This window comes from Haliotis rubra, unplaced genomic scaffold, assembly GCF_003918875.1.
Source record: "Haliotis rubra isolate DU_JTF1 unplaced genomic scaffold, ASM391887v1 Scf746, whole genome shotgun sequence".
Lineage (NCBI taxonomy): Eukaryota > Metazoa > Mollusca > Gastropoda > Lepetellida > Haliotidae > Haliotis > Haliotis rubra.
In genome coordinates, this window is record NW_025767464.1 from 210,826 (window position 1) to 282,914 (window position 72,089).

The window sequence follows — 72,089 nt, forward strand, 5'->3', positions numbered from 1 at the left end:
TACAGAGTATCTACGGTCTATCTAGCAAGTATCTACGGAGTATCTACGGTCTATCTAGCAAGTATCTACGGAGTATCTACGGTCTATCTAGCAAGTATCTACGGTGTATCTACGGAGTATCTACGGTCTATCTAGCAAGTATCTATGGAGTATCTACGGTCTATCTAGCAAGTATCTACGGAGTATCTACGGTCTATCTAGCAAGTATCTATGGAGTATCTACGGTCTATCTAGCAAGTATCTACGGTGTATCTACGGAGTATCTACGGTCTATCTAGCAAGTATCTATGAAGTATCTACGGTCTATCTAGCAAGTATCTACGGTGTATCTACGGTCTATCTAGCAAGTATCTATGGAGTATCTACGGTCTATCTAGCAAGTATCTATGGAGTATCTACGGTCTATCTAGCAAGTATCTACGGAGTATCTACGGTCTATCTAGCAAGTATCTATGGAGTATCTACGGTCTATCTAGCAAGTATCTACGGTGTATCTACGGAGTATCTACGGTCTATCTAGCAAGTATCTATGGAGTATCTACGGTCTATCTAGCAAGTATCTACGGAGTATCTACGGTCTATCTAGCAAGTATCTACGGTGTTTCTACAGAGTATCTACGGTCTATCTAGCAAGTATCTATGGAGTATCTACGGTCTATCTAGCAAGTATCTACGGTGTATCTACGGTCTATCTAGCAAGTATCTATGGAGTATCTACGGTCTATCTAGCAAGTATCTACGGTGTTTCTACGGAGTATCTACGGTCTATCTAGCAAGTATCTACGGAGTATCTACGGTCTATCTAGCAAGTATCTACGGAGTATCTACGGTCTATCTAGCAAGTATCTACGGAGTATCTACGGTCTATCTACGGAGTATCTACGGTCTATCTAGAAAGTATCTACGGTGTATCTACGGAGTATCTACGGTCTATCTAGCAAGTATCTACGGTGGAGTATCTACGGTCTATCTAGCAAGTATCTACGGAGTATCTACGGTCTATCTAGCCAAGTATCTACGGTGTATCTACGGTCTATCTAGCAAGTATCTATGGAGTATCTACGGTCTATCTAGTAAGTATCTACGGTCTATCTAGCAAGTATCTACGGTCTATCTAGCAAGTATCTATGGAGTATCTACGGTCTATCTAGCAAGTATCTACGGTGTTTCTACAGAGTATCTACGGTCTATCTAGCAAGTATCTATGGAGTATCTACGGTCTATCTAGTAAGTATCTACGGTGTATCTACGGTCTATCTAGCAAGTATCTATGGAGTATCTACGGTCTATCTAGCAAGTATCTATGGAGTATCTACGGTCTATCTAGCAAGTATCTATGGAGTATCTACGGTCTATCTAGCAAGTATCTATGGAGTATCTACGGTCTATCTAGCAAGTATCTATGGAGTATCTACGGTCTATCTAGCAAGTATCTACGGTGTTTCTACAGAGTATCTACGGTCTATCTAGCAAGTATCTATGGAGTATCTACGGTCTATCTAGCAAGTGTCTATTGAGTATCTAAGGAGAATATGACCAGTCTGCTGCCTTGTCCATGAACCCCGTACTTTCCTTCCACTTAACCGTTTCTGCGAACAAAATCCCAAAATAAGGCCCCAAAGTCTACATTTCTTCACGTTCAGAATCTTCAAGCTGGGACTCCATCCAATTTAAATGAAATCGTTTGCTTCTTTCAAATGATCTATACTGAGAGACCACGCGTCTGCATGCACAGAGACCGGTAATTAATGCTGACCTTCAATCTTCACCGTCGGGGTTCTGTGGCAAGTAAATCAACTAGACACGATGTCGTCTGTAGTTCCCGTCTCCAGGCCGTTCATGGCGATGTGGGAACAATATACGCTAACTGAAAGTATGGTTTACCATGAATCACTCGTTAGCGTGCCATGTTCATCTTATAAAGTTAATTTCCCCAAATACAGACTACAGAATTTGTGATGTTCATCCTTCGTCGTGTTACCGCTGAAAAATGTCCCAGTAGTTGTTGTTTTACGCCGTACCCCAGCTATATGGCACAGACCCTCGTGTCTTTGCGAGGATTAAAGATATAAAAATGTTTTGAGATGACCCCCGACTCGTTATGCATCAGATACATCATGATGTAATGTACTGTGAAGCATTTCGAGTCGGGGGTCATCTCAAAACATTTTTTAAATCTTTAATCCTCGCAAAGAAACGAGGGCGGCGGTCTGTAAATAATCGAGTCTGGACCAGACAATCCAGTTATCAGCAGCATGAGCATCGATCTACACAATTGGGATACGATGACATGTGTCAACCAAGTCAGCGAGCCTGACCACCCGATCCTCTTACGACAAGTATTGGTTACTGAAGACAAATTCTAACCCGGATCTTCACGGGTGTCGCAGTAGTTGAAACAGAGCGATACAGCAGGGGCAGTGGAACACAATAAACCCTGTTCTACGGTGTTGTATCACGCGGCAGTCGAACACAATAAACCCTGTTCTACGGTGTTGTATCACGCGGCAGTCGAACACAATAAACCCTGTTCTACGGTGTTGTATCACGCGGCAGTGGAACACAATAAACCCTGTTCTACGGTGTTGTATCACGCGGCAGTCGGCAACACCCAAGCTGTCATGGTGAACTGTAAATACAAACACCGTTGAGTCGAAGATAAAGTGCCCTACGTAAACACTTCGAGTTATCCGAAGTTCGACACAACCGCAAAATTGTAACGAAAGAATAACTTCGAGACAAATGTACGTTCGACGTGTCAAATGAGACACAACGGCACTCGACTGTAATTGAGGCTGGACCAGACAACCAGGAATAACCGTGTAGTGGTATCAACAGAAACGTTTTACGCGAATAGTGTGAGTGGTGGGTGCAACTGGAACAAGACTTCCTGTTAATCCTTATCGTGAACACCCGGTGTCCTCGCTGATTTTCAGCTAAACATTCATATAATTTGCCTGTTTATTTTGCTGAATACAAGTTATTGACAACCTAGAACGTTCAGTCAGGGTGCTATGATTGCCATGTGGACAATTCGACCCGATGTCTGTGAACCAGTTTACGAGATGCCCGAACCTGGATCCTTCTTGCGGAGTTTCAGCTTTTTAGACCTTGTGGTATCAGAGGATATCTCAAACTTGCAAACATACTAGAAAATATGGTTTGAAAGTCAAGGAACGTAGCAGGATCAAAATAAGTCAAAAGGTGTCAAATTTCATAAAGATGCCTCTCCTACGCCGTTATTGGCTTAGTTACGGCCCAATATGACATTTTCAACAAATGAAAACTGTTTTCATCGGAATTCTACCAGCATTGTCTTCATAATACTGAATAGAATTATCCAAACAGCGCTTCAGCTCCGTAAATCTCGTAGTTACTTCAGAAATGTGACGAGGCGCCAAGTGAAGTGAAGTGAATTTGGGTTTAACGTCGTGCTTGAGAATATTTCGCTCATATGACGACGTGCATGCGTGTGTATATGTATGTGCGGCTGCTTGTACTAGCCCAGACTTAAGCTGGTTTTATAGTGCTAGCCCACTGAGATACCATGCCGCAGTGAAGCATGAATACCACTCAGACACATTATACTGACTCCGAGCCGACCAGTCTTTGTTGTACCCATAAATGCAGAGCGCCTGGCAGGGACCAATAAGTACCATATTTCAACGTCTTTTGGTATGACGCGGTCGGGGATCGAACCCGCGACCTTCCGCTCTCCGGGCGGACGCTCTAACCACTACACCACGGAGCGAGGCGCCAAGAGATTAGATGAATGTGCTGTGTCTGGTGAGCTTATAATGGAGAACTATGAACTTACACCCCAACTCCTATATTGCATTATGAGACTTTCAACGAATTTTATTTTATATTTGATTTTAAAAAGGACTCTACAACTCACACGATCATATGAACTGTTAATCACGTGGTATACGTGATTCACAAAAGCATGTCTGTTTGCAACTGTACCCGTGAAGGTCCGGGTTAGAATATTGATCTTCAGTAACCCATGCTTGTCGTAAGAGGAAACTAACGGGATCGGATGGTCTGGCTCGCTGACTTGGTTGACACGTCATCGTACCCAATTGCGTAGATCAATGCTCATGCTGTTGATCGCTGGATTGTCTGATCCAAATTATTATTAACAGGCCGCCACCATATAGCTGGAATATTGCTGAGTGCGGCGTAAAAACTAATCTCACTGTTTACTGCTTTAAAGATCACTGTATAGCGACCTTCAATCGTCGTGCGTGCGTGCGTGCGAGCGAGAGCGAGAGAGAGAGAGAGAGAGAGAGAGAGAGAGAGAGAGAGAGAGAGAGAGAGAGAGAGAGAGAGAGAGAGAGATCATAGTTCTAGTCCAGGCCGCAGTTTAACGAGGAATCCCATTCCGACGGGTTACTTCAAGCCTTAATCCAGAACATCAAATGCCATCTTTTAACGTTGACAGGGAAATCTCCGGGCCGACGCTGTATCCAGTAAACCACAGATGCGGTATTCTGCTGTTTGAAGGACGGGTACAGTGAGCAGGTACGACTAACATAAGTGAAGAGGGCTGATTTGTCCATCTTCAAAAGGTTCTGAGGAGGTCTTGGTGTTGAGCTAATTAAAATCGGATCATAGTTCTCCCTACAGGTCAGGTTTATCCTCAGATCTCTATTTAGGAACCGATGTTAATGAAATTCGGTAAATGGTGATATCAGGAATACAACCGGTCAAAGAACACAGCCTTCCTTAATCCTTCACTTCAAGACTTGGTTCGATTGTTGAAGGGAGGTAACTCTAATAGACATCGGAGTATAACTGTTTAGTTACGTATGTGACTGATCATGTCATGATACAATGAAGCCATAAATCGTTTGCATATACCGGAAGATGCGCACATAAAATATCTTACATTATTTAATGAGTTTAATATTCGATGGCTCTCCTGTGTCGACACAATGGTGTTAAGAATTACTTCCCCTTGATGACGTGGCGCGACTTCACAGTAAGTATGAAGCTATACGACTTGACCGAGTCACTGAGCGATCGTGGATGTACCTTGTGATCCACATAACCTTCAATGTAATTGTAGTGCTACGACTGGCGTTAGTCCGTGTCAAGTCAAAATCAAACTTGTGAGGATCCGCGGTTGAATTCTTTCTTAGTTATATCCTAAAATCTGACACCCGTGAAGAATTCGTCTTCAGCAACCCATGCTTATCGCAAGAGGTTGACACGCCATCGTATCCCAATTGCGTAGGTCGATGCTCATGATGTTGATCACTGGATTGTCTGGTTGGTTTGTTGTTTAACGCCGCACTCAGCAATATTCCAGCTATATGGCAGCGGTCTGTAAATAACAGAGTATGGACCAGACAATCCAGTGATCAACAGCATGAGCATCGATCTACGCAATTGGGATACGAGTGCATGTGTCTATCGCAGAACACCGTCGTGGCACAATGAAACTAGACAGACCACCCAACCACTTGGTTCCACCTGCCGGCCAGTGCCTACATGGCATCAGATCTGTCCTGTAAACTACCCGCCTACACACCATCGACACCCGGGAAACAACTAGATATATACATGATTACACAATGCCATTTAGCAAGTGTTTTTTTTCCTAATGGCATTGTGTAATCATAGCTTTCGGCCGTGGGAGCCGTGCCAATTAACACTTATCAGAGGGGTACACAAACCCGCAGTCTAGACTTCCAGTTGTCCGACTTCCATTTTGTGGAAGTCGCGGTGGCTGAGCGGGTTAGTGGGCTGACTTTGTGTGCTGGCGATTAGGTGCCTGACTCTGAGCATGTGAGTTCGAATCCCGGATGGGGCTCAACTCAATAACTACTAGAATTTGTACTTTACTAAGAAAGTGTAATCCCAAATATAACATATGTTAGATATATACAGTTGAGCACATTTTTATTATTTTATGTGACAGTGCAAATACTTTACATGATAGTTATCCCATTGTGAGACAGATGAAACAAGCATCTTGTGTACATTGAGCAAGTTGGGTCATGGTTTAAAATGCCCCTTTGAGTGAATGAGTTTAGTTTTACGCCGCTTTTAGCAATATTCCAGCAATATCACGGCGGGAAATGGGCTTCACACATTGTGCCCATGTGGCGAATCGAACCCGGGTCATCGGCGTGACGGGCGAACGCTTTAACCCCTAGGCTACCCCACCGCCCCTATAAACAGCATCCCAGTCATAGCACTGTGTGTCCGCTTATGTAGGGGGATATCCTGAACAAATGCAGATCTTAGTTATCACCACTTTGATGAAATCCAAGTCACGAGTCTGTTGCTGACAGACCAAGAAACATAATCTGAGCGAAGCGGGATTCGAACCCACGAGCATATGATTCTGACACGCCGAAGGGACATAACTCTTGTTTAAGAGTGCTGGGCCATCGAATCCCCAAGTTGTTCAGAAGCACCAGGGTTGATAAGGAACATCGTCACTACACAAACACTGCATCAAGTAATATGTGACAGTGGATCAGTCTCTAACAGCTCACCATCTTGATTATACTCTAACACAGTTGTCAGAACTATTTTCTTTTCATTTTTCGTTGAATATGCAGCATATCCCCTCGTCCGCTGTTTTAACAACCGATGTTTCGGTTTCCCGGGGCTCGAAGGAGCAAAGTCTAATTTTGTCGAGGTCTCCATTAAGGGAGAATCTGGGGAGACAATCAGGTCAGTCGCTGCCATCGTCTCTCGTGGCCGTTTCTTTCTACAGCATGCACATCGACACAATCCACACAAATTGTCGACTAACAAAAAATGTCTTCTTCTCAAAATGATTGCAGCGAAAAGTATTGCTAGTACGACAACGACGATGAGAATACTGGCAGCAATGGCGGCTGCATTGTTGGAATGTGAATGACTAGGAATTTCCCCCGTCGTAACAACCAGACAGTTTGTGGATAAAGTCGTGTCGTTGTGGTACGTCAAGAAACACGTTTCCACTATCCCACTTTCAACACATATAGTATAATCTGTGCTTGGTTCCAAACCGACGACGTGATGGGACTGTGACGTCAGTTCCTGTAGCAATGCGCATGCGTGATCTGTGCTGTTGTTCCAATACATGAGTGTGTAAGAGAAGCTATTTTCATTGGGATGGACAGTGTTTGTGTGAGGACTTTTGAAGCTGATGACGACCTCGGCACTGGAGGACGTGACGACGCCAGGAGTCACGTGGATCTGTGACTCGCATAGTGTCCCCGCCCACTTTCCGTGACACACACATTCGGCAGACACGTGGCTGTCGCCCTTGCCGTTGGAGAAGATGGTTCTGCAAGGGTTGTTGTTCTCACAGCGCACGTGTTCGCAGAATGTGCTTCCATTGGCTGGAAACAAAGAAAAGCACCAACATGAGTGAGTGAGTTTAGTTTTGACGGCATCACTGTTGTTCAGAAACCCTCATGGAATACAAGAATGTTTAACACATTTCAAAACCATTCCTTGATTTGTGATAATTCTGCGACGACATCTGGTCTTTCGTTACGAACAGTCTCTACCAGCACGTATTCTGATACGTAAGATGTTTCTATATGATTTTAAAGGAATTAAAGTATTTATTAGTTTCGAACTTTGTGAGATAGAGCTGCCTCAAGAGCAATGTTTCAGTCTGTGTCAACCCCAGATGTGTCGAATACCCCGGAACCGGCAAGTGTCATTCTACGTATGCCCTCCAATTCAGTTCTATTCATCAGTGAAATAGAGTAAGTTTAGTTTTGCGCCACTTTTTAGCAGTATTCCAGCAATGGCGGAGGGACACGCGGAACATCAATGATGTGATATGATGAGATTCAAAAGAATCGACCCAAATGAACGACGTTGAATTTGAATAAGGATGTGTACCGGATAACTACATTTACAAACATATACACGTCGCGCTGTAGGGAGTCTGTTTTAAATCGTGAAGGACTCATAAGTGAGTGAGTCTACTTTTACGCCGCTTTTAGCAATATTCCAGCAATATCACGCGGGGGACACCAGAATGGGCTTCACACATTGTACCCATGTGGGGAATCGGACCCGGGTCTTTGGCGTGACGAGCGAACGCTTTAACCACTTTGCTACCCCATCGCCCCGAAGGGCTCCCGAATACAATATAGGCTCATTTCGTCAATCTGAGATTTATCGTGACCTTCTATAGAGATATCCCCCAATGTTATAGCAGAAGCATCGTCTGGGAGTAAACGATCAATACTCCCTTGTATACTTACTCGCTAGTCCAATGAGGATGATGTTGAAGGTAGAGAGCACATGGAGATACACGGAATGGCGCATGGTTGCCATGGTGATGTGACGCCTCTACATGGTGATGCGGAGTCTGGAAAAGAAGAACCCGTGATGAACATGGAAATATCGCCATTAAATGTACATAAGAGCAGATAAGTAGCTTTTGTTGTTAGGCTGGTTAACGTGAGTGAGTTTAGTTTTACGCCGCACTCAGCAATATTCCACCTATATGGCGGCGGTCTGTAAATAATCCAATCTGGACCAGACAATCCAGTGATTGACGTCATGAGCATCGACTGTCGCAGTTGGGACACGATGATATGAGCCAACCAAGTCAGCGAGCCTGACCACCCGATCGCCAATAAGTCGCCTCTTGTCACCACAAGCATGGGTTGCTGAAGACCAATTCTAACCCGGATTTTCAAATGAATATGGGCTTGAGGATGTTTAGGACATGGGCAAGAGGGGTGTGGGGGAGGGTGACTCGAAACGCATAAACATGTAAACACCTCGCACTGCTACGCCATGGGATATATACACATAAATACGCTTAAGAACATCCATTGTTTACTCGATAATAGTGTGGACATTTGTAAACAAGTCTCCCGCCGAGATGTTGCTGGAATATTTGCTAAAAGCGGCGTAAAACCAAACTCACTTACTAACAATCGCAGGGACGCGAAACACGCCTTGGACGGCTGGGCCACCCACGGCCCCTGAATTATTCAGAAGCAAACATACCCAAATCATCGCCAAGATAGGAGGCTTTTATGGGCAGATTACACTACAGCTAAACCCATTACTGCGTGACACAGAATCCAGAACATTGACCTCCAGGTTCAGCGTATTAGCATACGGCTAAACTCTACTTCTTGCCAGACATATATTGTACACACATACATATACTGTATACACAATTATAGCACTTAACGCACGTCTACAGGCCACCTGGGGCACAATGGGGTATTGTTCGATGTATAGACCTCTAATACACAGGTAGGTATCGTAAATTATCCCGGCACAATAACATGAACAAAGACAGGTAAATCGTAGTGGCTGGTTTATCGGGTTAGGCCAAAAAATGTATTTGTTTCCTATCATTGCCCGGGCTCTTAGAATTTCCCAATATTTTACTATTTCTTTATTTTTGGCCAAAATTTACATTTGATTACATGCTGTGTAGAATGCATACAGCATATTTATAAACTTGAGTCCTTGATAATACGGAGGACTTGACAATACGGAGCCTTGAAAATACGGAGTCCTTGACAATACGGGGCCTTGACAATACGGAGGACTTGACAATACGGAGTCCTTGACAATACGGAGGACTTGACAATACGGAGTCCTTGACAATACGGAGTCCTTGACAATACGGAGGACTTACGACGTAATTTCCTTAGGACTGTTTTACTTTTGAGCAGAGATGGATTTTGCATTCACATTCCGTTTTTGTGACCATTTAAATGAGTGAGTGAGTGAGTATGATTTTTCACATACTGTACCCATGTGGGGGGTCTTCGGCGTGAAGAGACAACGCAATACCCACTAGGTTACCCCACCGCCCCCAATTAAAACATAAGATCACTTTTATTAGGATAATAGATATAGGTATCGAGCATTTGCTTGTACGTAACTGTTCGTACGCTGGGGAATATGGTGAAAGTTATATCCATCCTAAATATACATAATCGACCTCTTTGCGATAATCCGGGGTTTCCGCACTGCAAAGGTTCCACTATATAGAGTAAACTGCTGTGTAACAGTGATTCTTCAATCCGGACACTGCCCTGTAAAAATACTTCGTTAATTCGGGCGACTGCGTTGGTACTGTCCGGATTAACGGGATTCACAGAGAAGATTAATCAGACCGTCAGCTCAAATTACAACGAGGACAGTTTAATCTCCCACGGATCAGATGATGCAATCAAACCATTAAAACATGCGTTGGCATTAATCTAGAACGAACGAGGCGAGGGAGTTGGGGAGGGGGTTAAAAATATCCTATTAGCTTCCGACAGCTCTAAGCCAACATTCGTCTACAGGGGTAAATATAAACGGCAGAGCATGTTCTCCGATCACGCAACCTCCTGGCTTGTAATGTGATGACGTGTTGACAGGCGACACTGTCATGCATTGTCAACTCTGAAAGCGTGGACCGACACTGCCCTAGGCAGTATCTTAGAGATCTTCCCGATAACATACGTGACCTTATTACTGAAAAGTCAATCATCTACGACACTGAACAAAAATACACACGTTGCTGTTGGGCGTTGTCCTTGTTTTATTATTAATGGAGTTTTGCACGGCACGCCGTCATCATCAATAATACAAAATTATACATAATGATTCAATATAATGTATACATCGACCTCGTTAATTCGGACATAATGAGACACCGTCCGCAGTGCCTAGTTTCCGGATAATCATGTTATACGCTTATTATTGCACGACAGGCTGTCATCATCAATAATACAAAATTATACATAATGATTCAATATAATGTATACATCGACCTCGTTAATTCGGACATAATGAGACACCGTCCGCAATGCCTAGTTTCCGGATAATCATGTTATACGTTTATTATTGCACGGCACGCTGCCATCATCAATATTACAAAATTATACATAATGATTCAATGTGATGTATACATCGACCTTGTTAATCCGAACATAATGAGACATCGCCCGTATTGACAAGTTTCCGGTTAATTATGTTGTACGTTTATTATAAACAAGAGCGTTATGACTGCGGTTTCTGACCAAGATGGTCCGGGCAGACGAAGTTTCACTATAAAAATGTAGCCTTTCTCAAACTAGCGGACAGATCTGCTGGGAATCTGTGAACTGCAAACATCCATTCCCTTAGGGTGCCATCACGATCACATGTTCACACTGTCAGAGTCAAGTCTCTCTTGACACGTGACTTACATCGGTCACATACAGCAGGGTAGCTGAGAATTTCAAGGTACCGTTATACAACAACCGAAAATATGCTCGCATAAGCTGCGCAGGTTCTGACGTGTGAATGTCATTTTAGACTGCACATCACAACACATAATCAACAGCGAACGATACTTTAAATGTGTGGGGTTTTCCTATTCCATATTCCATCCAAATCACAAGGGACACCCCGAGCGTGATTCACACACTGCACCATATCAGGATTCAAACCGAGGAAGAATATAGATTAATAATGACGAGCATCAAATAATAAGCATCATTTGCTTGATAACGGTGTTAGGATCTTTACACGTCGCATCTATCGCAATGAAAGAAGTTCTCTACACATAAAAAGTGTTCCTCGTCATTATACCAGAATCTAAATGCCACTTAAAGACATCAAATAATAACTTTAGAGAAACAGAAATCCAGAATAACAAACCAGGGGCGGAAATAACTTTAAAATTGCTAGTGTACACCGGTACAGTGGCACATGTAAATTCAATTGCCCTGATAATTTTTCCACTATACTGGCCGTTTTCTTGTTGATTTTTTAAATAAACAATATAATAAACATTGGAAAGTCAACTGGACACCGGTACAGTGTGATATACAAATTTGCTTGCCCGACAGAAAAAAACACTGGACTCGGACGACGGGCAATGGGTTATTTCCACCCCTGCAAACGCATGCATCTAAGCCTTCAGTGTCCCCAGACTCACCTGCTACAGAGTATCCCAAGATAACACATCACTCCCTTTACGTTCCATGAAGATAGAAGTACTTATCTTGTAACAGTGTGCACCTCAAAGACCCTGCTAATTACCGCCAGTCAATAAATCTACCTCGTAACGTCCCTACATAATGCCACCATTTCCTTCCATTTACAGCCTATCATGCCCGCCTCCTTCGCCCGTCAATAGAAGTTCAGCTGACATAGATGTTGGTAGACAATACCGAACATATTTTCCCACGGTGCGTCGTGCCGGTCCACTGCCTATTCAACCGAATCGATAATGTAAACATCATCAAATATTCATCCGACGGCGAGGTGGCTGCGTCCTGATTAACGGGTGTCCGTTGTGAGAGACTATTGTTTATGTATCTAAGGCAGCGGTGTCGTGCTGTGCTGGTGTTTGGACTCATGTTACCAAGACTCCATTGTCTCACAGTAACAAAGAGAGACTATAGTTGGCACTATTAATAGCTGAAGAACTTTGTACGGATATGACGTAAACAAAACTACGCTTGGAAAACTGCTTATTAATTCATTTGAACACTTGTGTATTAACTTCAACACTTTATTTACTTTGAATACTTCATTTATTTATTCATTTATTTATTTATTCGAATACTTTATTCTTTCAAATACTTTATTCATTCATTTATTCGAAGAATTTATTTATTTATTTATTTATTCAAACACTTTATTCATCCATCCATCCATTCTTTCTTCTTTCTCTTTCTTTCTCATTTCATTTCTTTTATGTATCCCAAATTTGGCATCGTAGGTCTTTATCATCTCTCAAATTTTGGCCGGATGGATATATTTTTAACCGCATATTGTCGTTCTGTATTCAAGGGTTTCACACGCAAATAAACATATGACTACAACTACAAGCGTTTAAAGTTTTGGTTCCATTTTCACTAATCAACCATGGTAAATAAATGAAACAAGCACATATGAGCAATTAAACATGGATCCAAGCAGGGGCGGTGGGGTAGCCTAGTGGTTAAAGCGTTCGCTCGTCACGCCGTAAACCCGGGTTCGATTCCTCACATGGGTACAATGTGTGAAGCCCATTTCTGGTGACCCCGCTGTGATATTGCTGGAATATTGCTACAAGCGGCGTAAAACTAAACTCACTCGCTCACTTGTGACGAGCGGAACGTTAACTCACCGTTTGGCCCATGGCCATCTACCAGCCCTCACATTACATGTGGACAAAACAATAAGTGAGTCGGGGTTAAAGCTAGTCCAGGATTCGAACCGGCTACCATAAAGGACTCAACTCAAAATTACCAAAGTGTTCAAGTGATCATAGTACTAATGCAATAAGTGAATGAGTGAGCTTATTAATTCTACGTTTAGTAAACTTCCAGCCATATCACGGCGGGAGGCACAAGATAATAATGTGTAGGATTAATCAGGTTTTACCACCTGTGATGTCGCAACGAGATAAGCGAGACTTCATCGCATTCCCTGGTACAGTATTCTGCCTCTTCGTTATCAGTATAACACATGCTCCTTTATAAAAACAATCACACAAAAGCACTAAACGTTAAGCGATTTCCCGGCATGGAATTAAACATTTACAAAGTGACTGTTAGAATATCACACCTGAGCGCGGATCATTAAAGACAACTTTAATGTGTTTTATTCACTATCCTGATTGCTGAATCAATCATTAATCAGGTGTGCATTCTACAAAACGTCATCACCATGGAAACAAAAATAATCATCCAAGGCTTCAGTCGATTGTTTCAATCTCCACTGTCCCACGTGAAGCTATCGTTTGATCTCATCCCCTTTACTATGGGAAATATTTGTTCGCTCGTCGGGAAAAACAATATGGGTGAGAAGTTGCAAAATTCAGCAGCATTTGTAACGAGATAAAATAGGACAGCAAGCGTAGACTGCAGGCAGCATTCTGATGGGTGATTGAGTCTAGTTCTACGCCGCTTTTAGCAATATTCCAGCAACATCACGGCGGGGACACCAGAAATGGGCTTCACACATTGTACCCATGTGGGGAATCGAACCCGGTCTTCGGCGTGACGAGCGAACGCTTAAACCACTAGACTACCTCACCGCCCCTCATCCTGATGATAACATGCCGTAATACGTGACGGTAGCAGGAAGCGCCGCTTGTCTTCCGTGAACGGATAGTAAAACCACCTTTATCCCGACCTCGTTAGTTGGAAACCCGGTTTATCCGGATAATCTACGTGAGGATTAACGGGACCCCAATACCGAGGATCCTTGTATCCGCATCCCGTTGCTGTACCGAGCGACAAAATAGTGGACGAATGAATTGTTACGCCGTCATTAGCAACATTTAGGTAAAATAACGACCGTGGGTTCATGAGACAGACTTAAGACAGACTATACTCACTTATAGAGTCGAACCCGGACCTACACCGTAAAGAGCAAATCCTTAAAACAACCACGTTCCCCCAACGCTACGGAACAATATAAATTGAAGGGGTATTTCTACGTACCAGAGATCGTTAAATCCGTGCGATTAGACATGGAATGGTTCAGTTCGGATTAATGAGTTTTCGCTGTACGTGAACTCCGAGTCTACCTAAGGGAAGCAACTCCCTTCCTGCTGAGTTAAATACAGAAGACCTCTTTCAATAAGAGATTGCCACGCCTTCTTGAGTCATAAACGCCGTGTCTTTGTTTAATTCTTATTCCCACATGTGTCACGAACGTTACCAAGTTATTAAAACATATGATTAATATTGACACATGAATACCTTAAGATCTCAATACCACATGGTCTTCTTCACAAGAGCAAGAAACCGTAACGTTTGATACAAGGGCTGTTACATTTAGTCAAATAGACGCCATGACGAACCGACTTTACATTGTAATGTTGCTCGAAGTGGTATAATTGTACCCATGTGGGGAATCGAACCCGGGCCTTCGGCGTGACAAGCGAACGCTTTCACCACTAGGCTACCCCACCGCCCCGGTATAGTTACTAAGTATGTCGAGGTATAATAATAAATTAAATACTATGTCTTGAAAATACTCAATGCGTAAATAACATCCGATATTACGTAGGTAATTCAAGGCAAGGTATACCTCTCAAAATAAATAGGTTGTAAGGTATTTCTATTTTTTTAACAAAAGTTATAGATTACAGAAGATTATCGTGGTTCATGTTTATATTTGGATTAATAATAGTTACATATTGTATTATATGGTATACAGGTATGTGACCTTGAAGATGGTAAGGGTTTGTACGGACAACATTCAACACCATTAGGACGTTACACATACTGCCATACGTTCCGGGGTCATACACAAACTAGTGTTGTTTTATCCTCCTGAAACCAAAGAACCATGCATTGTCCTTGCCTATTTCAAGCTCAATTGTTGTTCCTGAATCGTGAAATACACTTCTTGGTAGACTGATATCCTGTTTCCTTATCAAACTGTGTAGCCCCATACTAACTTGTGAAGTGACCCAACACCGCATTTTGTAACCTTTAGCAGTGTGTGTGTACAGACATAAATATTGTTTGTAAAATATCAGCTTCAGGTTGTAACCCTACGGTTAAAGCGTTTGAGCGTCACGCCGAAACACGTGTTCGATTCCTCACGTGGGCACAGCGTACGAAGCCCGTTTCTGATTTCCATAGCCATGATTCTGCTGGAATATTGCTAAGTCTGGAGTAAAACCATTTTCACTCACTCCTTCGCTTCAAAGCACAAGAACAATCAATTATATTGTTAGGTCAATTTTTAAACACTGTTTCTGCCTTCAAACAACACCTTGAATGCATACCCGACCCATCACTTGACATTCATTGGGTGGCAGAGACGTTTCTTAATTATTTTTTTCTGTTTTCCAATCTTGTTACCTCGAAACAGTTAACACGAGACATTCCGAACGACAGGTACAGGCTGTACAATCCATTCCGTGAAATTCATCGTTCGTCTCTCGCTTCGATGGAATATATATTTTTTAACTTTCCACTTTCCACAGCCCGTAGCGATACAATCTCGGGAATCTATCAGACATTCCAGAATTTTCTTTAGTTCGGTTTTCAAATTCTGAATAGAGAACTTTGTGAAAATAGTTTTTCAAACCGTAACCTTGAGTTCAAGTCGCCAGTTAGAATCTAGTGTCTAAGGCTGGAGAAAGCTGCTGTCTGATTGGTGAATGTCCACTTCCGGCGAGTCACACACTTCGAGATGCCCTAAACAGTTTTCTGTAACGTTGCGAGCACAATGAGTTGGTAGCATTGCTGGACGTGCGATAGCAGATTAAAAAACTTGTGGAAAGCTAGACCTAATTCAGTTTGCCTTGTTAGTTACTGAGAGGGCTAGGAGGGAGGTTGGCGAACTGTGAGACAGACCCAGTGCATCTAATGACCACACGCCCTGGGCCATGGCACTGCAATAATGATGCTTGTTGTCAATATTGATTCTCCGGCTATCGGTCAAGCACTGCCTGACGCTTGTATTAATAATGCCTGAGGTTACGAGTTGTGCCATCAATCGAGGTCAGCCGAGGTCAATGTAAGTCATTATGAAGGACGTTGTTCCTTGTCGGCGATGGCGAGATTGTTCAGATTTTTGGTCTGTTTTATTAACATCTGCAATGGTACACTTAAAAAATAAGTTTTCTTGAGAGTTTTAATGTTTCACTTAAAGAGAGAGTCAGAAACTGATTTTACGCGACTGGCAGCAAAATATGTTTGGTTTGGTTTGAGACCAGGACCATATCAACAAAGCGTTCGCATAAGCTATTGTAACTATATAGACACTTAGCATTACGAATATTGTAGCGCTACGAACGTTTTGGGGACAGTGCGTCTGAATTCGATTTTGAATGTGTAGAATTTTTACCACCATTAAACGTGCTCAATACCTCTTCTCTTCAACAAATAATATTGAAAAACTACTTCTATTCCGTGATTCCTTTCACACATTAATTTACAAGGAAATGTCACAATAGTTCGTCTTGTATAATACGTGCACACGTTATTATTTTTCAATACAACGGATGTTTGATCAGTATGATAAAAGACCCCGATCTACCCCCTCTGGCAATCTTGCTAAGAAACCAAATATCACTCTGTTACATCGCTCCTGAATATAGTAAACAAGCCAAAGATCTGGCTGTTTCATCGTTCGCTGATTATTGCTGTGCAAACAACAAACAAACCAATAATCACAATAGGACAATAACTTGAAAAAAGCATTGTAAGAGATATTCTAGACGTAGCTATAACAAATACATTAATGTCAACACATGTTTACTTCGCCACTTGAAAGCCATTAAGAAGCAGGAGCTCTCTGGCCCATGCTGTCGCTGTCAGGTTTACAGTATGGCCTTCGCCCTACATGAAAGGCCGGGAAAAGCCTACAAATGCATTGAAATGCAACGTCACATGTCTGTCAATATGTTTGATACGCAATATGATGCACAGGTGGCGCGTGAAATGCATGATTGATGAGAGCCGCGCCCTGCGGCAGCTGGTGTGAAACGCATGACGTCAATAAGTGCAATTTTGAAATAAACTGAGGATTGGGAATAAACATTACATTTAGTGTAATAAAATCCAGGCCAATGTTTGCCTGCAACATTAACTGTACTATTCATTCTGCAGCTGAGGACCCAGGCGTGAGATAAATTTCAGAGATGTTGTACCTTAAATAGGCAGCGATTTGAGTCTATAAAAAAAAAATAATAACTCTTCTTAAATTTCGTTTCAAGCAATAAATAAATAACAATGTTTACATACGTTGGTGTATCGCGACCTTTGTAAGAGCGTGAGACATGGCCATGTTTACCTAGCTGGAATTAGTAGTATTTTTCAGCATTTGATTTAACTCGTTTAACTCTCCACCAGAGTACGTACGTGCGCACACACGCACGCACCGATTAATATAACTATTGTGATATTGTGAACGTCTTCGAAAACGCACTCACAAACGCACACAAGTAAGGACGTAGCCACGCACGCCTGCTCCGCGGTTACTTTCGTTTATTGTTGCCTTAAATATATTTGAACATGCGCCCGGGCCGGGCCTTAATCATATCCTTTTCGCACGTCAACATTTTCAAATATCCAGACAGATCTATCCCCCATTTCGACATTTAGATTACACCTATCATATGTTTAGTGGCTTAAGAGTATGTTACATCTAAACAACGTACTGGTCAAGGTATACGAGTTGGTAAGTCCACCGTCATTACATCACGGGTCTGTTATCACCACATCTCCCCATTACGACCATGGCGTATTGACTCTAGGACATGTTTACCCATTAGAAGACAAAAATAACGCAATATCAAGGCGGGAGACACCAGAAAGGGGCTTCCCACGTTGTATACATGTGGGGAATAGAACCTGGGCCTTCGGCGTGACGAGCGAACGTTTTAGCCACTAGGCTACCCCACTGAGTGAGTGAGTGAGTGAGTATGGTTTTACGCCGTTTTTAGCAATATTCCAGCAATATCGCGGCGGGGGACACCAGAAATGGGCTTCACACATTGTACCCGTGTGGGGAATCGAACCCGGGTCTTCGGCATGACGAGCGAACGCTTTAACCACTGGGCTAAACACACACACACACACACACACACACACACAGAGAGAATTTAACTGACGTGACATAGTTGACAGTGTGTTTATGTTTCAGAGCACTGCCTACTTCCTACTATCTCTGCCATGCACACTGAACAAAGCCTCGACAATAATATAAAGGTTATTGTGGTGCGTGTATCGCTCAGTCATGCGTGTCTGCGATATCTGGTGCAGTTGACTGTAGTACTTGTTGCTATTATTATAAAATCGTTAATGGGATGAATTAGAAGCCACTCGGTACAATATTCCAGTTATATCACAGCTTGTGGGCGTCACGTGGGAGGCAAGCCTGATATGATGGAGTCTCACACGTTTACCACTTTGGTGGAACCCAGCCTAACCCCAAAGCTGCACTGAATGCTAAGCCCATGGATGTAATTGTATAGATATTGTTTGGTGCTGACAGACCAAGAAACGATTCAGGACGAATGTGGGATTCAAACTCACAACAAGAAGATCACTGAACGCCAAGGGACGCAACTCTGCTCAACGAACCGCATCGGCTTCTACAGCCTGGACGCTCGTTCCCACCACAAAAACATGAACGTCATCATCGAATTACCACTCATATATATGTTTTTATCACGATTTTGCCTTTTAGATCCAGATGGTATCAGTTGCGGTAGACAATCGAGACTAATTAGTCACAGGTTTTGTGTTTATTAACAGAGACAGCAGACACACATCTCTGTATGCTTCCGGGTGGCCCAGTTTAGTACCCCCAGTTTCAAGTTTAAAATCATGAGAGGCACTTGGTTCACGTGATTGCGGTCTGATCATGACCTTAATCTAGCTTTAACTTGATGTTTTAGTTCATTCCGCTTACAAAGTCTGCAGTAAGCATTAAAACACATTGAGGACCTAAAACATTATCGTAGATTTAAGTCTGTAAAGAGGCACAGAGCTCCGTATATAACAGGTGCCTTTATTCCGTTACAGCGGTAAAGACGGGTAAACAAGTTTAATCTGGGAGTTGAAATACACGCTGTAAGCCCTCATTCACAACAGCTGATAACACACACATAGCCGAGTAACCAGTTATTTTTCGACTGAAGGAACCCATTGCACGGTGCTCCTACTACCGACAGTGACAGATATATTTTACGTCAATTATTGATTGGAAATCTGCTTGTGTGCGTTTATCTTTAGTCGACACCAGATTATTTACAATTCAAACGACCATTTTCGACCTGTCAGAATGATATATTCATTGTCAACATTCATTTAAGTTTTCGTATAAAAAAATCTAAACTGGTTCGGAAATTCCTTTATCATCACTTCAACTCGTATAACCTCTGTGTTAGTAGAGAGAATGATATACCACATGGATATCTATAACATTTGTTATTAACGGATAAGAAAATGATAAGAAAAGTATAATACTTATGGATAACAACTTCTTTATTTTATTACGATGCGACGTTTCGGTATAGCTTCTTACACCGCTGTCAAGCAAGAGTGATCATGAAACTAAAATTATATTTATAACAATACCTGTTCAGGTCACATCCGTCATGTCAACAGTTGGCTCTTCCTGAGCCCAAGATAAGCTGCTTATTTACGTAATCGCCATTATCCCACTAATTTGCACACAAATACGCATTATATATGAAAAGAAAACAATAATACAATTTAATATTACGAATGTATCCTTATAGCGGGTAAGTGAGTGAATATGGTTTTGCCCCGCTTTTAGCAATATTCCTGCAATATCACGGCGGGGGACAGCAGGAATTGGCTTCTGTACCCATTGTACCCAAGGTTGTATATGAATCATATATCCACGTACATATGCAAGTCCAGAGTAACGCTTTACTGCAATACAGTCTGCCTATTTCTGTAACAGTAAATAATATATACCATGCAGTCCTTTAATACACGCAATTCATGGGGATGCGTCAGTCCTCTAACGATTTCCCCCCTTTACCAAGCAAATGCTCCAACGGTTTCCTCATCAACCAGGGAATGTCACATGGCCTTTCCTAGACTGACGTTTAGTCTCCGAAATATAAAACTAAAATAAGAAACAAATGGTCCCCATTTAAATTGAAAAAGAGTTGTAGTAAGCTGGGAGATTCAGAACGTGGGGGAATCTAAATTTAATTCATTTAGAGCATTTACACTGCAGGAACTGGCAGTAATATAATACAGTTCAGGGACTTGAAGCAGAATGGAGATCAGCAAGGCCCCTGTCTCTGACAAACCGGCGACTAAATCCGACCACAGGCCTTTAACCATTACATACTCAAACACCATTACGTAACAATGGCGGCAGAGCGGGTAGACGTTGACGTTGCGTCATTTCAGTCACATTATAAATCGATTATCCGATGACGTCACGGGTTTACTGAGGTGTGAAGTCGTCAAGCGTCGACTTTCTTCACAAGGAAACTGTTTCCGTGTTGTGTAAATGTGTGTGCTTACAGACAGGATCTAACCTCCACTCAAGCGTTCCTGCCTCGCGGCTCAATTTGTTTTGGCCGTGATGATCTTTCAGATCAAATGTACACGTAAGCCTTGCGAAGTACTACCCCCGGGCTACACCGTGATCCCGAGTGTTGGCTGAAGCATTAGCCCCAGGCACCTATAGCGACATGTCAAGGGTTCTGCTGGCAGGCTGGTCTTTGTAGTAGTAAGTATTGGGTAAGTAGAAGTAGTGTGTTTTCCCTGCGCGAAGAAAGGACCAGTATAAAATATACGCGATAGCATCGCAGCAAAAGGTGTGGAGGCGAAACACAGTAATCAAAATAACTGTTGTGAAGCTTCAGCTTGGTCCATTCCATAGTTTATATTCTTTGGACCCATGAGTTAGTGAGTGAGTGAGTTTTACGCTGCTACTAACCATATTCCAGCAATATCACGGCGGGGGACACCAGAAATGGGCTTCACATATTGTATCCCTGTGGGGAATCAAACCCGGGTCTTCGGCATGATGAGCGAATGTTTTAACCACTAGGCTACCCCACCGCCCCACATTAATAGAACTTGTACTAAGGTTTAATCACGAAGGAATGAAACTTTGGAAAAGTTAAAGGGTTACCTACCTCTCTGTCAAGATGTACTTAATTTGAACTGGAGTCAAAAGAAATAAAACATTTAAAATGCCGTTTTAAATAATTTCTTTCTCCCCCTTTTTAAAGAAAGAATTCTCTTCCACCTACAGTTATCTGACATCAGCATCATGTCCAATTCAGTTACCCGACGGTACAATTCACAATCACAAGAAAAGAGTTTATCCGTAAACGGCCACGGTCCACAGCCATTCCGTAAAATATACACGATAGCATCGCAGCAAAAGGTGTGGAGGCGAAACACAGTAATCAAAATAACTGTTGTGAAGCTTCAGCTTGGTCCATTCCATAGTTTATATTCTTTGGACCCATGAGTTAGTGAGTGAGTGAGTTTTACGCTGCTACTAACCATATTCCAGCTATATCACGGCGGGGGACACCAGAAATGGGCTTCACATATTGTACCCATGTGGTGAATTTGGACCCATGAAGATCTAATTGAGTGAGTGAGTGCGTTTGATTTTACGCCGCTTTTAGCAATATTCCAGCAATATCACGACGGGGGACATCAGAAATGGGCTTCACACATTATACCCATGTGGGGAATCGAACCCGGGTCTTCGGTGTGACGAGCGAACGCCTTAACCACTAGGCTACCCCACCGCACGTTCAATTATATAACAAGTGAGACGTGTTTTCTGCCCCAGGTATGCCCAGTATTGATCTTCCAAGGGCATCCGTTAAACGTACACCCTCTGACATTAACACCGGGACCCCACAGAATCAAACCTGAGGGACATTTCGACATGTTTTTACTTCGAATTCATGTTAATATTTATGAGTGGATTCACATGTCAACTATGCCATACCTTATCTTAGCTACTACCATAAAACCTGCTACTTGTATCGCAACAATAACAGGAAGTATGTTTATCATAATTATCATTCGTCTCCTCAACACAAACCCGTCTATTTTAAGCAATTTATTTGAATCGGAGCGGTCGGGTTATTTTTTAACATTTTCCAAAAACCTCATCGATTTCCGTAGAAAATGTGTTGTTTGTCTCGCAGAGTAAACACCCTCTGGTCGGACAAACACAACGTCTTTCTGAGTACACATGGTTCTAAACGCGAGCTCCTTCAAGCGATAGTGTTACCATGTTTCACGGTAGTGTTAGACACATACTGAAACATTGTCTGGCTGTTTCCTCCATGAACCACCGGACCATGGCCTAGTATCCCGGTATGTTCCTTCCGTGACTCATACCACGGCAGCATTATATGTCAAGCGACAGTGTCGTACTGCTGTAATGTCAAACAGTGAGTGAGTTGGGTTTTACGACGCTTTTAGAAATATTCCAGCAATGTCACGGCGGGGGACACCAAAAATTGACTTCACAAATTGTACCCATGTGGGGAATCGAACCCCGTCTTCAGCGCGACGAGCAGACGCTTGAGCCATTAGGCTACCCGATCGCCCCTGGGGAGTTCATCAAGCGACAAGGGGCGGTGGGGTAGCCTAGTGGTTAAAGCGTTCGCTCGTCACGCCGAAGACACAGGTTCGATTCCCCAAACGGGTACAATGTGTAAAGCCCGTTTCAGCTGTCCCCCGCCCTGATATTGACGGAATATTGCTAAAAGCGGCGTAAAACTAAACTCACTCACACACTCATCAAGCGACTACCGTAACTACAGGGCGTGTCAGAGGTCCCTAGCAACCAATGCTGCTCTTAGGAGGGGGCTCAATGTATCGGACTCAGTGACTTGATAAATGATGTGTCATCATTCCCGAGAGGAATTGGATCGGTGTGGTTCCCTGTATCAGTCACTGGATTGTCTGGTCAAAAGTCGATCATTTACAGATTGCTGTCATAAAACATGAAGATCGTTGAGTACAGTGTAAAAAAACAAACAAATTGTTTAAAAAGTACAACTGCGAGACACCAGGTGATTCTCCGTAGACTCCGTCCGTCGAAACAACAGGCTTTGGTTCGTTGTTTAACGCCGCACTCAGCACTATGCTATATGGCGGCGGTCTGTAAATAATCAAGTCTGGACCAGACAATCCAGTGATCAACAGCATGAGCATCGATCTGTGCAACTGGGAACAGATGACATGTGTCAACCAAGTCAGCGAGCCTGACCACCCGATCCCGTTAGTCGCCTCTTACGACAAGCATGGGTTGCTGAAGACCAATTCTAACCCGGATCTTCACGGGTATCTAAATAATAGAACCCGGGTCAATGATGGAAATGTGCGTGTATTGTTTTACGCCGCGTAATGTATTGCTACCATTTGACGGGGGACACCAGAAATGGGCTTCACACATTGTATCAATGTGGGGAATCGAACGTGGGTGTTCGGCACGACTAACAAACCAAAATAACCAAAGGTGGTGTAGACATAACGATGAAAACACTGACTGACTGAGTATGGTTTTACGCCGTTTTTAGCAATATTCCAGCAACATCACGGCGGGGGACACCAGAAATGGGCTTCACTCATTGTACCCATGTGGGGAATCGAACCCGGGCCTTCGGCGTGACGAGCCAACGCTTTAACCACTAGGCTACCCCACCGCCCCACGTTGAAAACATGAAATACAACATGTCCGTCACACTTGAGAATAACACAACTGAAAAACAAATGTAATCGGAACCGACTGTCACAAACTCTGGCTCATAATTCATACTTTCCACACATTTTAAGTCTCCGTTTACAAGTACAACAAAGAACGTATATACCGCGTCCTTATGTACCTCGTAAATACAGCCACACTCGGCAGTAAATATCGGACCGGTCACCATGTCCCATAAACCATAACGTACACGCTCCCAACACTGCCGTCATCCCCTAAACAGCTCTTCACAGGGGCAAGCTATGCCGTGGAGTTATGGCCTGTCGAACAAGCAGTTTATGAATCATTTCCTCCGACTTCCGGCGAGACACGCTGAAGCTAAATGGCTTGTACTGTTCTGCTGATAAAGGCGAACAGTGTCAGCCACAAACGTTGAGCAAATAATAAAGTGGGGATACCAAAGAATACAAGCTCATGAAGCAACGTGTCTACAGGTCGATCAATATTTGCGTCGTCACTCCTCAATCTAATCCTTAACTGGCGGTGTATGATAAAGTGGAGATTAGAGATCACCGCCATAATATACAATGGGGAGGGAATGGCCACGGAATGGCTGTGGACCGTGGCCGTTTACGGATAAACGCTTTTCTTGTGATTGTGAATTGTACCGTCGGGTAACTGAATTGGACATGATGCTGATGTCAGATAACTGTAGGTGGAAGAGAAATCTTTCTTTAAAAAGGGGGAGAAAGAAATTATTTAAAACAGCATTTTAAACGTTTTATTTCTTTTGACTCCAGTTCAAATTAAGTACATCTTGACAGAGAGGTAGGTAACCCTTTAACTTTTACAAAGTTTCATTCCTTCGTGATTAAACCTTAGTACAAGTTCTATTAATGTGGGGCGGTGGGGTAGCCTAGTGGTTAAAACATTCGCTCATCATGCCGAAGACCCGGGTTTGATTCCCCACAGGGATACAATGTGTGAAGGCCATTTCTGGTGTCCCCCGCCGTGATATCGCTGGAATATTGCCAAAAGCGGCATAAGACCACACTCACTCACTCACTCTATTTTTGTGATCACCGTAAACACAATCTTTTCGACCATCAATAGTGCGAGTGTGGTAAACAACTTGGTGCACAAAGTGGTTATAGAAGGAACATATTTTTGGAATGCAATGAACCAACATTGACAGGAATGTGTATCAGGTGGTCAGGCTTGTCGACCTGGTCGTGTGGCAGCCTGTACCTACATCGTCACAGTACGTGACAGGTCACATCCGTCATGTCAACAGTTGGCTCTTCCTGAGCCCAAGATAAGCTGCTTATTTACGTAATCGCCATTATCCCACTAATTTGCACACAAATACGCATTATATATGAAAAGAAAACAATAATACAATTTAATATTACGAATGTATCCTTATAGTGGGTAAGTGAGTGAATATGGTTTTGCCCCGCTTTTAGCAATATTCCTGCAATATCACGGCGGGGGACACCAGGAATTGGCTTCTGTACCCATTGTACCCAAGGTTGTATATGAATCATATATCCACGTACATATGCAAGTCCAGAGTACTACGGGACGCACAACTGTGCATCCAAATGTAGAGGTACAGGAAAACGACTCACTGTGTCCAGAGGGATACACAATATTATTCATTGTACCCACAACCCATCTATGACTTTGTAAAGTGTTTGGTCGTGTATTTCAGAGCAGTTACTTGTATCATTTAATACATCAGTCCACATGATCAATGACTCATTACAGGCTCTGACGAAAATATCAAAACGTACAGTTCTCTCTACACCGTTACTTCACAGGACACTCATGTTGCCTGCAAGGACCCCTAATTGGGGGTTCCCGGGATCCCCATTTTTGTGAGTCGAGGTAAATCCTTGGTCACGTAAAAAAATTGTCATGGAAAGTAGTGGTATTCCGATTAATTGAAATAATCGAAGATTGGTCGCAGTGACCAAACGACCAAGCAATCGATCACATTTTCTCAAAATCGAACACAAATGATTTTGGAACTACTGGTTTAATGTTTGAAACACTTGACGAGGGAACATATCTTTGAAGTTGTCAGGGCCTAAAATGTGTTTAATTGTTAGAAAACTCACTTGACTAACTGAAAAGTAATGACTGAATATTTCTTGAAGACTCCAGGAAGTTTTTCTTCATGATATATCAGTTATCACATTAAAGTAGCAAGTTGCATCATGTTATACTTATCTGCAATAACAACCCGAATAGAAACATCTGAAAAATGATGCTAACCAATTTTTTTCGATGACTGATCGGCTGTTATGAAACAATCATCAGTTATGAGATTTTAACCAATTCCCAACACTAATGGAAAGACCAATGATCGGATCGAATTCCTGGGACAAACCATCCCCTATTGCCACCATTACGGCCCAGTGTCGCTAGTTATTTTATGATAAGGAAATACGATTGCAGACCTTGACATTTGGCAACACACCGAGTCCAAAGTGTTTTGTCTTCACACCGAGACATACCGTCGTGGTTAGATCACCGTACATATCTCACCAATGTCAGAGTGACCTACACTCAGATAACGTCAAGTCAATACGTGTATCAACACATGAATCAAAGCCTACCATTATCTCTCGACACGACACGCACACATGTGATGAAAATGTATCTCTGAAGTAATCAGGAAAAATCAAATACGTGTAGTTACCTTTGTGTTACGGGGGTGGTGGGGTCACGTGGGCGGTGGGGTCATGGGAACGGTGGAGTAACATGGTGGTTAAAGCGTCCGCTCGTCTCGCTGAAGACAATGGTTCGTTCCCCACATGGGTACAATGAAGCCCATTTCCTGTGTCCCTCGCCGTGATATTGCTGGAGTATTGCTAATAGGGTGTTAAACCATACCAGGGCACCAGATAAGGGTCGTATCGGCGTATGTACGGATGAAAAATATGCACGATACGGTAGGAAAAAATTTAGAAACCGTAGCAGATATGCACCACAGCAATGGTGTACGGTCTTAGAATCACTTACAGGCGTATCTATCTGATAAAGTATTGTTTTATTGTTCATTGACCTGTTAACACAAGAATCAATGTTGTGGTGCAAATATAAAACGAAACACAAGATTACTCATACTCCATTAATTTCCATTCAGTACTCTAAAGGTACACTTAAGGTTTTCAAGTACTCCCATATTGAACAAATAAAGAGTACGTACTCCTGATGTTGAAAAATATCTGGAGCCCTGCCATACTCTCCCTTTGTGACATCGCTCTCCAAATACAATCCAGGTATCGCCACTGTTACATGTAATGAGGAACTACAACCGATAGCAGTATTGTTTTATGCCGCTTTCAGCAACATTCATCCGGTATAACGGGAGGTGGGGGAAACCACGCTGTGGGTGCATGAGAATTATGTTACGCCGCTTTTAGCCCCAATCCAGCGATATCACGAGAGATGTGGGGAGTCTGTTTTCCATCGCCTTTCATAATTCAAACTAGATCACGTGGCTTGTTGTTAAACCACAAATGTAGAACATCAACACGGGTCTTCAGGGTGACTAAGGAACGCTAAGAACCCGCGGGGTCACCACCAGTTAACTCGAATTGGATAACTCGACATGTTTAACACGATGTAACTTATCGGCACTACTATCTCAATCAGCACTCCGCTTTACTCGGAACTATGGATAAGTCGATGTAGTATGGTCTAATCCATCTTCGTTATAGACTTCGAGGTAGGGTGTTCCGTTCTTCCGTCAGGGAAACTGGCCAAGGTCGAGTTCGACTGAAAGAGAGAGACTTGGGGGAGTGCAGTTGTGGCTTCTGACCATCAGCTTTCTTTTGAGTGAGTGAGTTTAGTTTTACGCCGCTTTTAGCAATATTCCAGCAATATCATGGCGGGGGACACCAGAAATGGGCTTTACGAATTGTGTACATGTGAGGAATCGAACTCGGGTCTTCGGCGTGACGAGCGAACGCTTTAACCACTAGGCTACCCCAGTTTTCTTTTGACAACCCCATACAAGAGAGGTGACATGGAGTTTAAAGTCGCATTCATACAGAGACGTGTGTGCGTGGGTGCGTACGTGCATGCGCGTTATACTGTCCGGACTGGTGGCTGTTTTAAGGTACTAACCAAATGAGATATCAAGCCACAATTTTAACACGGACACCCCACCCAGACAAAGTATACAGACTCCGAGCTGGCCGGTTATGTTATCCCTGAATAACGCTTTGTCTCTGAATATATATTATACAATTTTTGATAATAGTTCCATTTAAAATGAAAGGGAGCCCCAGTGAGACGGTGGATTTAAAATCTGAGGAAGATCTAGACTTGCTGCGTTTAGAGCTTTAGCATTGCAGAAAGGAATGGGAGGAAATTGCCTGAATTGGAAGTAATGCGGTTTAGGGATTTTGGGACAGATTTGTTTTATAGTCTGATAGCCTAGCGTCAGAAGGGGCTACAACAAGTACCACCTTCTAACGTCTTTCAGCATGACGCAACCGGGCATCGAACCCTGACCTCCATGCTCCAGGCAAACACTCTGTCCACTGGACTATGAGGCCAGATTAACTCTATATAGACATTGCTTGACAGTAAATCTTTAGTAAACACTGACAAAAATGAAATGTGCATAATGCATACACCTGTCAGTTCACATTGCATCAAAATACATAGCACGCCGTATCCATGGTAACAAATTGCCGATACTGGATACCATGAAGACGGAATACTGTATTATCTACGCTTGTATCCATAGTGAACAACGAGCGTGTCCTGCCACCAATCATCCCATTATCTTCCATATTGATATTGACACCGGTGATTTGCAATATATCCAGACATACGGCCTGCCGTTAGGGAAATGTCATCTGCGTCACCTGTTTATTCATCACAAATATTACCGACAGTTTGTTTATTGTTTAACGCTGCACTCAGCAATATTCCAGGTATATAACAGCTTCGGCAGATACGAGGTTTTTAGAATAATCACCTCGCCACCCCCAAATAGTGATATTGGGTATTAAAGCATGGGAAACCTTTAGCCTTTACCTTTGTAATTAAATTTTTATTTTTATTTCAATTTTATGTCTGCAATCAGATTCATTTGTCAGGTTACGATTACAAACGTTATACAGGATATTGCCTGCGTAAACATTTGAATCAAATCAAAAGAATTTACATTCTCCCAGTACGTGTTTAACAAGTAACAACCACACTCGTGTTTTGGCTCCAGGTAATTCGAAGCTAAATGAGGTCACCATGACACGATAGTGTGCTATACGACGTATATCTACCTCTGCGTGTACAGCAGTATAACACGTGTATGTATAACGGATGTATGGTACGTCTTCCATAACATGGCTGCGTGCAGTGCGTGATGTACAACCATGTTCACCAGGAACATTTTGCCTTGTACAACGAGTAGGGTATTACATCAGCTAGTGTTAGGGACACTCCACTGCAACACGTTGTTTAATTTCAATGTGATATTATGAATTGGTGCTTCATACGCAAGGAGACTTATATCGCATGTTTATGGCATCAAGTCGTTTTACTGTAAAGCAATATATGAAATTTCAATACAATATTCTTATTAAATCTTTGAAGGGCATTTAGAAGTGGAATGCATAAGAAAAGCATGATTTATGGTTGTCAACTTACAATTCACAATAAAGAAGTTGACATCCAAAAATCTTGCTTTTCTTAATATTCTTATTCTATTCACCTGAAGATATGTAGACACACATTCGGGGCGGCAGATTGTAATATATATTCATCTTACCGCATACATTCTTGTGTTAGCGAGTGTTTGCTTCGTGAGTATGTCAAAACACGTGGGTATGTGCGATATGGGCGCCATGAGCATACACCAGTGTGTGCAAACGGCGCCATACAAATGGACATCATTATTATTATTATATGTCAACTTCCCTATTTCCAGTAATTATGAACAGAAAATTAAAACGGAAACGAACGCTAGTTTTCTTTGGTTTGAAAATTAAGAACAAATATTCCCCCTTGTTTCATGTGCATTATTAATATTGGTACGTTGTGTTGATGGCATATAACGTGTAAAACATGTCAGGTAAAAAATCTAATACTCTATAAACAGAAACAAATTCAAATCGGCAACACCCGCTGTCAACGCAGGTGGAGAATTATTTCATTTTTTTTAAATTTTGAAATCGTCGTTAACAAAGCAGGTGACAAAGCGTTAGTAATTATCACATTACAAGTCTATGCCTTAATCAAAGTTCCCCATATCATACACGCTGATCGAGGTATGGTTTTGTTATTATGTTCGTCCCGGATCTAAATGAAATTATTATGTGTTTGTTAACACCAGCTTGAACAGGAACTCATTTATACTAGTTTGATAAGAAGCCCCATACTAATACGACCGTTGACGCTGTTACGAGTTTATGTTCAACAACTAAATACATCACTGCATACATCCGTTACTAAAACGACAGAAAAGAAGTTTTCAATCGATTACCTGATGCAAGTGTTGGTCTTTGTTGATGTTCGTGTTAACAATGTCCCGAGCAGGTATACTCTCAACAGGTGAAAATCTCAGGTGTGCAGTCGGTGTCGGGACGGTTTACTCCATTAAACATGCACGACCCGGCGTAACAGTGAGTCATGTGTCACTGTATGTATGGTCATATTCAGGAAACGACACTCGTTCTTGACTGTCGCTTGCTTACTGAAGTACACACCAATCGCACCTGGCGAGCGAAATGTGGTTCATGCCTCACGCAGTTACCTCCCTTCGACATGCAGTTCAGTGTTAAGTTTTCCATTTCTACGCGTGAGTGATTTAGGCTGCTGATAACAAAGCTATCCCAGGGTTCACTGCGCTTTTGGTGAAAACACAGGGAGAAATCATTGTTGCGGAACAACATGCGGTCTGTGAAGTCGAGAAGGTCTTTTATCTTGCGCAGTATTTTTACTCTTTGTCCATAGTATCACACACAATGTATAGATGAACGCTAGCACGTCCTAATAAAATATATATGAAGTACAATACCGATGTACTCATTGCGAAGAAATAAAAACGACAACCGATCCTATTTTTGAACGCGCGTTGTGTTTCTGTTTCTTTTAAAACGCTTTATTTCCTCGCGTTTCGATGGCTACATCTGCCATTATGACAAAGGTGAACGTATCAGATTTGGTCGCTTACGATATTTTGATACAGTTAAATAAACATGACCTAGATAACTTTACTGTTACTCATACCCCGTGATCAACATTATATATATGTATGTACCTGGAGCCCTCGGTGTCAACTGAATCACAAAAGAGTCATCCGTTCCCCCTATTCCTTTGTGGAATTTTAATTATCATGGGCATACCGAGAACATTCCACAACTGACTATATGTATACATATATCGCAATGAGATGTCCTTTGAACGCAATACTCAGAGATGACATTGACAATATGACGATGAGTGAGTGAGTTTAGTTTTACGCCGCACTCAGCAATATTCCAGCTATATGTAAATAATCCAGTCTGAACCAGACAATCCAGTGATCAACAGCATGAGCTGCGCAAAGGGAACCGGTGACATGTGTCAACCAAGTCAGCGAGCCTGACCACCCGATCCCGTTAGTCGCCTCTTACGACAAGCATAGTCGCCTTTTGTGGCAAGCATGGGTTGCTGAAGACTTATTCTACCCCGGATCTTCACGGGTCTATGACGATGAGGATAGTGGAACGTGGAGAATGTTATGACTGCACATATGTTTACAAGTTTAGTTTCAGGTAAATGAGGGTAGGGGACAAAAACCAGGACAGACTTTTCCGCACTCAGCAATAATAATATTCCAGCTATATAGCGGCAGTCTGTAAATAATCTAGTCTGGACCAGACAATCCAGTGATCAACAGTATGACTATCGATCTACGCAATTGGGATACGATAACTTGTGTCAACTAAGTCAGCGAGCCTGATCACCCGATCCCGTTAGTCGCCTCTTACGACATGCGTGGGATGCTGAAGATCAATTCTAACCCGGATCTTCAATGGTCTTGCGCTAACGTCACAACAGTCTGTCATACTGACCCTGAAACAAATATATCCAATAAAGCCCATGCAAGTTTATAATATTTGGTAAGCCTAGACTACTGCAGTTTCTGAAAATGAAGAAAGTCTTTGGGCTCCTTTCAATTACATTTTATGAAAATGAACCCGCGTACATTTCATGGACTAGATGTTAGTCTAACGGCATAACTATTGGTACCAGACTGTTAATTCAGTAGTTCTGTCCAGTAACCCTCCCACGGATATAGTTCTATCAAAGTGATCCAGCCCCATATCATTACACACCCACCCCCATCTGCCATGCTGTCTAACAATGACGTTCTGTTGACGCCCTTCAGGACGCTTGTATAGAGTCCGGAGTGAATCTGGACTCTATAGACCATTCTTAGCCAATATGCATGACCTCGAGGTCAAATCGAAAGCGAGGCTTAAATAGGTTGACCCAACCTTGAAAATGGCGACCTCGAAAAGGAAAGATTACTGCTGTGTGCCTTTGCGTGGGAGTGATGCCCTTCAGAAGAAGGCAGTGGTTGACGAAAATACGGAGAGATCCTGGAAAATGATTCATAGTAAGTACAAAATAATTACGGCACATGGCATAGTCTAGATCTGTCGTGAAATGTACAAACTGTTCACTATGCAAGGTTTTAATATTAGGGGTGCATGTACAATGTGAATGTCACACACACAGACACATTCAAACACCACCACCCCACCCCCACCACCCCACACACATTGTCATGTTCAAAATCCCCCTGCCTCCCAAAACAAACTGTAGGGGTTGGAGACACCCCAACCCCAACAAACACCGCACCTAAAATCATCATCACCCCCTAGTCATAAATTATGAACGGTCCATTATATTAAATTTTTTAAAGCATATGGACATATGGAGAGACTCTTGTCATGAAGGCAAGGGAATTTTATTTGCAAATATTCTGTATCAGTGAAATTAGATTGGCTGCAAATCAAAGTAACATTTCAAGTACATGTATATGCAGGACACACACATGCTGTTAAAAAAATCATAAATATGTACTTTCAAAATTACTGCATACTGACCAGTACTCCAGGGATACAAGACATATTACTGGACAATCTAATTACAACAACTGAAATATATATAGTGTTTGAATATCCATTTCAGATGCTGCTAATTCAGAGTCAGAGAGCATCTCACCAGCTCAGGAACCTCCCATAAGGAATCTACCAGTCACCATCTCAGATACAGTAAGAATACAGTAATATTATTTACATATAAAAATATTGATTGCCCATACTGTCTAAAATATGAAATGATGTTAGCCTCTACTCCTTGATGTATATTTGTAATTCCAGAGATATATTTATTGTTTGTGTGGTCGAAGAGATAATAGTGATGCTTTACAATGCTTATATTACAGTGAAGCAGAGAGTGATACAGCAGCCACTGACCCCCAGTCCTACATAGAACAACTCCAGCAAAATTACATGAACAGGAGAGGCAACTCAAGGAAAAGGTTGACAAAATAGAAAAATTGAACAGAAAACTTGAACTTGAAAAGTTTGGAGTTTGTAAATTCATGTATGATGATAAAAATTGATTGAACATTTTACAGTATTCCATCATTTCAAACATTGGCACTGATTAGCTGGAACTTTTTAATTTGTTGAATATCTTCCCAGGTTTTGTGAAGTACCTTGCCCAAACAGCACAATTTGACAGACATGAATGTAAATGAAATTGTTTCGTGCTTTTGTGTTGTGTAAATGCTGTGTACAGCTGTAATACATACACATTGATGGATTTAGCTGAATAATAGAAAGGTCTTTCAGAATGGCATAGTTGTAGATGTAACACATTTGCTGCTGTTTAATTAATAATTGATGAAAAAAATGTATTTCATCCTGTTTGAAAAGAGTTAGTTGGGAATCAGAAAAAAAAATCATTCATAGGTAAGAGATTATGATAATGTGTAAGGGGAGAAAACTATGATAAATTATGAATTGATCCAGCTGTAATTGTTGTCATTCATGTCAGACTAATCTGAAAAGATATTTCTATCAACATAAATACTGCACTTAATATATTTTCAATTTGCATCCTCTGAAAATTGTATTGTTATTTATCAGTGTTACAGTTGGAAGCTATTGTGAATGTGTCTATTGTTATTGGACTTTTAAGACACCATTTCAGAATAAATTTTTATTAACTGCACTCCAGGTGTTCGTTATTTATTTAGGTTAACTGTTTGCTGTAGTGTGAATCCTGTTATGTTAATCTGATAATATGTTCTCCTTAAAAAGGTCTTCAGTTACAGTGGTACAGAATAAATACACCAGATCTGCAATAAATCAATTTTATGGTATAGTAACACAGTATTGAAAAGTGTTTCAAATATTCCCCATGCAGGTACCATGAGTCCATTTAGGTAAAATAATTATTCATCTCCAAATCAGTCAAGAAAGAACTTGAAAAAAATCATCCAGTTTTGTCTTGCACTTTGTGTCCCACTCATGTTGATTGAATGAAATAGTTTCTACATGATGATGTGGCGATTCGCGTTTCCTCTGCGATTGTAACATGTAGTTACGCGCACATCGCCATCACTAGTAGGTACAACTGAAAATAAATGCGTGAATAAATACCTTATATATATAAAACAGAGTCGGTAGGACAAAACATTTTAAACAGAAAAAATACCAAACAAATAATTTCATCACATGAATAATACAATTTTGTTTGCTCCAGATCCACTCGAGGAAAGCTATCTTGATCTACATATATTACTTATAATCTCGATTATCCAACTCAAGAATTAACAACACTACTCCGATGTGGAAGTGGATGATTTGAATCCAGGTCAGGAAATACGTTGAGTCTTTTGCTTTGTTCATATGTTGATAAAGTAAACGTCATTGACTTCCCTTGGTAATATTTCCACTATTGTGACTTTAGAGTAGCTTCCCTTCATAAATGCTGCGCAACATGGTAAACGTAACCTAGATATCTAGGTCATATGACTTATCGTGATGTGTCGTGATGTACAGTAATTATTCACCCTTCAATCCGTGGATATGCTACAGAAACATTTTTGTAGCCCTTTCCCATTTCTCTGCGATTTCCCTGAACTACTGGACAGTTTCGTAATGTACCGTTCAAGGGAAATTTGAAACCAGGAAGTATACATTGAGATTCGTCGCCATTATGCGATTGTGTCCTTGCCCAATTTAGCCTCGTTTTGGTACAGATATGAATATTCATGAGGCCTCATTAAGAATGGTCTATTAGTGAGTGTGTTTAGTTTTACGCCGCTTTTAGCAATATTCCAACCAAATCACCCCCGGGGACACCAGAGATGGGCTTCACACATTGCACCCATGGTGGGGAATCGAAACCGGGTCTTCGGCGTGACGAGCGAACGCTTTATCCAGTAGGCTACCCCACCGACCTCTTGACTCTGTGAAAAACAATTACGGTACCATAAAAGAGACGTATGGCTGGTTCGTGTCGATTTGTTAACGGTGATTATAACACGTGGTGGACAATTATACAGCTTATATAATCAGCTGCCTGCACACAGTCTCTAATCGTCTGGTCAGTATCTTGAACACCGATGCCCTGGCCCAAGTGGACAACGGTTTGACCGGCTGTTTAGACTGGACATCTCACACCTGATTGTTCTGTATGCTAGGTCTATGTGGCTGACCCGAGGCGCCCTGTGAGGGACCGATCATTAACGTTTAGTGTCTGCAGAAAGGTGTTGCAAACCACAGACTGAGACACACTGAACCCACTAGCTACCCCTCGCTGTGCCAGTTTGATGCATGCACGTAGCCTCGAGGCGTTCATCACGTTATAGACAATCTGATCACAAATACTGCATGAAACAAGCGTTAACAGCTTACGTGTTACTGTGGATAATTGAAAACCAACGTACTAATTGCCCAGGGCGATTTCTCGACCTACAAAGAAGTGTCAAAATCTAGAATGACCGCCCACCCACGTGGTTGATCCACGTCCACGTCAGTGCTTCCGGTGTGGTAGAACGTCATGATTATATTATTTACTCTCCATATAAAAGGAGGGTCCGTGGAATACAATCGTCATGACAATTAGTCCAAACTTTATTAAAAAAACGCCAGTAATATCACTATACAGCCCAACAAAAGTGTATTTGTTGTTTCATCACATACATTGACTTATATTTATAACAGGGTACACGGACATAGATAGGTTACAGAGCCTACCCCGATGTGTGGCCCACGAGACACACAGGTTGGAACTTATTGTATGTGCCTGCGTCCAATTATATTTATGGTGTGTGTGCGTGCGCGCGCGCTTATGTGTGTTGTTATTTGCATAGAGCGACACTTCGATATAGATTCTAACTTTATAACGGTGTAGGAATCTGCATCTAAACGTCGCTCTATGCAAAGTTCTTATCCTAAAAATTGTAAAATTTAAATAAATAAACACACGTGTGTGGGGGTGGGTCAAAATAATAGAACGAGACTCCATGCTCGTTCTTGAGTATTACGTCGATAAAACATAACGTAATAGTGTATTATGAAAATACATATGACGAAGCATACAATTTTAAGGATAACAACTTCTTGTTAATTGTAAGATGATATTACTGGCGCTTCAATCACTCTCATGTATAACTCGAGGTTTGACTGCGTTCTTGAACTTAAGTGAGTGAGTGAGTATAGTTTTACTCTGCTTTCAGCAATATTCCAGCAACATCACGGCGGGGGACACCAGAAATGGGCTTCACACATTGTACCCATGTGGGGATTCGGCGTGACGAGCGAACGCTTTAACCACTAGGCTACCCCACCGATTTAAACCCTGAATTTCATACTGCTTATATTGCTGGAATATTACTGAGTGCGTCGTTAAACAACAAACAAACACACAAAAAACGCAGTGTTATTGATTGAGAAAGAGTTTTAATTTCATTAATCAATAAAATAACAACACAATATAAATTGATCATGAAAAGACATGAACTGATCATACGGCAACAAGTGTATATCATTAGGAAGAATTGTCTGATACAGACATGGGAACGCATCTACACAGCTACTAACGGCCCGCTGACACGCCAAGCAGTCTCCGGCCTGGCCCGGCTTCTCAAAGTGTTCTCAACGGTATGCCTACTGTAATTACAGTTAAAATATGGGAGACACAGATATCCTAGCACAAAGATCGATCTGTCATCATCCTGCGTGCTCGAATGCATGCAAATTCACAGGAGCCCGTCTACCTGTGAATAAAAACACTTCGAAGCCTCATTAAACGTGAAATCCCGGGATAGGAAATTAAATATATCCGGTTAACCGTAGTTCCAGAAAAACGGCGTGTCGATTCTGCACCAGGATAACGGTTTTGATGGGAGTTGCATTGCCTAAAACGATATATCATGTTAACCGTATTCCAAGAATAGTGAGCATGGTTTTACGACACTTTTAGCAATATCCCAGCAATATTACGGCGGGAACAAAAGACATTTCTTAGAGATTCCCCGGGCAGTGAAATTATTCTTTTCCAAAAATAGAAGAATGCATCTTTAACCGACCTCAAATCAGCATGTGATACGATTGCTGAAACGATCTAGGACCTTATAATTGTATATAACATTATTGTTTGTGTTAATATTCCAAAATAAATCCTAATACATTTATAAAACAGGTTCTTACAATCTTGACCTGTGAAAATCCGGGTTAGAATTGGTTTTCAGCAGCCCATGTTTGAAAGAGGCGCTAATGGATTCGGCATGTCATCGTACGGAAATAGCGATGGCGTCAATCACTGGATAGTCTGGTCCAGACTCGATTATTTACAGACCATCGTCAAATAGCTGGAATATTGCTAAGTGAGGCGTTAAACAACAACAAAAGCTCTTACAATCCTATACCACCTAAGGGGCGGTGGGGTAGCCTAGTGGTTAAAGCGTTCGCTCGTCACGCCGAAGACCCGGGTTCGATTCCCCACATGGGCACAATGTGTGAAGTCCATTTCTGGTGTCCCCCGCCGTGATATTGCTGGAATATTGCTAAAAGCGGCGTAAAATCCAAATCACTCACTATACCACCTAAATACCTTACATAATGTTAATTGCCTCCTCCCATTATCGCTGCGAGTACATGTATTGCACGCCATACAGGAAGAACACAGTACTGAAGTAACTGTACCATGGAAGGTCACGTGACCATATAGTAATTCTCGAAGCCATTTATATAAATGTCTGCTGGACAGGGGTTAACAGTGGTTAAACAGGATGTGTATGATTAGCGGATTATCAACTCATTAATATCATATTATTAAAACAATAGACGGTTTCAATCAACATTGGTTATGAATTGCTGGGTCACATCTTAATCCTTACAGTCATTCAGCCATCATGAATGATAACATTATCAGTTCGTTCCCAGAGCTAAAACAAAGGCAGGTTATGGAGCTTTGGCGAGTATTAGAGTTAGCATGACTACCAGAGGGGTTGAAACACACAAGAAAGAAGAGGCAAGAATTCGCACAAGGTGTGCGTAATATCGTGTATATTGCTCTTTTTACTTTTATTTTGTCAACAAAGAGCTAATATTATCTTTGTTTGCAAAATATTTCCCATATCCATTCACCGAACCAATCAACCCTATTGGAAAGATATGTTCACATTTGTAGCTTAACTACGAATTCTTTGTACCCATGTAACTAAATGCTCTCAGTCTGGACTGAAGGTGCAATGCTATATTGACAGATCAACCGTGCAGCCAGAGTAGGAATATTGCTTATATCAGTTACATAACTTGGGGCGGTATTGCTATATTTACCACAAGAATGTTTTACATTGTATGTTCGTCAGTGATTGCCAGTGTTTACAGATTCAAGAGAAAAATACTGCCAGGCATGAGAATGTACACACCATGTTTGATGGTGGATAGAAATGGAAAAACATGTTATTTGGTAAGAGTGATTATACGGGTCAAAATGGTGTGTTTTCGGGTTTTTTATGTTTTCATTGTTTCGGTGACTGTGGTATTTTTGAACGTATTTCGTTACATCCGATTTGAAGTTTATACTTTCTTCTGTCTGGCAGTTTATACGGAATAACATTTATCAATAAAGGCATGTCAATGGGGCTTTTACAAAAATAGTTCAGAATAATGTTTTTAAAAAAACAAACATATTACAACGTCTTTTCTTATTTTGACTTAAAACTAATCACAATCTAGTTATGATTGGCAGATAGTTTCAATGATTATTCTTTTCGATCTTGTATACCTGGATGTCGTAGTACAAAACAACCTTAGCGCTAAGACTACCTTAGGTCAATGTTAAGGTATGGGAGTAGCGCACCTTAGCGCTAAGACTACCTTAGGTCAATGTTAAGGTATGAGAGTAGCGCACCTTAGCGCTAAGACTACCTTAGGTCAATGTTAAGGTATGAGAGTAGCGCACCTTAGCGCTAAGACTACCTTAGGTCAATGTTAAGGTATGAGAGTAGCGCACCTTAGCGCTAAGACTACCTTAGGTCAATGTTAAGGTATGAGAGTAGCTTAGCACCTTAGCGCTAAGACTACCTTAGGTCAATGTTAAGGTATGAGAGAGTAGCGCACCTTAGCGCTAAGACTACCTTAGGTCAATGTTAAGGTATTGTAGAGTAGCGCACCTTAGCGCTAAGACTACTAAAAACTACCTTTAGGTCAATGTTAAGGTATGAGAGTAGCGCACCTTAGCGCTAAGACTACCTTAGGTCAATGTTAAGGTATGGGAGTAGCGCACCTTAGCGCTAAGACTACCTTAGGTCAATGTTAAGGTATGGGAGTAGCGCACCTTAGTGCTAAGCGCTAAGCACCTTAGCGCTAAGACTACCTTAGGTCAATGTTAAGGTATGGGAGTAGCGCACCTTAGCGCTAAGACTACCTTAGGTCAATGTTAAGGTATGGGAGTAGCGCACCTTAGCGCTAAGACTACCTTAGGTCAATGTCAAGGTATGGGAGTAGCGCACCTTAGTGCTAAGGCTGCTTTGTACAAGGGCCCCCATAACACACCAGGAAGGGACAGGGTACAAAGGCTAGTGTGGAAGTACTCTGGAAGTTTGGACGTTCCACGTTACAAATGAACATTGAGCGCCTGGAATGTATTTCATGAGGTCGTGGGTTGTTTGTGCGGGGATTACTTCTTTGGCGGAAGGACGTTGTCTCTGTACTGCCCGATGACGTTTCCGGGTGGTCTGTAGACGGCAACAACGATGACCTTTCCACCTTGACCTTTGGCCTTACCAACACCAATCTCTTTGCTCCCTTTCCAGACCACCTGAGTAAAATGACCTGTAACAAAGCATGAGTGAAATGATTCTCTTGGTTCTATCAGAAACTAGACTGACGCACAAAAGAAAGTACACATCTGGTGATTTGGGATTATTTTCCATAAACGAAAATATTTTGAAAAGAGTTACTTCGACATACAAGTCACTGTTGTGAAAAGGACACCACATATATCCCCTACAGTGATATTAGTGCAGAGAAAGTAGATGGTTTAAAACACAAATCATTCCCACACTGACTCGAGTTAGTGCAATATGAAGTTATAGCATAAAACAAGAATGGCTTCTAAGAAGGTCAAAGAGCAAGAGTTGCGCCCCCTGGGCATGCCGGAAATCTATGGTTGGTAGGTTGGTTGGTTGTTTAACGCCACACTCAGCAATATTCCAGCTATATGGCAGCGGTCTGTCAATAATTGAGTCTGGACCAGACAATCTAGTGATCAACAGCGTGAACATCAATCTGCACAACTGAGATACGATGACATGTGTCAACCAAGTCATCGAGCCTGACCACCCGATCCCGTTAGTCGCCTCTTACGACAAGCATGGGTTACTGAAGAACAATTCAAACCCGGATCTTCACGGGTCGGAAATCTATTATACACTGGAGTCGAATCCAGGTTTACAGTGTAATTGGATTTGTCAACGTGGTAAACATCTAGGCTATGTATGACTTTGGGCATTCCTACAACTTTTTTCTACTGTTCAAAAAGCGACTTGTTGATCACTGGATTGTCTGGTCCCGGCTCGATTATTTGCGTTAAACAACAAACAAACAAATCAAAGTGTCCTGAATCCAGCACACATTCTCAATGGCTATATGTTTGTACTTGAATCCCCTGAAATAATATCATCGGATCTGGATTTGCAAGTGTTGGGGAAAGAGGTAAACGTACCTGTTGCCATAGAGCGCTCCGACCTGTAGTCGTGCTTGCTGATTTCACTGTACCACTGGTCAGTCACCTCTTGACCTGCAACACACACGTGACCGTGTAGCAATCACGTCGCCCTGTTTTATGACATCATCGTCATAGGGTCAGAACGTCTACCGAAAATAACTTCTCGCTATAGGTGTCTTTGAATGCCGCCCAAAGAACAGTGGTTGATGACAATGAGAGTTTCTGTATTATAATTTGCCAGCATATAACCGTCATTAAACTTTATATAACGAACTATTAGCTGTAGCGGATCGAGGGCGGTGGGGTAGCCTAATGGTTAAAGCGTCCACTCGTCACGGTGAAGACCCATGTTCGATTCCCAACATGGGTACAATGTGTGAAGCCCATTTCTGGTGTCCCCCGCCGTGATATTGCTGGAATATTGCTAAAGGCGGCGTAAAACCATGCGTGAAGCCTGTTCCTGGTGTTCCCAGCCGTGCTAGAGCTTGAATATTGCGAAAACCGTCGTAAAACCACATTCACTAACTCACTCACTTACTAGAAAAATCTCCACCGCCGGTTGACCATTTACAGGCGATGTTTTCTCCAATCCTCTCCCCGTTGAATATGCACTGACTGTGTTGGAAGGTACCGGTAGATGCCAGGTGCTCCGCCCACTTCTGCGCATGCCCACTCAGCTCCTTGCTGTGCTTCAGTTTGGAGGCGCCATGTTTGTCTCGCAGCTTGTTGTGGACCTTCACCGCTCCGTCGATGAAGTCGCTCATTTTTTCGGGCTTTTTGGGCTTGCGTTCTTGCGAGGAATCGCTAGAGCTGCTACTCTGTAAACACAGATCACATTACATACACATCCAGTTACATGTGTGAGCTATCCGGAATATCTTTATGTTATTTTTTTCTATCTACATATTTTTATGGGATGTAGGTGTAATGATCCAGGCAGTTTAAGAAAGGGGAGTGCACATGATGCCCATTTGGGGGTGAATGTTGAGCTCAACGAAGGGGGGTGGTACACACTCCAAAACACAATAAAATATACAGCCCAAACCCCACCCAACTCTCCAAGGGGGGTGGTACACACTCAAAACACAATAAAATATACAGCCCAAATCCCACCCAACTCTCCAAGGGGATGGTACACACTCCAAAACACAACAAAATATACAGCCCAAACCCCCAGTCAACTCTCCAAGGGGGGATGATACAGACTCCAAAACACAACAAAATATACAGCCCAACCCACCCCCCAACCCCCAACTCTCCAATGGACGCCAACGTGTCATTTACATTGCGTATTGTACGCAGTTACACAGCCTATTCTCAGCATGAATACACTGAAGATACGGACAGTGTCCACGAGACTATGTACACATGTGAATACGTGTTTATTCAAAATAAGATCAATATGAAACTCAAATGTTTATGATCACGTGTAATTTAAATTGTATTTGTCAACTGTATCATAGGCCTTATGGCCCAAATACTACTGAATAAACTTCTCAGTTCTCAGGATACGTGTTGAGATCTATATCTGAAAAATCGATATATTGCAATGTGTGTTAGCTCTCCCCTCTGAGGACTCGGCTTGAAGTAAATATAATGAAGCTCAGCTCCGGTGTGACTCCCCCGTGAATGGCTAGTATATTGTCGCAATTCCCTACAGTAGTGAAGGTACCGGTTAGAAGGTTAGAACTGAACTTCACCAACCCATGCTTGCCGTAAGAGGCCACTGACACGTGACTTAGTTGACACATGTCATCGTGCCCAATTGAATATGTCGTTGCTCATGATATTGATCACTGGATTGTCTGATGAGGACTCGATTACTTACAGACCGCCACCATATAGCTGGAATGTTGCAGGGTGCTGCGTTAAACACTGAACTATCTTCTCACTCACTCATTCACTGACCGCCTCCGTGGTGTAGTGGTTAGAGCGTCCGCCCGGAGAGCGGAAGGTCGCGGGTTCGATCCCCGACCGCGTCATACCAAAAGACGTTAAAATATGGTACTTGTTGGTCCCTGTCTGGCGCTCTGCATTAATGGGTACAACAAGGACTGGTCGGCTCGGAGTCAGTATAATGTGTCTGAGTGGGGTATTCATGCTTCACTGCGGCATGGTATCTCAGTGGGCTAGCACTATAAAACCAGCTTAAGTCTGGGCTGTGCACATACACATACACACGCATGCACGTCGTCATATGAGCAACATACCCAATTTCACCTCACCTCACTCATTCACTCACTCACTCACACAAGCACCCACCACCCGCTAATGTCATGCTGCAACACGAACAGGACCCTTTCATCTGCGCGCATCCTGCACATAGACATGAAGGTTAAATCCACCACACACAAGGTAAGAGTTATCAGGGATAATCTACAATAATCTACGTCTTCTATTCTCCCTGGAGTTATGTATCATCGATGACTCCACGAACTGCTCAAGGACATCGATAATTGCCCCACACCACAAAGCGCCGAGTCAGCAAATTCGGCCAACGGTCACTCCAACCTGCTGACCGCTAGCTGGCCTGTCTGGCATCGATTTATTGACTTTGGTCAGTAAGGGCAGTGCAAAACAGGATGTTGTCCTTCGATAGCAATTAGACTGACTGAGTTTGGTTTTACGCCGCTTTTAGCAATATTCCAGCAACATCACGGCGGGGGACACCAGAAATGGGCTTCACACATTGTACCCATGTGGGGATTCGAACCCGTGTCTTCGGCATGACGAGCCAACGCTTTAACCACTAGGCTACCCCACCGCCCCGATAGCAATTAGAACATCTGCTGAGCGTCATGCCAGAAGATTCCAAGAATGCAAGTGAAGTAAAAAACTATTTGGGAACTTGTTAACAAGGAAACCGGACATTCAGGACGGTTCTTTCTGTTGACGGCGATATGTATTCAAAATGGCATCACCCGTACTAAGGATTCCTTAATCCGGACAACGCTTCTATGCGGATTAACGTGGTTATCACAAAACATGTTTTTTAATGACATGTATCTACACAAGTGGGTATGTTCGGGTTTGCGCTTCTCCTATATATTTTCCAGCAAAATCACGACGAGGAACACCAGAAATGGGATTCAATGTAGCCATATGAGGAATCGAACCAGGGTTATTGGCGGGAGGAGCGAACACGTTAACCACTTGGCCCTGTGAAGCCAGGGGAGCCTATTGTTCAGGTGTATTTATAATGGAGAAGGACGAGTGAGTGAGTGAGTGAGTTTAGTTTTACGCCGCATTTTTTAATATTCCAGCTATATGGCGGCAGCCTAGAAATAATCAAGTCTGGACCAGACAATCCAGTGATCAACAGCATGAGCATCGATCTGCGCATTTGGGAGCCGATGACATGTGTCAACCAAGTCAGCGAGCCTGACCACCCGACCCCGTTAGTTGCCTCTTACGACAAGCATGGGTTACTGAAGGCTCATTCTAACACGGACTTTCACGGGTGAGCAGGACGAAGATAGTGCTAAGTGTAAGTCCTATTAATCAATAACAGAAACTGCAGCATGTTGAGATGTGCATCATTATGAACATTAAAGAGTAACGACTTATACAGTTGACAACACTATAACAGTTTACAGTAGCTTGTAAATAGCTGACCTTGAAGAATTGTTATTCAGTAACCCATGCTTGTCGTAAGGTGCGACTAACGGATATCGATTTGAGGTGTGAAGCCAGGACGGGGTGTAGGGCAAGACGGGTGTTGAAAGAACGGATTGTATGGTAGAGATGGATTGTGGGGCTAGAGCAGGGTGTAGGACAAAGGCCAGTGTGTAGAGCAAGGAATGTGGGTTAGGACATGGTCGAGGTGTAGAAAAAGGACACTGTGTATACGGACTGGGTGCAAGACAGATGGGTAAGTATGTTCGGCAAGGATGGGTGTATGACAAGGGTGGATGTTGGGCAAGGATGGGTGTATGACAAAGGTGGATGTTGGGGTGGAATGGGTGTATGACAAGGGTAAATGTGGGTGGTATATGGCAAGGGTGGATGTTGGGCAAGAATGGGTGTATGACAAGGATGGGTGTATAAAGAGTAAATGTCGGGCAAGGATGGGTATATGGCAAGGGTGGATGTTGGGCAAGAATGGGTGTATGAAGGGTGGATGTTGGGCAAGGATGGGTGTATGACAAGGGGTAAATGTCAGACAGGATGGGTAGCAGAGGTATGACAATGACAAGGGTGGATGTTGGGCAAGGATGGGTGTATGACAAGAGTGAATGTAGGGCAAGGATGGGTATATGACAAGAGTAAATGTCGGGCAGGATGGGTATAAGGATGGATGTATATGGCAAGGGTGGATGTTGGGCAAGAATGGGTGTATGACAAGAAGGGTGGATGTTGGGCAAGGATGGGTGTATGACAATGTCAGGCAAGGGGTACATGTCGGGCAAGGATGGGTGAAGGATATATGACAAAAGGGGTAAAGAATGTGACCAGGACAAGGGCGGGTGTTGGGCAAGATAAGGATAAGGGTATGGGCATGGGTATGGGTGAAGGGCAAGGGTGGGTGTATGACAAGGGTGGATGTTGGGCAAGAATGGGTGTATGACAGGAGGGTTGATGTTGGCAAGAATGGGTGTATGACAAGGGTTGATGTTGGGCAAGAATGGGTGTATGACAAGGGTGGATGTTGGGCAAAGATGGGTGTATGACAAGGGTGGATGTTGGGCAAAGATGGGTGAAGGACAAGGGTGGGGGTTAGACCACGGAAGGCGAGGACTGGATGAGGGTGAAAGACTGCGGTGAAAGATGTGCGGCGGAGACGTGTCTGAAGGCAACGATCAGGGAATGACCGCGATGATCAGCCACAGTCTGGGCCTGCAGCCTGTGTTGAAAAATGTTTCAATGTAGCTTGATATCAATACACAATTATCAAGTTAAAACATACCATCTACTAATCTTACCTTCAGGATTTTCCGAAAATCCATGTTTTTCCTTAACATCTACAGATACACAGGCGCTGTATCTCTCTAAGCCCGCAGCCCAGACACATCAGAATATAAGCCCGTATTATTGATTTTCTGGAATCGCGGGGGGCCGTCAGTTTGAGATAAGGACCCTATAGCAACCCTAAATTACTGCAATCTCGGAGCACTTGCTGACGTTTCAGGCGCCATTAAGTCAGCACCGTCACTTCTGCATTATGTACGCAACACTGTTCAACTTTATTCCATGTCTGACGATAAACGGAACTAGGCACAAACAATGTATCTATTCGACGGTCAATGTGAGTGAGTATGGTTTTACGCCGCTCTTTGCACATTCCAGAAATAACACGGCAGGGGACACCAGAAATGTACCCACTCTTCCGCGTGACGAACCCGGGTCTTCGGCGTGACGCGCGAACGCTCTAACCACTAGGCTACTACACCGCCCGAAGGTCAATGTGAAATCGTTTGCTTTTTGTCCTGTTGTGGAAAGCTTCCTAGTTCCCAATCCCGACTGCTGACTTACAAGATGACTTACATACTGACTTACATGCCAATCGGATGGTGTTTTGTCATATTCTGATGGCGACAAAGTATGCTATATACTAGGGGTTTGCCTGGTTCAGAATCGATCATTCACACACGGTAGAAACAAAAGGTATCATTTTCTGGGTGGACGTTACAACTATACACAGGCTATAAACCAGAGGTTTGCCCGGTCCAGATTTTACCATTCATACACAACATAAAACAGAATTCATCTTTTTCTGGGTGGGACGTTACATCTAGCGTACACCTTTCGTACCTTTGATCGACCCTTCTTCTTCCCTTGCGGACTAGAACCTTTAAACGGAGATCTCCCGATGCGAAGTTTGCTCTGTAACAGACATTGTACTCGGGTAATGCGTTTATAGGTAAAACACTACATGCAAAAAGGGAAATAACTGATGATACTAAATGTCAGTTGCCTTGCTTGTTCTGTGAAATATTCACAAAAAACACTCTTACTTGTTCTGTGAAATATTAAAAAAAAACCTCTCCTATTAAAATCACATTCCTTTCTGAGTGAGTGAGTATGGTTTTACGCCGCTTTTAGCAATATTCCAGCAATATCACGGCGGTGGACACCAGAAATGGGCTTCACACATTGTGCCCATGTGGGAATTCCTCTCTGACACACAACAGATCAATGTTTTCACATAAGACACCACCAATATCATCACATATTTCACAGATAAATTGTCCCAATAATGAAGTCCTCAAAATGGTGTTTCCACAACATAGTCCCCTGAAAAGTAGTCACTTTGGACTTTCCTCATATTTAGATGACGAACCGTGATAACACTGAAACACATCCCAGTTACGTTGAGCCATGCTCTTTATACCAGTCACTGGTTTGTCTGGTCCAAGCTCGATTATTAACAGACCGCCGTCATGTAGCTGTAATATTGCAGCGTTTTTAACAAGAAACAAACATCTCTGAATTAGACCCATGTCAACCCCTGGATGTTGGCGTGACCAGAAACGGTACAGCTAAATACACACGTGTTTATCGTTTGGCATCTATTGTCTATTACATGCCTATAAGTTTTGATGACCAATCCAACTTGTAGTGATCATTCATGAGATTATTCAACATGCTCACATCAAAATCCCTGAAGGGTCTCCGGCCATAGCACCACTTGAGCCGCCATAACTACTAGTACTTCCGCCTGACGTCACTTCCTCTTTCCGGTTGACTATCTTCTCTCCGTCTGGTTTGATGATCGTCTCCTCTGTTATTTTCTTCGTGACCTTATTGGGCCCGACACCTTCCGTGACGGTAAACGTCCGGACACTTCTTGACTCCGACTTGTGGAAGCCCCCACTGCCCTGAGAGGGGTGACTAGAAAAAGAGCTGTCTTTGAAGAAGTCTTTGCGCATGTCTTCAAATCGAGTTTTGAAAGGACCTCCGCTGTCGCGTGACGTCACCACATGCCTTCCGCCATCGCTGAAACCGGCTGGCTTTGTGTCGGCTGAAATCAGAGAAACAATATATTCTGTGTTATCCGTTATAGGAACGTGGCCTGGTGTTTAGTATTCAGTATAAAATACCCAGAGCTTCAATTCACAAAACAATCTTAGTACCATGTCTATTTGTTGTCGTTGTTGTTGTCGAACGCCGCACTCAGCAATAATCCAGCTATATGGCGGTTTGTAGATAATAGAGTCTGGACCAGACAATCCAGTGATCAACAGCATGAGCATCGATCTCCACAATTGGGCACGGTTATCGTTACTCCGATGCTTCAACACTGACTTACAGTTAAACAGTTTCGTCGAACGAGGCCTTTAAGCGTTAATTGCTAATTTGTACAAATCCTAACGCGAGTGTTTTTTTTGTAGAGGGGAACAGACGCTTACATCAAACTTGCTAAGACAAGGGTCCCGTTTCACAAAGCGATCGTTGCGAAAGGCTTCGTAAGTCTATAATTAAAACACCATGTCAAACCATACGAGTCGTAACCTTTCACGAAACCTGCATGAAACGTCTTCTATTTTCCGAACACCAGATATATTTATATGTGTGATAAACAAAGTACTCACGGGCTTTTTCCTTGATTACAATTTTGCCGTCTTTTGGTGGGAGGACGTTCCTGGCAAAGTCCCCCCATCATGTTGCCGGCGGGGCGATAGTTGGCTACCACGATGATCTTTCCGTCCCGGGTCTGGGCCTTCCCCACCCCCACCTCCTTGCTGCCCTTCCATACCACCTGGGTGAAGTGACCTGCAGGTGACACACGTAATAGAGGTATGTTAGCAACTGGCAACCTACCCCTGGTTCCATTCGCCAACACAGCTTCGTTTCAGAAGTGACGTCATGAGCTCCCTGTCTAATATCGGTAACATAGCACAGAATTTCTCTCGCTCATGAGAGTTATCTGATTGGATGGCTATCTCTTTAGTCATTGACGTCATACTTCGGTTCACCAGGACAATGTGACGTCACTGGAGTGTTGTGTCCAGAATATTAATCACAATATAATTTAGATTTACACTAGGTGATCGAGGATGTAGACTGTCGTCTAGACAAATATTATAGATTAATATGATGACCTGTGTTTCGAAACTGTGCCGCATTTCCATATTGACAAACCTGTGTTCTTTACATGCGATGTTTACCTGAGCTCAAGCTTCGTGGTTCTCCGCCGAATGTATGCATCTTCACCTCGCTATACCACTGGTCAGTGACCTCTTGACCTGCAAGACGACGTGTCACATATTTCAATCACATTATGATAACTTTCCGAATAATATTTTTTTTCCATTTATCCATTCTTTGATATTACTCGAGAAACAATCTTGCTGTGTTAAAAGCAATACTTTGTTAAGAAATATATTTTGAGTTTGACCATCTACGAAATGGATTTGGCCATTCAAATCAGCAAAGAGGCTGACATCACATGAAAACGAACGGTAAGTATGTTGTTTGTTCTATCACAGAATTTCTGCAAAGGTTTTCCAAAGGTTATGGTCTTTCAAAACATCCAGTGAGGTTTGGTGATCCAGGCAGGGGCGTAGCTACCATCACACAAAAGCCCGGGCTTACACGTGATTGTTGCTAAATAGGTTGGGCAAGCCCTCAATACTATCTAAATATAACGCTTAGCAACCTATCGGGCTTACACCAAAAAATGGCTTCCTACGCGCCTGCCAGAAAACCAGTAAATGTTTTCTTATTCTTTTGACGTGGTTCATAACCGATGTGCGTGCGTGCGTGCGTGTGTGTGTGCGTGCCACTGATATGTGGTCCTGAGCGACGTTATACAACGTCATCCTGGAAGCCACTCCAACGTTATCGAAGAAGCCAGGTCGAGTTCTGAAAGTTTACCTGTGTATGCGTCAGGTCGAGTTCTGAAAGTTTACCTGTGTATGCATCAGGTCGAGATGACCACTTCATGGCGATATTCTCCCCCAGTTTTTCTCCCTTCAGAGAGTCGTTGCTGTGTTGGAATGTGTTAGTTAAGGCAAGATGGTCCGCCCACTTCTGAGCCGTCGATGACAGGTCTTTGCTGTGCGATAGTGGCGACGCCTGGTGGCGAGATCGGTACTCGTTGTGAGCCTTGACAACCTCGTCTATGAACTTCCGGTCCGACATGTTTTGTCCCTGAAAATGAAAAACATAATTGTAGCTATAAAACATGAAATTCCTGGTTCCAATATCTGGTGCGTTATTTGTATCACTCGTAAAGGAAGCTAGGCGTTATAACGTACGGTTAACGGTATTGATCACCGTCTCTGGTCAGTGAAGGCGCTTTTAACACTTGTATTGTTTTGTGTCTTCGTTTATTTGGTGACCCAATTAAATCTTGTAGGACCGACCATCAACTGATTTTAACCCATTATGATACCACAGCTGTGATTTTCTAACACGGCTACGTCATATGACTCGAAAAGACGGTACTTGTTGTCAACCTTCCTGGCGCTCGGCGTTAAGAGACCGCCTCCGTGGTGTAGTGGTTAGAGCGTCCGCCCGGAGAGCGGATGGTCGCGGGTTCGATTCCGTTAAGCCCAATGATGATTTCACCTCCCCTCACCTCGGCGTTAAGACTGACTGACTGACTGAGTTTGGGTTTTACGCCGCTTTTAGCAATATTCCAGCAACATCACGGCGGGGGACACCAGAAATGGGCTTCACACATTGTACCCATGTGGGGATTCGAACCCGGGTCTTCGGCGTAACGAGCCAACGTTTTAACCATTAGGCTACCCCACCGCCCCTCGGCGTTAAGAGAACAAAACACGGATTGGTCGCCTTGTATTGTTTTTGTTTGACATAAAATATAACACACTCCCTCACTCTTTGTACAAGCACATATACGAGCTGTTTGTTCGTTGGTTGGTTGGTTGGTTGTTTAACGCCACACTCAGCAATATTCCAGCTATATGGCGACGGTCTGTAAATAATCGAGTCTGGACCAGACAATCCAGTGATTGATACCATGACCATCGATCTATGTAATTGGGATACGATGACATGTGTCAACCAAGTCAGCGAGCCTGACCACACGATCCCGTTAGTCGCCTTTTTGACAAGTGGTTGCTGCAAAGCAATTCTAACAGGGATGTCAGAGTCAGTATACTGTTTCTTGAAACGGTTTTCGTGTAAAAAACTACCGAACGATCTCTCATTGGGCTAGCAGTATGCAACCGACTTTGGTCCGGTGAGTGAGTGAGTGAGTTTAGTTTTACGCCACACTCAGCAATATTCCAGCTATATGGCGGCGGTATGTAAATAATCCAGTCTGGACCAGACAATCCAGTGATCAACAGCATGAACATCGATCTGCGCAATTGGGAACCGATGACATGTGTCAACCAAGTCAGCGAGAATGACCACCCGATCCCGTTAGTCGCCTTTTACGACAAGCATAGTCGCCTTTTATGACAAGAATGGGTTGCTGAAGACCTATTCTACCCCGGATCTTCACGGGTCACTTTAGTCCGGACTACTACAGACAACCACAGAGACACATGCAAGTCGTTATTTATGTGTAATAATCATAAACTCATCTTTACAACACATTTCACGTCATTTAACTCATATACAACGGTGACGCCTCGAGTTTATAATATAATAATACCGATTTAATTCAATGGATTTGTTTTATTATCAGAGCATATCTGAGGTTCCAATGCCCGGCCATCGGATCCTGACACGACTGAAGGACACAACCCTGCCAAGCGGATTGCACTTTTTAAGTTTTACTTTTACAATAATAGCTCAGAATTATTTATTTGATTGTTGTGAACGTTTTTTCATATGTGTTTTAATTATTATAATCACCGCTCGCATGTTTACTGTGACCGGATGTTCTGCGACCCTTATAACAACAGGGCATTACGATGACTCACTGACTGAGTTTGGTTTTACGTCGCTTTTAGCAATATTCCAGCAACATCACGGCGGGGGACACAGGAAATGGGCTTCACACATTGTACCCATGTGGGGATTCGAACCCGGGTCTTCGGCGTGACGAGCCAACGCTTTAACCACTAGGCTACCCCACCGCCCCGCATTACGATGAAGCATACCTGACCAGTGTGGACGTTTTGACTGCAAGGGACTCACATTATGACGCGACAAAACGGAAAGATCTGTTTTCCCGCGTGAGCGGGCATCTCATTGTTAACTATTTAGGGAAGTTGACCTTTATCATAAATTGTAGTTATGTAATGTGAATAACGAACTGCTTACGTTCGAATTCGGTGCTATAACAATGTAAATATATATATATGCTTTTGAATAACATTTGGACTTTGGACTTAAAACTTTTATAAATTCACACTTGATCCCGTCACTATATGGCTGGAATAATGCCGATGTGACGTAAAACCCAACTCAACTCAACTCAACTCAACTCAACCCAGTCATATCGTGGAGTCTTCACACGGCGGAAGTTTGTGAAATCGAAGCGTCCATAAAATCCAACTGTGACAGGAATAGGCGTCTTTTAATGAGTGTTCATGGGACAAGGATGATAAGTGTTTGTCCATAGGTTTGTTCAGTGACGTTTACGCGCAAGGTTTCCGCAGTCACAACCTGGGATATCAACAATGTGTAATTACGTCATATAATCTGCACAATGACACACTTTGATTTTTTTATCTATACCTTAGTCAACACCTAACAAATTGATGAACACAAAGACTTTTCTAGATTTCATCTTCTTTTCATTCTTTGATACAACGTTTCGGGGCCTGTTCCGGCCCCATCATTAGGTAAAACTAATGAACAGTAGCTGTTAATTGTGCCCATGACGTCACAATGCTATGACGACGCAATACATATGGATGTTAGAATGGATACAGCTTACAGGGCTAATAGAATACATGTTATGAATATATGAAATATTGTTTAATGCAACATTATTGGATTAATGCAGAAATGTACAGATACTTATTAATTAACAATCCTAGCTCAGGGCTAAATGACGAGCTCTTCCGGTGACATGTCTGCACCCCTACGTTCAGATGCACGTTGCCGTGAAAACAAAAGGTCTATAGTTTGAAGACGGTGTACGTTCGGATTAAACATTTTCTCTATATTATTTTAGTTACGTCTGTGATTAACGATAACCATATGGGGGCAATGTGAACGTCGCATTTCTACTGCCAACGTAAGTCTAGATCAGTACATTCAGATGAAGCTGACTAGTCGCGCGACATTCCACGGATGCATTGTGCGAATGTAAAGATTGTTTGATTGGGAGTCGAACTGGGATATTTTATCCGTCGAAAAATATAAACGTAATGTTTACACCAGTGATGTTAGACGAGTGAAGCACCTACAAACCAAGACACCGGGTGCTACGGAGTAGCTTACTATAGGAGGCTGTACGAGGCGATGACATGATTGACATCTGACATGCATCCTGACGTCAGTTACCAAAGGGTACGTTTGATAACGAGGGGGAAGACGAGAATGGCGTAGCGACGCTAATTACATTGTGACGTCATGAAAAAAGTGCACATTATCGTCTGATAAAGTACTGTCGGCGCCTTTGATCTTTCACCGAAGCATCTTAGAATGTTCGTTATAGCTAAAATGGATAGAATTATCATTAAAATGCCCGCATGTTATCAGAAATGAGCGGGCCACTGTAAATTGATAATGCCCCTAAATTGCCTGACGATGGGCCATTATCATGCCCGTTGTTAGGTGACGTCATAAGGAGCTCAGCTCTTGATGTTCAATCACCTACGGCTCGTTTGAACTTGGGTTTAATTTTGACGATATGTCTGACTCACATTCGTCACATGTACCTGTGCCATTATGCACTTTCTTGCCGGTGCCAACCTTAACAATTGTACCATAAATTGCAAAATGCAGCAATGAAAACATCGACTGGAAGTCTAACGTTGTTGAGTACTAAAAAGGCGGCTGGTAGTTTGGGCAAGGTCAAGGTCGAATGTCATCACTCTCAATAGTGACGTAATATGTTTTGTTCTATGAAGTTTCCATATTTGTAAAAAGTGGGTCAGTGACCTCCGTCGTTTGTTGTTAGCAATAAATGCTTCAAAACCGATGCCGTTGTTGGTTTTTATTTTCTTAAACATTCTATCCATTTTAGCTATAATAACGGTAACGCTATTTTTCAGGGCTTTTTTTCATTGGCAGAAGCCCTCGGTCTTTCCAACTGTAAATGAAAGACCTCGTGCTTCTGCAAATGATAATGCCCTGAAAAATAGCGTTACCCTTATATAAGTTTACCTGATTGTTTTGATGGTGTCGAATACTTCGGGATATGATAGTAAATCATCAAGCCAATGAGTCTAATACCTGGATCCGTTCAGTCGCTTCTTACGACCATCATTGGTTGACGGGGACTAGTTCTAATTGTACACTGTATATGGAGGCTTCGCCCTGCAGGAGACTTGCACCCATTATGAACTCAACATACGCGGATGAAATGAGTGTGATTCGACAGATTCTTCCTTTTCCTTTCATAAAGTAATGGTTGACGGGTTAGAACTGCCTAAATATCATTATGATTTTTCAAGTATACTGACATCCTAATAATGTTTACGTCTGGGTGAGTGAGTGAGTGAGTTTAGTTTTACGCCGCACTCAGCAATATTCCAGCTATATGGCGGCGGTCTGTAAATAATCGAATCTGGACCAGACAATCCAGTGATCAACAGCATGAGCATCGATCTGCGCAATTGGGAACCGATGACATGTGTCAACCAAGTCAGCGAGCCTGACCACCCAATCCCGTTAGTGGCCTTTTACGACAAGCATAGTCGCCTTTTATGACAAGAATGGGTTGCTGAAGACCTATTCTACCCCGGATCTCCACGGGTCTTACGTCATGGTGAAATAAAGATACTTTAGAATAGAGTCAGCTAGTACTCGTCCAGACTGGACCCGTGAAGATCAGGGTTAGAATTAGCCTTCAGTAACCAATGCTTATCGTAAGAGACGACTAACGGGATCGGGTGGTCAGGCTCGCTGACTTGGTTGACACATGTCATTGGTTCCCAATTGCATGGATCGATGCTCATGATGTCAATCACTGGATTGTGTGGTCTAGACTCGGTTATTTACAGACCTCCGTCATAGAGCTGGAAAAAACAAACAAGTAACACAAAGCGCGTTTTCCTTTCAAATTAAATCTTCTGTTGAGGAATCCCGGAGGAATTGTAGAGAATTCTGTAACGCATTCAGCCTTAAGAGGGACCATTTGATGTAGAGAGAGGGATGTGGAACAATAAAACTGTTATTTTACCAGAAATATCAAACATGTCATTTATATACTCAACATCAAACAATCTTTTAAGCTCCATCCCGACAACCCAGAAACTGACCTCTGTTGTTTTGGATCGCGGATCCACACAACTTAATCGTTAAATACCCAGCGTCATACGATTAGGGTCAACGCCGTTATCTACGACATTCACACCGGAAACGACGGAATCGTCAGCTTCCGGTTTCCTTGTTGGGAGTGTAATCTTTGTTGAAACGTATACAACATACAGTAGAACACGGATATAACGAACTCCAAGGGACCAAGAAATTTAGTTCGCTATATCCGGTGTTCGTTATTCACATTTGACCGCCATCTTGGATTGTAGAGATGTAGAGACACGTATATGCTGAGGCTACAAATCTTTATTCTTGTACATGTACATTGACATAACATTAAAATTCTGAATATATCATTCACAGACATTAGCTAGAACATGTTTAACAATCACAACAATCTCAACAATACATGTATATAACTTAATTACGTTTAACAAAGTCCACAATTTTGCTCTGCACACCACGTCTTGCAGACTTCATTTTGTCAACTGCTTCACAGACATCTGCAAGAGGGTCGAAGATAGAATTATCTGTACCTTCACAAACAAGTAGATGACGTAGTGTCTCTAATGCTGCATTGGCCTCAGCAAAGGATGGCTTCGGGCGAGGTTCATCATCTTCACTATCAGAGTTGGGAGCGGATGTGACAGTGGGCGTGGCAAACTGCTGGGCTACTGACGTCACAATCTCGTCTTCAGTAGGGCGTTCGAGACATCTGCGCTTTGTTTTGTTTGCCTTGGTTTTTACAGACACGTAATATCAACACAGTTACATTATGTTTTACCTGATTTCCTGTAAGATTGACCAAGTGAGTGAGTAAGTATGGTTTTACGCCATTTTCAGCAATATTCCAGCAATATCACGGCAGAGGACACCGGAAATGGGCTTCAGCGTGACGAGCGAACGTTTTAACCACTAGCCTGCCCTGCGAAACAGGGAAGGCGTGTGGCATCGGTTTATCGCCGCTTTGAAAGCGCCCTTCTTAAATCGTCCTGCCCGTGAAGATCCGGGTTAGAGTTGGTCTTCAGCAACCCATGCTTTCATGCTCGATGACTTAGTTGACACATGCGATCGTATCCCAAATGCGTAGAACAATGCTCATGATGTTGATCACTGGATTGTCTGGTACAGACACGATTACTTACAGACCGCTGACAAATAGCTGGAATATTGCTGAGTCCGGCGTTAAACAACAATCCTAAATCGTCCGTATTAACAAAGCTCCGGAAACATGGTGTTGGTGCAATGACACCTTGCGAGCCATACTGTCGGGTCACTGTGACCTCATGTGTACATGTAGGCGTTGCCGGAAGTACGCCTCCGGTAGGTGGGATTTCAACGTATTTTAGTTATAGGACAACATTAACGTTAGAGGATTAACAATAAACTGTCCCAGGTAGTAAACGTTTCATGCGGACCCGGCTTTCGGTTTAGAATTAATCTTAAGCGACCCACGTGGTCGTAAGGGGCGAGTTGTGGAATTGACTGGCCAGGCGCGCTGGCATGGTTGATGTTTGTCATCGCATTCAAATTGCGTGAATCGATGCTCATAGTGTCAATCACTGGATTGTCGGTTCTAATATTACATGCCACCGTCATATAACTAAATATTGCTGAATGTGGTGTTGATACTCAAACAAACAAAACTTTCAAGCGAATCCAGGTCGGTGACTTTACAGATCAGCGAATCCTGCATGCCTTGGGATGTTTACGCAGTAATCAGAAACATTAATTCCAGCTATATAATGATGGCCTGTAAAACAATCCATTGTAAACAATAACGAAAGTGATTTTCTATTTTGTTTGGTTTGTATTATTTCTACACGATATATGACAGTTGTCTGTAAAAACTCGAGTCTGGACAAAGTAATCCAATAAACCAGTGATTAACATCATGAGCATGATGAGTGTGACGACGACAAACATCCCCCAAGGCAGCGAGCTCGACCCCGTTAGCCATTCTATATATGATAAGCATGGGTTGGTAAGGTCAATTCCAACACGGTTACGAAAGCGATTGAAATCATAACAAACGTCACATCCACAACAAACAAATCCACACATCCATTTAGTCGCCTCGTCTAACAAGCATCTGTTGCTAGGAACTTATTACGGTTCCTAGGAACGTTTGATTAAATATATGAATTATATAACACAATAAATAGGGAATGCATTTCACAACAAGGAAATAAACTCCACTTCCTTACTGAATTTGTTTGTTACAGTTAGCTGGGCGTTCACCGGAAGACACGTTCTAGTAATAACTAAATTGTACTAACCTGAAATTTGGGAGAAATTTGTATTTTGAAGGTTGATCGCGACATGGTGTTGGTAACTGGTCCCGATGTAGCCAGGGTTTGGTGGATAATGTAGATATGGAGCTAAGTGACAGCACAGTTTAGTTCCGTCTTACCAGCTGAACTGAGGTCAAAGGTTACAGTGACACGCGCGGATTGGAAACACTCAAGTGGAGTTCGTCCTTCATCTTGTGATGGTTAATCATGCCCTGATTCATCTTCCATGCATACTTAACATATAATGATGCATCTAAATTTGGTATAAATTGCGCTTGATGGCATCCGGTTCTCGTCACTAGTAACGGTGGTAGTTAAATAAATATATACACCACAGACAGCGAAAATATTAAGATAAGATACTTCTAGCATGTATTTCTTGCGTTTGTACACCCATCCTTGGTTTTAAAGAATCTTTATTCACTTAGGTGCCTGCTTTACTTGATTAACAGGAGATGATGTTTCGGGTGTACTATTTGAATATATCTTTATCGCCAGGAAATAATCTCGATTACCTCCCGAAACTGATTCCACTGGGCCTGAGAGACAATAAGTAGATGAAAATTATAGGAATTGATTTTTGAAAACCAGCCATGAGACTGTTCTTCGCGAAAACATGATTTAAAAGTCATCACGTGTTCGTCATATGACCGACTACCGGAAACCGGAAGTTGTCCCACACTGTAACAACGCTGATGATAAGGGTGTTTGACCTTGACCCCAAAGGTGCCCCACCCATCATTACAGTACCCAGTGAGTATAATGACAAACATATACTGTTGCTATCACTGTTTAAGTGCACGATCCAGTCCAGTCACCATCTGTGTCATATGATACTGATGTTTAAGCATTATAGAATGATGACTGTCATTTTAGCCACAGATTATATTTGATTTGATTTGATTTGATTATTTGGGGTGGCACTGGTTGACTGACGCTTAGTCTCCGAAAGTATAGATTTTTTACCGAAACAAATAATTCCACTTAAATTGAAAAGGTGACCTATTTTAGAAGATTCTCCAAGATTCAGAACCTGAATAGCGAGTGAGCGAGTTTGGTTTTACGCCGCTTTTAGCAATATTCCAGCAACATCACGGCGGGGGACACCAGAAATGGGCTTCACACATTGTACCCATGTGGGGAATCGAACCCGGGTCTTCGGCGTGACGGGCGAACGCTTTAACCACTAGGCTACCCCACCGCCCCCAGGAACCTGAGAAAATATAGACCTGCTTCAATTAGGGCTTTTGCAATGCAGAAACGGTTAGGCGGAGGGAAGGTGGGTGGTTCACGGACACACAGACTACCGCTGCCCTCACCGCAGAGGACGTCAATTACGTCCCACCCGTAAATACACGAGGATGGTCCAGGAATATGGAAACGCGGGCGAATATAACTTTATGTTATCTAACAGTTCCCAGCTTAAGCTGTCGAACATGGCCACACCATGTCTGGGGGGAAGAGAAGCATTAGCTTTCTCGTTTTAAGTATGATTTGAGGGTGTTAGTTTTAAGAGCAAAATAATCGCGATTGGAGTAGTTCCTTGTGCATTTTGTTAGTTTAAACACTTGCAAAGTCGTAATAATAGATGCCAACTAAAATATTGACACATGCTACCTAACACATGCTTTCTGTATGTATGTGTATGTGTATATGTGCATGCGAGAGTGCGTGCATATGCACGTGGAAAATTTGAGTGTTAAGTTCACCTTATTTGCTCACACACGTTTCGAAGTATATCACACTGATACCGGAAAGAGCCCAAGTGAAGCACAATCCAAAAATCACAATCGCGTTTATCGAGTTACATACGGTAATATTTCCCAGTCAGTCATATGAAACAGGGAAAAGGTCCGTCAGTTCAGCGCGACACCTATGAGTCATCGATGACAGCAATTCAGCCAGGGGTGGCAGCCAATGAACGGCTCTAAGCGGACATGATTTAGTTTTCCCAGTCAAGCATGACCTGCGAGATATGTGGGGGCATATATCAGCTGTCAGTGAAAGCGTCATTCAGATTACGTTTGTCAATAGCATACTATCTTCTAGAGAGCATCTCCTTCACCAATATTTACACACCAAGTAGTTGTATATCGACAGTAGTTCTGTGCATAAAAAGTTGAATAGCAATCGTAACAAGCATACTTCTGTGACCTTGTATTTATACGCTTGTAAAACGAAGGTGAAAGTTCAGACTTGATTCTGAATTTACAAACTTGCTTACACAGCAGAAATGCTCACACGTTATTAACCCATTCGACTGTGACAGAAATACACATTACAAAATTGCATCTTAAAAATGATGGCGAATTTGCAGTCCTGTCTTATCTAACATAAAAATACAACTTTGTATGAATTAATGTGAGCTTTGTTTTTTTAACATTTTTATATTTCATGGTTACGGTGACCATGCTTCAGATTGATAGATCATACTAACTTGTTATGCCCCGCAACAACGAAGTTGCGGGGGATATAGAAACGAGTTCCGTGCGTCCGTGCGTCCGTGCGTGCGTCCGTCACACTTTGTCAGAAGCATATCTCCTAAACTATTCGTGATAGCTTAACCAAACTTGGTACAATTATATTTTTTGCGGTTTCCATGGAAACATGACTTAGGCTGTGGCTATGAGGATGTCATCTTGTCCGGAGCAGATCTCCTAAATTATACATGCTAGCTTCATCAAACTTGGTACACATATCAAGTATGATCCCTAGATGTGCCTTTTGGGGGTTAGACCCAGATATGAATTTTATTTCTTGTGGTCTCCATGGCAACAAGTTAGGCTTCAACTGAATTTGGTGGTAGTGCTCCTTTCTGGAGCAGATCTTACAAACCTTTCAATACTCTCCTTCCACTTCGCTGTATACACTCCAAAACATTTGACATAATCATAACTAGCAGACATATTCATAAAGAGTATTTTACCGTTGCGGGTGATATTGATGACTTTGTCTTCTTGTTTCATTTGTTATGTTAACGTCACACTAAGCAGTATTCAAGGTTGGTTGGTTGATGTGTTGTCGCAATCAGCAACATTCCAGCTATATGGCGGAGGTCTGTAAATAATTGAGTCTGAACCAGACAATCCAGTGATCAACAGCCTGATCATCGATCTACGTAACTGGGATACGATGACATGTGTCAACCAAGACAGCGAGCCAGACCACACGATCCCGTCAGCCACAAGCATGGGTTGCTGAAGACCAATTCTAACCCGGATCTTCACGGGTCAGTATTCAAGGTACACATATATACATTATGTATAATATGTATATATTACAGAGGCCTGTAAATAATGGAGGCTGGACCAGTGACTGATGCTACGAGCAACGCTTCACACCTTCTGGATACGATGACGCAATCAACAAAGCCACTGAATGAGGCCACCCGATCCATTATGCCGCCTCTTACGTGAGTGGGTGTGAGCGAGTTAGTTTTACGCCGCTTTTAGCAATATTCCAGCAATATCCCGGCGGTGAACACCAGAAATGGGCTTCCCACATTGTTCACATGTGGAGAATTGAACCCCGGTCTTCGGCGTGACGCTTTAACCACTAGGCTACCCCACCGACCCTCGGCTCTTACGACCAGCAGAGGTAGCTGAAGACCTTTTAGACCCGGAATACCCGGGCGTGTTTAAATAATCACAAATAGAAGTCAGACCATCTAGTACTCCTAAGTTATTTTATGACATTTTTATTAAGATATAATTCATATTAAATGCTATATACCAATTTTAAGTGACTTGGAAATATTACTCAGCAGACTTTTGATAAGGCGACAAGTCATTAAAACTTCTACAGCGGAAGATCAAAGGGTACAGCAGCACGTCATACGGCCTGAACGTCGTAAACGGCGAGGAATATATCCCTGTAAAGTGTCGACCAGGGTATATCACGCACGTTATTGATAGCCGCTTACGGTACAGGGACGTCGTCAATCCGGTGGTGATTGACGGTTTGGCGAGCACAGTGTATTCATTACTGGGAATGTCAATACCAGTAGCATTCCGCAACTCAGGGGTAATTATATCCAGTATAGCGTTGTGTTTGATATAGAGTCAGTTTGAGTGAGTGTTTGGTTTAACGCCGCTTTCAACAGTATTCCAGTTTAATGTGAAAAGCTGAGGATCTACCATGAATATCATTAGTGAAACCTAAGAGCATGGGTATGATCCTGACAAAACTTAAAAAGACTTGGGTGGAAACGGGATTCGAACCCACGATCGCGAGTGTCTGGCGTGCCAATGGAGGCAACTCTGCACAATTTTGATTGAAACAAATAATTCCATTTAGAATTGTAAAGATGCCCCAGTGGAATGGGAAATTCAGCCTGAACCTGAGGAAAATCTAGACTTGCTCCATTTATAGCTTTCGTATTACAGAAAGGGTTGAGTGGAAGGGTAAAGAGTGAAGGGAACAACAGCGCTTTAAACGAATGGGCCAGCCGCGATACCGATTCTCTGTGATATAAACTATACGATCATATAATCATGTTACTTCATAATTTATTAACAGTTACTCAGACGCGACTTCATTCTGGCACTTTAAAGCGAATTATTGGTATGAAGTACATATGCTAAATATATGTGAAGAACGTTGCATTTAGCAAATTTAATTTATCCATAAAATATAAACATTGTTCGTGTTATGAATGGAAGAAAAAGCGTGTGAAAGCTGGTTCAAACAATATTCAGCAATATAACAGCAATGTACTTCAGGAAGAGTTAAGTTTTTTAACATAATAATACATTTGGGAATCGAACCCGGGTCTTCAGTGTGAAGAACGATTTAATCACTTGGACACCAGTCCGGATCGATATTCTGTTCACAATCATAAATGCCCGTGGTCTTTAACAATAAGTCGAGTACTACAACGGATTCCCCTGTATTGTAAAATCGACCTGTGGTATAAGAAACTTAGCGGTTATATTCTAGTCCACATATCACTCGGGGCTATTGACAAGGCTTAACCTAGTTATACACAAGCCATGATCTGTTGACCTCTTTTCAATAAGCATTGTCAATTCAGCAACACATAACCCCTCGCAATAACAGCTTAACAATCACTGTTAGATTTGTGACACCCTGCTGCCGGCGAGATATTATGACCACAGCTGACCCCAGATCACGTTTGACAAGTACTCGCAACATACGACTTGGGCGGAACGCTGACTTGCAACTTTTACCTGCCCAAGCATATGTACATTGATGGGGGACAACTGCCTGGTGAGGTTTATTGACACACAATGTACATACCAATGTATGGAGGACGATGTATAGTTTGATTTATGGTGGTACAAGAAAGAAGGCAGTGTCATTATGTACATTTCATCAGGCAGTGTTGGAAGTGAGAATCTACATATATTTCCATATACACAGAGGTGGAAATTAGAGTATGTCCCATTTAGATATCTATGTTATAGTCGGGTTAAAGGTTTCGTTTATACTGTAATAACGGTACTATATTGTATGAATGGTGACATATATTGCTAGTAAACGTCTTTGTACTCATTTAAATACATGACTGTTAAATTTGAATAGTGGAAACGACGTGAGGAAATTTTTATGTATTGATATTCGGGGACTGCTGTCATTACAACTGTGCATACTCGATATAATTACACGACTTTACGATAAAGTTACACTAAAATGATATACACATGCAGATATGATATACACATGCAGATACACATGTACATATACGCATATGCATTCTCTCTCACACACACACACACTCTCTCTCTCTTACACACTCTCACACATTCGCTCTCTCATCTCTCTAATACTCTCTCACAAATTCTCTCTCTTATCCCTCTCACACTCACACATTCTCTCTCATACTCTCTCTCACACATCTCTCTCTTATCTCTCTCACACTCTCTCACACACACTCACATCTCTCTCTCTCTCTCTCTCTCTCACTCTCTCTCTCACTCTCTCTCTCTCTCTCTCTCTCTCTCTCTCTCTCTCTCTCTCTCTCTCTCTCTCTCTCTCTCTCTCTCTCTCTCTCTCTCTCTCTCTCTCTCACACACACTCACATTAACACACACACACACACACGGAAACAAAAAGAATGCATCATGTTTACATTCTTCGGACACGGATCTAGAAGTTGTTATTATATGGGTGTGGGGCCCAAACATTGGTTGACATGAAACTGACAGTGGCGTTGAATCCGGCATCGCTAATGCGCACGTTAATGCAACGATTTAAATAAACGCAAGACAAGTTAAGCAGGTTTTAATACGCATGCATTATAATACGGTGGATGTAGTCCCGTGTCACTGTACCCCGTGACCCAGCAGGGCTCCTTTGTTGCACAATCAGATGCTGACAAAAACACCAGCGGGGGTGTTAACGTGGTACGTTGTACATTTGGAAATTGAACACACGGCATTAATTGCGTACATCATCTTAAGTATACGTATGTTTATGTACACCACAGGTCTTAAATAATACACGAGGCGGTTTATTACCTCGCCATCTGTGACTGAACATCGGCAAACAGGCATTGCAAGCTCCGAGCACAAGAAAGCAGGTCACAGAAGGTAGTCAGCGACTCGTTTTGAATGTAAACATTAAATTGTACATACCCTTTCGTTTTCCTTCTTCCATAGGTAATATTGTTTAACACGACAGTAGGACATTGGCTCCAAGGCGAGCAAAGGTATCCCGATGTTCGCCATGGCTGCTGTGTCGTCTGCTAGCGAGATCAGCTGTCCGTGCTCGAGTCTCCCTACACGACTCGAGCAGACGACAGCCACCAACTGACGCTCACTCTTCCACTATGGACGTGCTAAATCGAGGTCCACATATTCAAGTTTAAGGAAGTCCGTTTTTATGCAGCAGTCGGCAGATCACGCAATGCTGAATATTCACCCATCAACAGAAATGCCGTTTATTGTTGTGACGCTTTCCGATGTGAGACTGCTAATAGCCCGTACCGTATTTCCTCTTATATATGTGCCGGTTGTATTTCAACGATCGATTGACTGATTGACTAGTTGCGTTTATTATTGTCCTCGTTTTAATGACTGGTGGACAACGGGTGTTGGATTATTGTATAAGGACCAGCTATTGTACTTCTCGGTTGTCTGTTGACAATGCCTCCAAGAACTCACACTGTGTACTGTGGAATTAGTTTCTACACTAATGGGCATGCTATTTGATGCCTTAACACAACTGTTACACAATGTCACGTCAATGACCTGTTGCGAGACATTATTCCACCTCCTCGTGTATGCAGGTCCTGACTTAAGTATCAAAACGTCATGGCTGGTTTGTCACGGGTCATTAAGGAATTCCTTTCACACTTGTTAAGTCATTCTCGAATAACCCCGGGTGTATCTGAGCCCACCCTGATAGAACATGATGATATGTAAACAAACATTCTGGGAATCCAACGATGTATCAGACAAGGGGCATTACATAAGACGATTATCACCGAGTATTATCACTGAATGAGAGTAACATCTGGCTACCTTTGCGATCAGATTAATATTTTTTCTATTTCAGCGCATGAGTGAGTGAGTGAGTTTAGTTTTAAGCCGCACCCACCAATATTCCAGCTATATGGCGGCGGTCTGTAAATAATCGAGTCTGGACCAGACAACCCAGTGATCAACAGCATGAGCATCGATCTGCGTAATTGGGAACCGATGACACGTGTCAACCAAGTCAACGATCCTGACCACCCGATCCCGTTAGTCGCCTCTTACGACAAGCATGGGTTACTGAAGATCAATATTCTAACCCGGACCTTCACGGGTGTTCGGCGCATGAAATATGCTGTACCAGTTATGCAAGCTGAGTTCATGTCTTGTCTATGTAAATAACTTAACATCCTTCTGTAGACTTAAGTTCAATTTCTGAAAAAAACATTAATTTGGATAGGAACAAACAATTACATTTAAACTGTACAGGATCCACATTGAGATGTGTTCCGAGAACACCCGGTGTCGTCACTGGTTGTCAGTGGACTCTTCACAGCTACTTTGCCCATTACACAAAATGGAACCACTTTATGATGACGCCAGACTGGGTATTCTTTTGTAATAATATTTTATATTTCAGTGGGTAATCTAGACATCTTGACTTGCTTCGGTTGTGGCGTTAATGTCCCGGAGGAAAGAAAACGAATGTGGTTCACGGAGTATAAAAGTCATAAAATCGTAAAAGTATAAAAGTCATAAATCACGATAAGACATCCGACGGGATGTACGTAAACAAAGACCGAGCCTCGTATTTTGTTGTTTTGATTGTTTGGGGGGATTGTTTGGGCTTTTTATCTCAATGAAACTTTGATTCACGAATATTCATAAACGCTATGTACAAATTGCGGGTGTCACACTAATTAGACACACGGTTATATGTTGATAATAGTTTCTTACATACACGCTAATATAGTGAATTTCATTCTGTCTCATAACAGAACAGATATATAGTGCACTGCATTAGCTTTCTTATATAAGTATACATTAACTTTTTGGGCATACAATCATACAGCTGTGTATCTATAAGGGACCGTTCATAATTTATGGCAAGAGGGGTGGGGGGGTGTTATGATGATATTTTTGGAGAAGCATGTACAATAAGAATGAACCCCCCTAAAATTTATGTACAAGATAAGTGACCCCCCTCCATATAATGTACAAAATCAATTACCCCCCTTCCCTTCCCATAAGGGGAACGAAATTGGTGACACCCCACCCCCTTAAAATCATCATCACCCACCACCACCACCACCCCCTAGCCATATATTATGAACGGTCCCTAATGTTGTTTCTTGATCTATCTGGATGCACATAACTCGTTAATGCATAGATATCTCGAACATACAACACGGCTAAGTTCGAGATAACAGGGTTCGACTGCATTTGTTTGTGTACACACTTAAATTTACATAACAGGACGGCATTCAAACATTCTACCTCTGTTTACCACGATAAACATATCGTGATTCAAATTTGTCTTTTAATTTGATTAAAAATATGACAAAGCTAAAAGCTTAAAAGAGTAGCTACGGTAACTCGACACCAAGCACATCAATACGAATTACGAGCACCTGTATAGACAACGTGTCAATAGGAGTACTGCAAGCAGCACTATTAACAACAGATTTCTTTTCAAGGACTGAACAAAAAATGTCAGCCTGGGAAGAAACGTAGTTGCACTTTTTGTGTGACGTGTAAATAAGGGGACGGAACTGCCGTGTGAGCAGGTTTGGTGTGCGTGGGTACAGGGCGGGCGGTGGTATAAGGACGCTTGTCAACACCGGAGGACGTTGTAGAACAGGTATGTGCTGTGTGGTAGGTGTGCTTGTCTGTCAGGGATTGTTTTCCCGTTGTGTGGACGGTGCGGTACGCAAGTCGGTTGACTTCATTAAGCTGAGTATTCTGGTTTCACTAGGGCAGATGCCGCGAGGTACTGACACTGTCAACACCACCAGTACGTCAGTGACGTCGTGTACTGTTCAGCGTTAGGTATCGGGCCGAACAGGCAGCGACATATTGCTTGACATTACCTACCAGTAGATAGGGGCAGGACATAGCTGCCACTACCAGCTACATCCCGGAGTAATATTTCAACAGTCGTCACAACAACCTTGTAACTGTAACAACCCTAATCTAATTATGAATAATAATAGTCATTTTACTACTACTACTACTACTTTCACAATAACTACTATTACTACCCCTGCTGCTATTTCATCTTAACTACTACTGGTACTACTACAACTACTACTACTACTACTGCTGCTGCTGCTGCTACTACTACTACTACTACTACTTCTATCTTACTACTACTACTATCTTACTACTACTACTACTACTACTACTACTACTACTACTACTACTACTACTACTACTACTACTACTACTGCTACTGCTACTACTACTACTACTACTACTACTACTACTACTACTACTACTACTACTACTACTACTACTATCACTACTATCTACTACTACTAACACTACTACTGCTACTACTACTACTACTACTACTACTACTACTATCCTACTACTACTACTACACTTTCACTACTACTACTACTGCTACTACTACCACTGCTACTACTACTACCAGCTGCTGCTACTACTACTACTACTACTACTACTCTACCACGTCCACCAGAATAACTACTATTACACCCTGCTACTGCTGCCACTGCTACTACTACTCACTACTGCTCTTATCACTACTACTACCACTGCTACTACTACTACTACTACTACTACTACTACCTACTACAACTACTACTACTACTCTTACTACTACTACTACTACTATCTTACTACTACTACTACTACTACTACCTTACTCACCACCACTCACTACCACTACTACCACTACTACTACTACCACCACTACTACTACTACCACCACTACTACTACTACCACTACCACTACTACTATCTTACTACTACTACTATTACTATCTTACTACTACTACCACCACTACTACTATAGCTACTACTACTATCTTACTACTACTACTACTACTCCCACAATAACCACTATTACTACCCCTGCCCTGCTGCTGCTATTTCACTTCTACTACTACTACTACCACTGTCACCACCACTACCACTACTACTACTACCACTACTACAACTACTACCACCACTACTACTACTACCACTACTACTACTTCTACCACGTCCACCACAATAAATACTATTACTACCCCTGCTACTACTACTACTACTACTACTACTACTACTACTACTTTATATCTTTTACAACTGTGACCGGACAGATCGTCTGTCCGGTGATCGGAATCGATAACTGGCCGCGCCATACCAACAGATGTGCTAAGATTCCAGTTAATGATACAATTCTTTTGACAAATTTCAAAGTTTACGCTCCGGAACCTAATCAAATAAACAAACAAACAAATTATTGTCAAGTAAATCACACTCAGGCTAATGGCCACCTGAACAACCTGTGGCGATTCTTATATAGGCACCCTACCACTCAACATTAACACCCAGGTAACAATATACGAAGAGTTACTTCCCTTGTATATATTGATCCCACCCATTGCGATAATGCTTCAATCTTACTTCAATTCTTACATCTATCATTTTGCTTGGGAACTTCACGTTTGAGGTGTGTTGAATCGTATCGTGCTGTATGAGACGGAGAGAACAACACGTGACAGCACCAGATCAGTTCATATATGATTTAAGGCTAAAAGATATGCATTTTCAAAAGTGGTAATTCTTCACTATGTTTACAAAATAATTTAAATCTTTACTCCTGTTTTAAATCAGTTATTCTCAGTGAAAAATATCTTCTAGACATTAATGTTAAAGGTCGCATGCAACCAAAAAATCAAACATAATTAAAACACAATTATCACTTATTCATGACATATAATATACATTGCTGGTTATGAAAAAAACATTAAAACAAAATTATAAGCGTACAATCGCAAATCAAAAGTGCAATATTTTGTACTTGGGTTTACTTCCCAAGAAACGAAGCACCCGGGATACCGAACCCAGTCAGAGCGGGTGGGTGTGCACTCAAGTGTAACCGCTGGTTCATTTGCAGATGCCGCCCTCACGGCTCATTGTGTGTGTATATATAGAGATGTTGGGTTTTGTAAATACATGCTCATTTTTTGTGTATAACATTTTGCAATCAACACACATCATAACATGTCATGTGTACAAGTATCACACCTGCCTGTCTGTGTAATTACATAATGTGACAGAGACCGAACCCCCAAATAGACAAATTCTATACCCTGATGTCATTACAAAATCAACCAGTCACAAAGTATCGTGTATACCATGCAATGAATATCAGATCCTCTGCACTACCGATGTAATATTATTTACGATATATTCATTTATATTGAACCCTCTGCTACTGTATGTAAAAATGTACTATAGGCCTACGGCCTTTTCAGTACTGTAAACGGAGACAGTATAGATGAAGACAACCGGCCCAGCCCTCCACTGAAAGCACAGAAGGGTAAACTGTATTATAAGCAGTGAGAAAAGACAGGGTTGCCCAAAGGTCTGTGCCGGCGAAACGTCGCTGTTTTCTGTGTTGTATTACAGTTCAGACTTGCCAAGTATCGTAGGCATTTTGGAACAGGGTTTTTCAGGGATATTTATATATTCCCTCAGTTATGTAACTGAAGCATGACATTGTGGAAGAGGTGCGGGATACTGCAGCCTGACACACATCTGTCACAAATACGACACGTGACAGTCTGATCAGGATTCGACCCTTAGGGATAAATAGGGAATACTTTGTCTGAGTCGGACTTGACCTCGGACAGCGGCTAGGCAGGTTGGCTGACCATCGCCTCCCAAATACCGCCTATAGTCTGTTTGCAGTGAAAACGTACCGATGAATAATGCTAAAAGCGGCGTAAAACTAAACTCACTCACTCACTCTTATCTATACTACCCATCAAAAGTTTAGACTCACTAGTGTAAATGTAGCCACTTACTTGTCCACTGTTCTAAACTAGCTTTTTGCAAAATATTCCATACTGTTTAAAGGTACTGTTTAGTTATGAACTGGTGTATTGTAAAACATATTCGTAACATTGAAAAGATTATTGTCATGAGTTCAGTAAATGATTAAAATCTGTGAAAATTGGCGAATTCTTAACAAAACTTTACACCAAAACGCATCTGTTCACATGCACGACATTTGCTCATGCCTTTCGCAATTTGAAGCATCATCCTTGTGCAATTCATCTGCATAAGGTTTTCAGTTGGTTCCCCCCAAGTTGATGGAGAAATTCATCTTCGATGTAACCACATACATATACATAACATATAGTGAGTGCTTTAAGTGAGTCTAAACTTTTGATGGGTAGTATATATTTGATGTGTGGGCATCGGGATACCCCGCCTAGGTCGCGCGATTCGCTATGCAAAGTTACCTCCCTTAGATATGCCAGAAACATACGATCGTAGGTTCGAATCCCAAATACCGCCTAGGCATTGTTATAACACCATGTAGTTATACACATTGAATCATGAATAAACTGTCGGGTCCCAGTGATCCACTTCTGTATTCGAAGAAACAGATATCCCTTCTATATACAGCCCGGAATACAAGTTATCGAAGTCTTACAGTAACATATATGTGTGAGTGAGTTCCATTTCACCCCGCTTTCTGCAGTACTTTAATCATACAACTCTCAGCTTGAGATTGGAAGACAGTATAAAATGACTCAGGTCGCCGACGTTTACCAGTTTGGTGTAACCCATGACAACAGGTACGATGACAAACCCTGCAACCTAATAAGACGAATCAGGGATTCGAACCTACGATCGTATGTTTCTGGCATATCTAAGGGGGGTAACTCTGCATAGCGAATCGCGCGACCTAGGCGGAGTATCCCGGTGCCCACACATCAAATATAGATAAGAGTGAGTGAGTGGGTTTATTTTTACACCGCTTTTAGCAATATTCCAGCAATATCACGGCGGGAGACACCAGAAATGGGCATCACACATTGTACCTTGTGGGGAATCGAACCCCGGGTCTTCGGTGTCACGAGCGAACGCTTTAACCACTAGGCTACCCCCCGCCCCAATATACCGGTAGATATGAGCACAATGAATGCAGTATACTTCCAAACATTACTACATCTATTACATTATTACATTACATTTTTACACAACAGGGTAACATATTTTTGTCTGGATACCCGTGAAGGTCCGGGTTAAAATGAACCTTCAGCACCCATGCTTGTCGTACGAGGCGACTAACGGGATCGGGTGGTCAGGCTCGCTGACTTGGTTGACACATATCATCGGTTCCCAATTGCGCAGATAGATGCTGTTGATCACTGGATTGTCTGGTTCAGACTTGATTATTTACAGACCTACGCCATATAGCTGGAATATTGCTGAGTGCGGCGTAAAACTAAACTCACTCACACTCACGCATTTTTTGTCTGGAAGAAGGGGAAAGGATACCCTCAAGCAAGAATTCGACAAAGCGATCTCCACACTAGGAAGGATTCCACTCTTACAGGTCAGCTCTTACAGGTCAACAGGTAATAAAAACAGTCATTGTAGGTGAGATGGAAATCCCCGATAACACATGTTAGGCAAACACACTTAACCTCTC

General features: G+C 42.4%; 2 protein-coding genes and 1 long non-coding RNA gene across 4 annotated transcripts; all 3 read right to left on the reverse strand.

Annotated features, from left to right (window-relative positions):
• Positions 1 to 5,890: 5,890 nt before the first annotated feature.
• LOC124259989 lies at positions 5,891 to 30,863 on the reverse strand. Of its 2 annotated transcripts, none has more exons than XM_046694218.1 (3): positions 30,620 to 30,863; positions 8,229 to 8,335; positions 5,891 to 7,346 (listed from the first exon to the last, which is right to left on the reverse strand). In XM_046694218.1, the coding sequence occupies exons 2-3, from the start codon at positions 8,299 to 8,301 to the stop codon at positions 6,469 to 6,471; spliced, it is 951 nt and encodes a 316-aa protein (XP_046550174.1). In that variant the 5' UTR covers positions 8,302 to 8,335; positions 30,620 to 30,863; the 3' UTR covers positions 5,891 to 6,468. The 2 variants fall into 2 exon arrangements, with proteins under 2 accessions (XP_046550174.1, XP_046550175.1); XM_046694219.1 differs by lacking the exon at positions 30,620 to 30,863 and adding an exon at positions 11,912 to 12,087.
• Positions 30,864 to 37,089: 6,226 nt separating this feature from the next.
• LOC124259979 lies at positions 37,090 to 39,571 on the reverse strand. Its single transcript, XR_006893972.1, has 2 exons — positions 38,252 to 39,571; positions 37,090 to 38,077 (listed from the first exon to the last, which is right to left on the reverse strand). It is a non-coding gene; the product is annotated as an uncharacterized LOC124259979 (long non-coding RNA).
• Positions 39,572 to 39,905: 334 nt separating this feature from the next.
• On the reverse strand, positions 39,906 to 58,819 carry LOC124259982 (cell wall protein PRY3-like). The gene is given in 12 exon segments (XM_046694206.1): positions 39,906 to 39,990; positions 40,166 to 40,487; positions 41,380 to 41,454; positions 41,921 to 42,200; positions 47,134 to 47,205; positions 47,663 to 47,672; positions 47,974 to 48,343; positions 48,915 to 48,978; positions 48,980 to 49,095; positions 49,491 to 49,568; positions 50,235 to 50,475; positions 58,487 to 58,819. Coding segments are annotated over 11 exon segments (1,719 nt in total). The 5' UTR covers positions 58,745 to 58,819; the 3' UTR covers positions 39,906 to 39,990; positions 40,166 to 40,332.
• Positions 58,820 to 72,089: the final 13,270 nt, after the last annotated feature.

What these genes read in the sequence shown, in the direction of transcription:
- LOC124259989 (XM_046694218.1), bottom strand. Translation starts at nt 8,301, where the DNA reads ATGGCAACCATGCGCCATTCCGTGTATCTCCATGTGCTCTCTACCTTC. An exon ending in CATCCTCATTGGACTAGCGA is followed by an intron (nt 7,347 to 8,228) that starts GTAAGTATACAA and finishes CTTTGTTTCCAG; the next exon opens with CCAATGGAAGCACATTCTGC.